The following is a 72,089-nucleotide window of genomic DNA, read 5'->3' as shown; positions in this document are numbered from 1 at the left end:
AAGTTGAGTATCGAGTTGTATTCTAAGCATGCATACTTCTTAAGTTTGTGCACAATAAAAAGAGAACTAGTCTTATAAGACCAAGGAAACATTGCTCATTCAAAAAGAATTTACATTTTGTTTACTCTAATGTAGCATTTGTAAGCATTGACAAGGTTCATACCATCCTTAAGTTGTGTTCCTTGCATCCATCTAGCATCTTCAAAAGGATAATTTTCTAACTTAATAAGATATTGTCGTATAATCTTACCATGTCCTAGTGCCTTGTCTTCATGTCAAAGGATGGATTCGAGCTATAGTACCTCTTCTTGATCCTCGATCTCGGGTGGGTCCTCAATTTTTAGTTCTCTTGGTGGCTCTCCCTTGTAAGGCTTAAGTAGGCTCACATGAAAAGCATTGTGTATGAATGATTAGGAAATTTTGGTTGATAGGCCATCTCATTGATTGGTTTTAGGATTTGAAAAGGACCATAGTATCTTTTTTCTAGCTTAGCATAATAATTTTGGTGGAGGAATCCCCAACCCCGAGCGAGTTTTCTCGAGCAATCCCAAAATCAAGAGCAAAACATGGCAAAAAATGTACATCAAAAATCACATAGCACTGAGGGCATTTTCATTACCTTTAAGCATCATAATGAGAGGGTGAAAGTATGCGTTTTAATCTAATTCAAACATTTTTGTTAGATGTTAAGATTTTAATGGTTTAATTATAATGTATCTGGAGCCATAGTAGGTTAGATCCCCCTTTTTTTTTCAAAAATTTATAATGTCTTCTTGTAGCTTGTGTGTTGTGTGTGTAAGAGTGGATTCACACATCACAAAGCACAAGAACGACGATGGAAGCGGAAGAAGAAAGAAGAAGAAGATTATTTTAGCATCGTAGGAAACTATCCCAAGAGACGTAAAGCTCTATCCAATGAGGAAATTCCATGCGCCAAAAGGCACGCTCGGGAATCGAAAAAAATAAAATTTAAGTAAAAAAATTAGCCGAAATCGTAAAATCACCCGAAAATCCAAAAAATTATCAAAAATTTGTAAAAATTAGCCAAAAATTTTTCTACAAATTCTCCACACATTGAGAAATAGTGAAGCCAAATGAAATTGCAAAAATCTCATCAATTCAATTGCCCAAGAATTTTAATCAATAAAATCAAGACTAGGCAATTAAACCGGCAAAATTACCGACAAAATTAGGTCAAAATTTGACACAATTGGAGTGTGTTAATCACTGTTTTGAGCACAAAAACGTAGCATTTAAACATTAAACACATCAATTATGCAATCAAAACATTGGATTAACCATGCAAATTACACACTTTTTAGGCGCACACACACACTAAAAAATTGGCAGTTTTTACCAATCTTTAGGTGCGCACACAAAAGGGTTAAATTTGTCAAATTTGCAATGTGACTTCACAAATCATTAGTTGGGCATGAGAACAACATACATCAATCATCACAATTGAAGAATCATAACATACACGTTAATTTTTAGGTGCTCAAACATAGCCAAAATAGTGCACACACACCTAAAATTAGCATACACACTCAATTAGAATGCACACACACTTGATTTTAGTGCACATACACTTGCAATTAACCATCCAAACATGCAATTAACTCAATTAGGCACCCAATTAGCAATCTACAATCACCAATCATCAATTGAAACTTGTCAAATCATACGCCACCAATTCTTAAAAATTTTGGCATTACGACGGCGTGAAAACAAAAAATCACAAAATTTTCAATCCACATTGCATCAACATAGCATAGCATTACATTGCATAATCATGGTGGGATCTCTACACAATCCTACACATCTCTAGATTCTAGGGAGGTTGAGAATACCACCTTGATTACCTTTCCGTTGAAGATCAATTGAATGGTCGAATGCTCCAATCCTTCATAGCAAATTAGTAAATTAGCAAAAAAAATAGTCAAGTTAGCAAGGGGTTAGTGAGAAATTAAAGTGTGTAAACACACAATTGACAAGATACGGGTTAAACATTAGGGAATTATGATGCTTCATGCATACACATCCAAAATCCACAACATAAACACACAAGTGAAATTAGTGAGGGAACACATTCGTTTATGCCACAATTACACTAGCATAGGCCATCGTCCCCGGCAGTGGCGCCAAATTTTGGGGGTCCCATCATTGCAATAACTCCAATGCCCTAGCTACCTGGCTAGGGCATGGAAACACTCACATGGTTAGTGAGCTACTTGTGGAAACACAAATGGTCAACTCTACGCGGTGAGATTCTCGGCCTATGGAGGAGCTAAGCTGCAATGAAGGGCAATCTCCATATCCACTTCTCTTTACCTCTAATCAACCCAACCACACACACTATGATTGCAAGACGCATACAACACTAATCCTATCATGCAACACACTAATCGCAAGCACACACACATAGATCTATCGAGCACCACACTCCAATCAAGCCTACATGCACACACAAGCAAAAGAGGGCAATCACACAAGATTAGAGAGGGATTAACCACTAATTAGTTAAGATCTAGTTAATCTAAGTATCATAGGCAATCATAAGAAGTAAGAGAGAGGCATAGTGAAAGAGAATGAATCATTGATTGGTGTTAATCAAGTCTCATGAGCAAGGAGAAGCTCAAGGACTCCATAGCCACACACCTCAAGAGCTCTCACCAAAGAGTGCTCTCAACCAATGACTTGAGAACCCTAATTTCTTTTACACACTGCCTTATATGCCTAGGTTAAATATATGCAATGTCCGGGTATCCAAGGCCTTTAGGGCTCACCACTTACTGAATCTGCAACCTAAGCACAATAAGTGACCTATTCTTTACAACTTGGAACTCCCATTGAGCCCGTAACACATTAAAATATTACAATGGCTTGAAATAAATTGGGAATTTTATAATACGTGACCATTTTGGAAAAACGTGAAAAATGTGTAACTCCAATCTTTACTACTTCTTCATGTTGATTTTCAATGTGCATCCGTACTTCTTCGGTCTTTAGCAGCTTTTGTTAACTCACATTGACTCAGTTAACAGCCACTGATTTGCAAGATTCCTCTATCTCTCTTGCTTATGCTATATTATGCTATGTTGTGTACTGTCTAATCTTGGCTATATCACCTTCTCCTTGCAACGTTTCACTATCAAGTCTATGCTTGTATGTGTGTGTGTGTATGTGTGGTGTCATATTCTAGTTGTGTGTGTACTTGGGAATTGGGAGAGATGGGAGAGGTTGACAGGTAAGTGTGCAAGGAAAATTGGAATTGGAAGCAACTGATCTCACCTTCTGCTCCCAACAAGTTTGTCCACAATCATAAGTCTCTCTTCAATGACATTTTGATAGCCCTTGCATTTTCAGTATTGAGAGCCTTCTCATGTCCAGGGTGATGCCTTACGAGTTCCTTTCTCAATTTTGTAGATCCTTAATTTTCTAAAGAAAAAAACATTGCTAACATAATTGTTATCTTGCAAAAGGGTTGTGACTCAGGGAAAATTGGTTACCCTTTCATAAATGATCTATATTATTTTGTATTCAAGATCCTCTAAGAATTGGAAATAACAAGATGAGCCATACATTGTAAATTGGAAGGGGAATGAAGCATGTTTGGTTTAGGAATAGCCTAAAGGAAGAGGTTTTCTTGGAAGTCCCCATCTTTTATCTTTGGCATGATTCAAACTCTTCAAAGGCATCACACTCACTCATATGCATTCCACATTCACAATGATCACTTAAGGTGAGGAAAACTATAAAAGAGAAAAACTTAAGGTCATAAAATATAATATTAACTTTACCAAATTATTTTCTCATATTAAACTGATCATTTAATATGGGAAGATAAAAGGGGACAAGAGTTAGGATATAGATATGTGCTTCTATACCAATCTCGATAGGTGACCAAAAGGAGAAATGTTTGCATCTCAATAGGGGTCCAAAAGAAGACTGTCTACCAAAGATCAATGTGCGATACGTGCTTCTAGATTTACCTCAGCTAGGGACGAAGAGGAGATATGGTTACATCTCAACAGGGGTCCAAAAGGAGGTAGTCTATCAAAGATCAATGTGCATCTAATGGAGCTTAAAAGACCCTAGTGTTAGCTTCATTAAAGACCTCCAAAAGTTAGTGTTAAAAAGTCCTTTGACCTTAGGCAAGTTAGGGATGACATTGAGGTGGAAATGCTACCCAAGTATGAGGTGCTTGTCGGCTTGCTAACTGAAGTTCTTAAAGTGTTTGTGGGAACCTTGCCCAAATCTTGAGGTGATTTTTATGCTTAAATGACTAAGGTCTTGAAGTGTTCAATTCAAAGATAAACTTTCAAGAAGCATAAAGGGTTTCCATGCTTAAAAGACTATGTGCTTGAAGTGTTTAATTCAAACAAAATGAGTTAAGAAGCATAAAAGACACATGTTAAGATTTTCCCCATTTGGGCCCTCATGATGTGATTTAATCCTATTGGATAGGCTTTAAAGGGATCCAATGAGAATTTAGATGCATAAAAATAAATAATTAAGTTCTTTCTCTCAAAGAGAAAAAACAGGATACATGTCCAAATGAAATAATTAAATAATACAAGAGAGAGAGAGAGGGAGGACCAAGCATGAGAGGGGGGTATACTCTTCCACACACACACACACACACACATTCTCTCATTGTGTGGAATCCAAAGTGCAAGAGCTCCATCTCCTTCTCCAAGCTTGTTGAGAAGTGGAGAGCCTACACCAACACTCTTGGGTATGGAATGCAAATCCAACCAAGAGCCATGCTTCAATGCTTAAGCTTTCTATCTTCTTTATCTTCATTACTATGCTATTGTGCTATGATAACCAAGAAAAGTGATGATAAGTGAGGAACTATTTCTTTCTCATATGAATGATTCTTCTTCCTCTTCCCTACCCTCATTCCCCGCTAGCTCTCTCCACCTTCGAAGGTGCTTGAGGCCTTGGGGACTGAGGCTTGGGATAGTTAATGCTTTTTGAAAAGTTTATGTTAAGCTTTCCATCTTCATAGCATCACCAAGGTTACAAGGAACACAAAGATTGTATTGTACCAAGTCTCTCTCTTGAAGGGAGAATATATAATAGAAATGCCTTTTGGAGGGTGGATTGGCTCCAACGGACCGGCTCCAAGTAAATCTGGTCATCAACTATTGTCATGTTCTCTAGTACTTTCTCTCTCTTGCAAAAGCATTGTTCATGCCAAGTTAATTAAGTATTATGTTTATATTGCTACCATCATTTAAGTTCACCCTCTATGTTCTCAAAATGATCTCACAAAAATGCTCACCCTAATTCTCTTAATTCCACTATTCTCCAAGTTCATAGGCCACCCGTTACATTGGTATCAGAGCGTTTGATTTCTCTTTTCTCGCATAAGAAGAGAGGTCCTTAAGTAGCCTATTAATGGTTGATTCTGTTAATTATATTAGGGTAAGTGGGACTGGGATCTATTATCGGTTTTGTTGAGCCCACTATGTGGGATATGGTGCACACCTTGGGAGCTTTGGTCTTAATAATGGGGTCTTTTTAGACTTGCCTACGGCTTTACCATTATTGAGCCATAAGAAGTCTGAAAGGATCTATACCTTGGCAAGTTTGCTATGTTAGACCCACCCCACTACTCTCTATTATTAACCAATTTGAGCCGTGGGTGTAGATACTTAAATGCTTATTTTCAAAGTCTAAGAGGGAGTAGCAACTAAGGTTTTGAATTGCCAAAGGATACACTAAGAAAAAACATAAGTATAATTAGCATGGCTAACAATAAACCAAAAGAGTAGAATGAACATTGATAACTTTGATTTTGCACATGAAGGCGCTAATGATGATGCCCCCATGTTTATCAATTATCTTGTTACTAGGTTGCATCAACCTGTGGGCAATCCTACTTTGCAAGCCGAAGTTACCCAACAACTTCGTGCTTATGGGATTCCCCTTCCTCTCCAAGAGGAGAGAATTTTAGGAGGCCTCTTAATGATACTCCCAAAAGAAGACTCTCTCCCATAAGAGAGGAGGAATCCAAAGAAGGAGACAGAAGTGATTCCCTAAGTTCTTCTAAAGATGTGACTCCATGAAGACGTCGGTCTAGACTATCACCAACTCCTCCCAAGTGGAAACAGTCAACCCATAGTCCTTCTCCTTGTGACTCCAAAACAGAAGAGAGGAAACAAAGGAAGAAAAAGGCAAGAAAGAGGTCACCCTCTTCCCCTTCTTCTTCACCTTCCTCCTCTTTCAACGAAAGCAATAGTTATTCTCCTAGAGAATACAAGAGGAGAGGACATCGCAAAACTTATCTTGCATGGCGAAGGTCCCAAAAGCTCAAGAAATGCAAAGAGAAAGAAAAGAGTATCTCTTTTCTCACCTATGATGGCACCTTTGGTGCCACCGACAAAGTATTCGCCTTCATCCAACAATTTGAGGTGGCCTTTGGAGACGAGGGCTTCACGGAGTCCTCCAAGCTACGCCATGTGGCTATGCACTTCTAGAATTCTGTCATCAATGGTGGTTTAACCTTTGTGGCAACATCAAAGCCCCAAAGACATGGAAAACTCTACGAGTTTTTATCATGAAACAATTCCTTGCAAACAATACAAAGGACAAAGTGCTTACCGAATGGCGGAGCTTGAACCTGCTCTTCAACGAGTCTATCCACAAATATGTAGACAAGTTTTGGGATTTACATCTCAAAGCTACAGTCTTTCAAAGGATAGGCTTTACCAAACAAAAGAAACGATTTTGTATGAGATTACCTAAAGAAATGGCCGAGTATGTCAACTCACAACAGCCTAGCACTATCACCGAAGTCATCCACCAGACTATGGTTGCTTCAAGGATCAATTTCCAACAAGGGACGAGAAGAAATTTCAAGCCCATGGAAAACAAGGATTGAAATGAAGCTAAACAGAAGAGCAATGCTTAAAACTCTTCCCAAGGCAACACCAACACCAACACCAACAACAACAAGGCCAAGGAGAAAGGAGCTTACAAAGGTAAAAATAAGCTCTCTCCCAAAGAATTAGAGGCCTTTCATAAAGACCATAAATGCTTTAAGTGTGGGGAGCAAGGACATGGTTATCCTTCTTGTCCCAAAAGAAATGTACTCAATGTCATAATAACTAATATCTAATTCTCTTAAATGATTTTCTCATGTTAAACTGATCATTTAATATGGGGAAGTATTATGGGAGAAAAAGCTAGAATATTGGTTAAGCTAGCAGACCGACCACAATAGAGATCCACAAGAGGGAAAATAGGGATTCAAAGGGGGGGCCATCTGCAAAAGATAAATGTGCAACAATGGGCTATAAAGACCCTAAGGTTCAGCCCATTAAGACTTACAAAATGCTAAGGTTCCAAAATTCATAGGTTGTGTCCAAAAGTCAAACAATAGGGAAATTGTATTCTTTGTGTGTACCAAAAAGTCTTCAAAACTCCTACAAAGGAGGGGGCGAGCCTTGCAAGTAGGGGATGAGACAGAAACACACACACACACACACACACACATACATGCTCACAAGCTCCCTTACACAAAGGGCATAATGGACACATGTCAGCTCCCTAGGCCAATTGCCCACAAGGTCCACTCAAATCCTATCGGATGGTCATGGAGGTGGACCAATGCGAATTAGGCTAGAGTAAATCTAGTTTGATTCATTTAAAAACACTTGATAAAAGAACCAATAAGAATTAAGCTCTCTAGAAGACTATTGCACATTCTCCCAAGGGGTCTAATGAGCATTTATAAGCCCAATGGCTTGCCTGATTCCTATTGGCCAGAAGACAAAGGGGTCCAATGAGAGTTTAGTTGCATTATTTAATTACCTAAATCTCTCACAAAAGGGGAAAGAAAGACACATGTCAGAAGGCTATCACTTATACTACTTAATTCTTACTGGTTAAGCCTGGCATGGGCCAATGGGGTGCCTGCATGAGTAAAATGAAAGAGGGGTCGACCAAGAGAGAGAGGGGGCTGAATTTGTGAAGGCATTATCACTTACACACTCACAAAACCTCATGTGTGAAGCAAGAAGACTCTCTCTGTCCTTCTCAAGCTTTAATGGAAAGCTTATCACCTACTCCAAGCTTGTGAGAAGGGAGGCCTACACCAACAACTCTTGGCTTTGTGATGCACATCCAACCAAGATCAAAGCTTCAATGCATGCTCATCTCCTCTACCATGCTAATTACTAAGCTATGCTACGCTAATATGAGTGATTATGTGAGGAGATGTACTTCTTTCTCGTAAGACTATTCCTTCTTCCTCTCAATCTACTCTCATACCCTGCTAGCTCTCACCATCTTCGAAGGCGTGTGAGGTCTTGGGTCTGAGACCATGAGGGAATTGATGTTGTGTTTTAAAGTGTTTGCTAGTGCTTGAAGCTTCCATCTTCATTGCACTAGCTAGTTATTGAAGGAACACAAAAATTGTATTGTAAAATGTCTCCCTTGATGGGGGAAACCTATAATACAAGGCCTTCTAGAGGGGGGACCGGCTCCATATAAATCCGGTCTCAAACTGTTGTCAATAGCTTAATTTCTCTCTCTTTTGAAGTAATGTTCATGCCTATGTAACTAGGTGTTATGCTTTTTTTTCCTCTCTCTACCCAAGCACTCTTTCTATGCTCATTAGGAATCTATTCTAATGAAATGCTCACTATGTCTATGCCATTTTCCGCTACACACAAGTTACTAGGCCATTAAACGCCACATTGGTATTAGAGCACAAGGTTTCTCTTTTCTTGCTCAAGAAGGTAGGTCCTCAAGCTAGCTATAGATTGTTGGTATTATTAATTGCAATTGAGTAAGTAGAATAGGGATTTTTCAGCCTTGCAGTGTGTTTGCCTTCGTGTAGATAACCGGGCATCACCATCGAGAGCCATGGTCTTAATAGTGGAGTCCTACGGGGCTTAACCACTATTGAGCTATTAGAAGCTTGACAGGAGCCAGTGTTGTTTTGGTGTTGAAAGACCCTCTCTTCTATTCCTTGCAATTAATTATATTCGAGCCACGGGTATAGTAGCTTGAGTTCTTTTTCTAAAGGGGTAAAGAGGAGTAGCAACTAGGGCTTGAAGTGCCAAAGTACACCTAAAAGTTGTTAGAATGGCTGACAATAGTAAAGAGAGTGAAATTAATGTTGATAGCTTTGATTTTTCTAATGAGCAAGCTACTAATGATGCCCCTATGCTTGTTACCTACCTTGTTTCTAGGCTTCAACAAGCGATGGGCAATTTATCCCTCCAAAGTGAAGTGCAACGGCAACTACATGCTCATGGGATTATCCGAGCTCCCCACCATGACAAGAGAGTACCTAGGAAGCCTCCTTGTGAGACTTCCAAAAGAGGCCTCTCTCCGATTTGGGAAGAAGAAGAGGATCCATACAAAGGGCTCAAAACTTTTCTTCTTGATGACGCACCTCCTTCCCAAAGGAGAATTCAAGAGCCCCCACCAAAGGAACGAGAAAGAAGTGAGTCTCCTGCCACCTCGGCGGAGATGGCTCCACGAAGACAACGGGCAAAACGCTCTTCATCACCTCCTAAATGGAGAAGACCATTGCACACTTCTCCACACCATAATTCAAAGAGGGATGACAAAAAGCAAGAGAAGAAAAAGGCGAGAAAGAGGTCACCCTCTTCTCCATCTTCTTCATGCTATTCCTCTTATGAAGAAAGTGATGGTGCTGACAAGGATGACCAAGGCAAGAAAAAGGCGAGAAATAGGTCACACTCTTCTCCATCTTCCTCAAATTCTTCATCTTCTGAAGAAAGCGACGGTGCAACTTTTGAACCATCAAAAATAAGAGGCCATAGGAAATCCTATATCGCGTGGAAGAGATCTTCCAAGCTCAAAAAGTTTAAAGAGGGAGGAAAGAGCATCTATTTCCTTACCTATGATGGCACTTTTGGTGCTACGGACAAAGTCTTGGCTTTCATCCAACAACTGATGCGGCGTTTGGAGATGAGGGCTTCACGGAGTCCTCTAAGCTATGCCATGTAGCTATGCATTTTCAAAAGTCCTCCAGGAAATGGTGGTCTAGCCTACGGGCAAAAGGTGAAGCTCCACGAACATGGAAAGCTTTAAGAGCTTCCATCATGAAGCAGTTTTTGGCTACCGAGGCCAAAGACAAAGTACTCACCGAATGGAAAAGCTTGAAGCTCTCTCCCTATGAATCCATTCACAAATATGTAGACAAGTTTTGGGACTTACATCTCAAAGCCACTGTCTTCAAAAAGATGGATTTTGTGCAGGCTTAATTGAAGAAATGGTGGAGTATGTTAACTCCCAAAGTCCACGCACCATATCTGCGGTCATACACCACACTATGGTGGCTTCACGAATCAATTTCCAAATAGGGGCTAAGAGAAATCCTAAGCCCACGGAAAACAAGGGTTCCAATGATCCTAAGGGGAAGGAAAATGTCCAAAAGTCTCTAGTAAGGGCAATTCCAATAACCACAAAGCTAAGGACAAGGGAGTTTACAAAGGCAAAAACACACTCTCTCCTGAAGAGCTTGAGCGTTATCGCAAGGATAACCGTTGTTTCAAATGCGGCGAGCAAGCGCATGTGTATTGTGCTTGTCTCCAAAAGAACACTCGCCATGAGCCTCCTAGAGCTACCTTGGTTGAAATCCAAGAAGAGGAAGCTCACCACAAAGCATCTCCTATATGCCATGCTTGGGGAAAGGTAAGAGAACATGATGCTTTTATTCTCTTTGACCCTGGTTCTACTCACAATTTCATATCCACATAGTTGGCCACCAAGCTAGGCATCCAAGCGTATGATATGGGAGATGTCCTACCCGCCGATGATGCTTTCAAGGGGCAAGAAGCTTCAGTCACTCCCTTAGTCGAGAAATTGAGGCTCCATGTCCAAAGCTATGTGGACAAAGAGGACTTCTCTATCTCTCCTCTCAAGCACGAGGATGTAATCCTAGGGGCACCATGGTTTGATCGCATGGCTGCCAATGTTAAATTCCCTGAAAGGAAAATCTACTTTAGGTTCAGGAAAAAAGATATGTACATAGATGCTAAGGAGTTGGGTAACACCATACCCATTGTACATACACAAGCTTTCAATAAGTCAATAAAGAGCTCTGTTTTCGTTTACATGATTTTTGTTAAAGATTCTCAAAATTAACCTAATGCTTTAGCAAACGAAAATATAAACAATCATAAGGAATTAGAGTTATCAAACTTTCTCTATAAGAACTAGGGGAAACTAAACTGAAGATCCTCCTCCCAACCTCCCTTTATATAGGCGGGCTCCTAGCCCCTTGCCCTAGACAGATCCCCTGTCCACATTGTCTAGCCCCCCAACCCTTGGCCGTAGTCCATGACCATCCTAATTCTTAGGTTGCAAGACCCTTGTCCTGACATTACTCCCCCCTTAAAGAAGAGTTTTCGTCCTAGTCTAAATGGTAACTCCATTTATAACTCACTTGAGTACTGTAAAGGAGTAACCATAACTAAGAGTTGTCCAAAGGCATAACTTGTTTTCAGATCTTCTGAAGGTACTAGAATAATGCAAGAAAACCTTGGCGCAACTATCCATGAAGTTGAGAGCCAGATTTCCAACTCGCGTGAGTATCTTAAAAAGCTTCATAGCTACGAAGAAGTAGAGTAGGGTGTGTCCTTATGTCAATCTTTTGAACCTATTGGAACACATAGAACTACATGTTCATCCCTAATGAAGGTTACTTGCCAACATACTTTGTCAGCACACCTTGTAAGCCTTGATGTATGAAACTATTGAAAGAATCTCCAACCCCACCACAACAGGTGTTCAAAGTTGAAAACCGTACTTAACCAAGTTCTAGAATAGGGAGAAAATCATCTATTCAAAAATTCATTGTGCTAACGTATGCTCTTAGCAGATCCTTTAGCAAAATATTTGTAAGTTGCCCATCCAACACGAGATGAATAGCAGCAGTAAGAGTGAGGTGTTGTTCGCCAAACACTTACAGACAGTCTTCCCTGACTGTCGGTAAACTAGGACTCAATCATTGAGTATCCAGCCATATCTTTTACATGGAGTGAAGACAACCAACTAGGTGGAAAGCGGGTGGACTGGAGTAAGCTCCTAGAGTTTAGACCATCCAACCATAGACACCCATCCTGAGCCAGCACCTTGTATAGCAAGGTGTAAACTCATAATAAATCTGCAGAAGAGATTTCACATGTAGTGCAAAAAGGTGCAGAGAGAATAAAAGTCCATGAATTAGCATGCCACTTCAAATAAATCAGTGTTAAACACTAGGTCCCATAACACCTAGTGTGCATGCATTTAACACAAATTTATCCAAACCGCAATTCCATGACGAGACTATCCACGGTACGTAAGTGAAAGCCTTTCAACAAGAGTCGGACCATAACAAAATGTGAAAGATCAGTCACACCTAGGTACCAACCATGAGACATTCTCAGTAACTTAGCATACTTGGCTATATGTAGAAATGACCCTCCGTTAAGGTGGTTTCACAACAGTTGTCATCGCAACAAATCTGTACTGAGTACCCGACAATTTTTGGCCACTGAACGTAATGTACACTTACCTGTATTCAAATGGAGAGGAGCACGTCCCCTACCTAAAAAAACAAACAGCATTGCATTGGGAACCCGGGGAGAGATCAACTGTGATCCTTAATGCCTATGGGGTGATGTAGAAATCACCCGCCGGGTCTTACCCCAAAACAGTATGCCCATAGACAATCTGTAGTGCTATAGAGAGAGCAGGAGACCCACACAAGTGAACTACCGATCTCTTATGGGCAACCATGTTGTCACAACTGTTTGCTGCATCTATACTCCGTGGTAGAGATCAGCCGGTGTGAGTTTAAGATTACCAAAAACTCACTTGAGTGTCACACTAAAAACATGTAGTGCAAAAATGACACCCTAAACATCCATAATGACATCCGTAATGACAAGACGCTTGCTTGTCAATTAACGTCAATGTGTACTCCACTGGGTAGAGATGTTCGATCTTGAGAACTGTCATCCAAGGAATACCAACAAGTGGATCTTACCCTAGATTTAGCAACGGCTCTTAGCCAGCGTGCATGGTTCATATCCCTCATGGCAATTAGTGTTCAATCATCGAACCGATGAAGACTAATGTGGATGGAACCTTGCCCAATTTCTAGCTGAGAGTTTTAGAGCATCTTGGCTCAGGAGAACTCACTAGTGAAACATGTAACAAAAACTTCGTAGAAAATTTTCATTTTGTTCTTTTAGAGAAAGAGATGAAGAACGAAAAGAAGAGCATGCTGGGCTGAGGAACATTCCTTAAGATTTTAGAGTGTGTGCCTAAGCTATGTGCTCTTACGCATCATATGCCTGACTCGCAGCTTATCGTATAAGCATTCCCCAGTTGTCCGGTATGACTCTGTTGATGGGAGAGGTAACAAAAAACTCATTCCAATCCACCTAGCTTGCAAGGGTCGTGATTGTATGAGGACGACTTAGCATTGGCACTTTGCCCATGAAATAAGTCCTAGATTTAGGTTTCCTTTTAGTGTGGTTAATAACAACCGACAATCATTTGAAACAATGCGTCACTGATTCTATCCTTGACAGATTTGCGAGTGTGATAGCGGAAGCGTAATCCATGAAGTGGTGGAGGTCATTCCTCCCGGCTAGCATGCCTTGCATACAAAAGTGGAAGCCCGTGGCTACCGTAAAAAGTTAATACCAAAAATGTGTTGCATCCATTGGAGTGGTAGTGATTCTATGAAATAAATTTCTTGTACCGACAGGACTGGTAGTGAGTCTGTGAAATGAGGTTCTGATCAATGTAGATGCCCTAAACTTGGTTGCCACTGCTCTTGGCCCCAAGTCAATGGTAACACGATTTAGAAACCGTGTTGCACGTGAAATTGGTTGTACCAAAATGATTATTTCAGAAAAGAAATTAGGGCATAATCCTACCCAATTGGAAAAAAAATGGGCAATACTCTGAAAAGGTCACATGCACTTATAAAGACATATAACTACTGTGCCTTGCACCAAAACTGGAGTTTATGTCGAATCACTACCTAATGCATCATGTTTATGTTTGTCGGACATGTGGACACTGCTTTTTTTGATGCGTTCCTAAGAAAATAAAGCATAATTTTTGATATTTTTCACGTTGAAAGTCGGATGATGATAGTCGCTTCCTGACCACGTTGGTCGTGCCCAGATTTGTTCTGACAACCAAATTATTTTGGACATGTTGGACCTCTTTGGTCATAAATGGTAGATTGACAACCCCTTGGGTTGATGGCAAGTGGGGAGCTGATTCTAGTAGCATTCTGTAAATGAGTTGTGTAAGATTTTCTACTTGCGTAACCAATATTTGAACCCTTAAAGCGAGCTTGCAAAATCGGGCATCAAAAGTTTGCCAATACCGGTTGAGTGACAAACTCCCTGGCATCCGGCAATTGATTGTCATCCTCTAGAATATCAAACACGCTCTGAGGAGGAGGGGTTGATAAATGAGGAGACAGAGATAGATCACCTGGGTTTGCACCATCCATCCCTGTGGCCACGATGGTACCCTCCGTGAGAGTATCCGTCCCCATGACATCCACAGGTGGAGCCAATTCCAGGTATTCAAAATCAAATATGTGTTGATCATCAACTTCCGCATTCATGGCAAAAACGTGTTGTGCGATCAAAGGAGAAAACAATACCTCGGATTGCAGAAAGGCTCGCAGCCGTAGTATGCACTACGCTAAGTAGAAGATATAAATTTTTTGTCAAATCAAGTCGTGATTGAAGTGGGAAAGAATTGAACCCGAATCCCAAGACGTTCTTGGATCCGTGGTTGTTCAGTTAATCGGCCGTTACCACCGGCGTGGACTCCGACAAGCTGTCGGTTGTAGAAGAAACAACTTGTACAATCGACGTAGAAAGCGAACTCCGAAAAAAAATACCTGATGTTGGTAGTACTTGCCAAGTATATCTAACTCCACTTGTGCGTCGTAGCACCTGACCGTCGTAACAAGAAGAATTTGCAAAAAAGACGTAAAAAACGGACTTCACACAATTGCCCGTGGCCCACCAGACGACTGAAATCGTGTAGGGTAGATGGTTGAAGCGTCACCATTGCGAAGAAGGTTGATTATTGAAAGCTTACTTAATCAGCGGACGATTATGTTGTATAAACGCCAACTGAAAGTGTCGCTACTGTATAAATATGAAGGTTTCTGGAATTCTCTGCAATAACTGAGCGTAGCCGTACGTCGTGAGACTCGATGGAAAGCCGAGTGCTCTTGTTGCTTGCTCTGCGTTGCTTGTGTTGCCTTGACTTGCCTCATTGCTTGTGGAAGGGCCACTAACAATGGCCAAGTCTCAAAACCAATGTCCAAATTGCCTTGCAATGTGAAAATAAAGGGTTTTTTGAAGCAAAACAATGCCGGCAGCGTGTTGCAGCATCGCGAGCTCACAAGGGAAGAGTGTGTAGCTTGCTCAGGCCGGATACGGTCACGAGATCTTGGCAAAACCCCTTCCTCCCCAGGGCGCTTCCTTCAAGCCCAAGCACATAGAAATTCGTGCACCATAGCTTCGTTTCCAAACGAGAAGAGTTACCCCATTTAGGCAGTCCTCTGGCTATTTTTGGAAAAGCCTTACAAAGGCCACGGTTCTCACCTAAAGGTCCTATTTTTAGGAGCCAAAAGTGTCCACTCCTAGAGAGAGAGTGGAAGAGAGACCTAAGCTCTGATACCAGTGTAAGAACTAGGGGAAACTAGACTGAAGATCCTCCTCCCAACCTCCCTTTATATAGGTGGGCTCCTAGCCCCTTGCCCTAGACGGATCCCCTGTCCACATTGTCTAGCCCGACCCTTGGCCGTAGTCCATGACCATCCTAGTTCTTAGGCTACAGGACCCTTGTCCTGACATTCTCAAGGGGTTTCAAGATGTTTTCATTGACGACATCCATTGTGAACTACCTCCTAAATGAGGCAATGATGACCATGCAATTGAACTTATTCTACGAAATTCACCGCCTAATAAACCTCCTTATAGAGTTTCTCAAGCTCAACAAGAGGAGATTATGTGGCAAGTGCATGAGTTAGTTGAGAAGGGCATGGTTAGGCCTAGCTCATCTCCATTTTGTTCACCCGTTGGAGAGGGGGAATGGGGGAACACACCCAACACAACAACAAAGGCCTATCTATAGCTCAGGGTATCCACAACACCCCTATCCTCTCAAAAAACACCTTAAAAAAACACTCTTTACACTAGCAGACCACCGCCTGCTCTTTTTCACTGCTCACACACTCCACAAATCTACCACACAACGCACACCTACTGCCACGATCTGCCTCCACCCTTACACACACACACACAGCCGCTCAATCTCACTGTGTCACACATAACATCATCGATCCCGAGGGGCACATGCATCCACACTGCCGGAACCGAGGGGAAACACAAGAGTAGGAGAAAGAGAAGGGGGGAAGGGGAAGCGACAACAAAATGGGGTAATAGTGGCTCGATTACACTTCAAAAGGCATGTACAAAGGCTTTCACTGCCATCACCATGGCCATTTTCAAGAAAAAGTACAAAGGGAGTTGACAGGCACACTCCTCTATGAAAGAACTCTCCTTTGCAGGCTCCAAACGGCACAAAAAAAAACCCTAATTTGACTAACAAATGACTTTTATAGTGGAGGGCCTTCACCTTTAGAAACTGGCCTCTCATTGGTCCATCTGTCATTCACATTTGGTAACTTTGGGAGGAGGTAGCCACCTTGCTTTCCTCTACTCTCTTTTGCTCTCTTTGCACTTGGGGGGGGCATTTAGCGACGTCGCTATTGCCCCTAGGAACTTTTTTGTTATTTATGTATTCTTCTTTATTTTTACCCTTTGGGGAGGCTTAGATTGCACTTCCCCTTTGGCTTACCTTTGAGTTTGCTCTTGCTTGGTCCTCTTTACCCGGCCAATTTGGAGCTCCTTTGGACAATCTTGCAATGCTCTTGACTTCTTGACTGCTTGCTCTTCTACCCTTTGGGCTTCCTCCTTTTCCCTTACTCTTTCTCTTTACCCCCACTCTCGGGCTGCCCCTTGTTTGTCTCGCCTTTTGAACCCTTTCATTTCCCCTTTGCATGGGATTCGTTCCCTATCTTGGCTCGCTCTTTGATTGTTTTGCTAGGGCTACCTCCTCTCTCTCACCCTCATATAAAACCTCCCCTACCCCAAGGCATTAGCGAGGTCGCTAGTGTGGGGGGGGGGGGGGGGGGGGGGGGGGGGGGGGCCCGTTGCCCTTACAGTCAAAAGAAGGGCCTTGGGCCCGTGGGAAACTGCCCTCCGGCTCGCTCCCACATACGCATTGCGAGCATCCTCAGTGGTGCCGGTTGTGTGTCCGCCTTGTGTGCTGCCTTCTCCAGGAAAAAGACGAGCGCCGCGCTACCTGCAGGGCCGCGAGCACCACCATGAAAGCCAACATAGAGCCGCTATCGTTGACTCCATAACCACTGAAGCTCCAAGCTCCTCTCTCTCCACATTGTACCCTTAGAATATATGTCCCTTGGCTACATAGCATGTGTCCCTGTTTTTGTTCCGTGCATGTGGGATCAAAGCCGGGCCACGTGGCTCCCTCCCCTTCAATTGCACCCCATTGGAGGCCAAGCCTTCACAAAAAAAGCTTCAACATGATCTTTTATGCCCTACTTTGGCAGCACACCACCTTTTTCTTGGTCGATTGATTGACACTTCACAAAACTCCACCAAGAGTGTACATTCCGAGCTTCATGTGGACAACTCTAGAGGGTGCCACATCCCCTAGAGTCCGACATTAACTAGCATTTTCCGCAGATGAAGATCAAAGAAGAAACAAATTAGGCTTCAAGATTACCCTCAAACAACGTTGGGATTGGGTTATTGCGCAATTTAAAAACAAGCTTCAACAGTGGTCTGGTCTACAATCTTCGCTTGCAGGAAGATTTATTGTCATCAACCATTTTATTACTGCTTATGTCTTGTATTTCCTCTCCTGCTGACGACCTCCTAATGACCAACTCAAAGACATCACCACGGTTTGTAGGAACTTTCTCTGGTCAGGAGACCCTCTTAGGAAGAAGTCTGCTAAAGTAAAATGGGGCATGGTTACCCTTCCCAAGTCGTCAGGTGGGCTGGGTGTTGTGAACATCATAGCTAAAGCGGACAAGCTCGCTGTCAAGTTAATGGTGAGAGCTTTAAGCAATCCCTTGGACGAGTGGGCAATTCTCCTTCTGAGGCATCCCCCACTTGGCTATGTTGAAGGCTTCTTCCCCAAAGTAAAGAACCTCCCATGGACCACACTCTTCTTCAGTCATTTTAAAGTCAAAATTAAGGGTTATGGTCTCTTTAATTCTCTTTGGAGAGTTTGGACTGAATACAGAGGTGAGCTTCATCTTAACCGCGAAGGCAAATTCTGGTTTTACTGTGTTTCCCAGGACTCAATTTGGTGGTCACTCCCCTATGTCCCCCTCTCAGATGAGCTTCACAAACCCACCATTGTCAAGCCATGCTCTAAAGGCATCTGTGTTTGGGCTGATCTGTGGGATAACTATGAACACAGGTGGTTGTCCAGGAATGAAATTATTCTCAAATACGACATCTCCCCTTGGGAGGCCGATACCATCTTAGTAAGGATCAATAAATTTCCATAGCATCTAACTTGGACTGTTCAACTTGGTATGCAGGTTTGTCCGTCTTCATTTGTTTGGACAGGTGGGTTCAAACTCAGTCACTCTCCCTCAAAAACTTCACCAGCAGCTGACTCGTTATTAATAATCTCTTTAAATAAAAAGTGGGATCTTAACCTCTCAAAAAAAACAATGGGATTTCAAATTTACACACCTGTGGAGTCGCATTATACAACGTAAAAAGCCTGTTCTCTTGTGGCTCATAATGCATAAAGCAGTATGGACGGGGCAAAAACTTCATAAAGGAGGTCTCTCAACAGGAATTTGTTGCAGATGTTATAGGGATGTCAAGTCATTAGCTCATTTGTTCCTTAATCGTAAATTTAACAAGGATATTCTTGCGCCACTTTGGCTTTGTTTGGGCAAGGTTGCCAACTGGACACAAATGTTGCTAGGTGATTACACTGGGTTTTTCTCAAAAGCATGGAACAAAGCCCGTTCTGAATTTTTATGGGCCATTTGGAGACATAGGAATACATGGCTTACCAGGCACCTCGCCTGAGAATACTTTTTCGTGATATGTGTTTTTAGGAATTGGATGCTAACTATACGAAGATGGTCTCACTTAGAGCGAATCTCCACATTGCTTCTTTGGGGTTTCAATATCAGGTTGTTCGTTTTGGATCACTCTCCTTCACCCTAGAAGATATTAACCACCTTAACCACCTCACAATTGGGATTGAGAATTATGTCAAGAAGCCATGGCGCTAGGCACTAAAGTGGATGAAGCTGATCGGTTTCTGGCCGGCGGTCTCTCTGTTGTTTCCAAAAGGATTGGTGATGACGTCTTGCCTCAGTAAGTATATCTGTCTTATTTCTTGTAACTTCCCCCATGAGTTCAGTTTGTATACTCACCCAATCAAGGCTTCCATGCCTTCGAAAGATGTAATTTATAGCCCCTTCTAATATAATTCACAAGCGTTTCTATGGGGGAAAAAAAAAAGAAAACAAATTTTTCTTGGAAGCAAAGCTGAACAGAGTCACTATCGATGGCAATTGGGCTGCCATTAATAGTCATCTCCGTCACCTTCGTCGCTTGAAATTTAACCAGCCACTTCTCCTCCTCCCACTCATTAATTTTTTGGCGGGTGAATCACACCATAACAGAAATCACCACGAGGACAAGTGAGTATTGAAAACGTAAACCGTTCCTAAGGGTGTGTGGTCGTCAGAGAAAGTCTGGCCGTTGAAGACAAAGGTGCCCAACAGACGCACAGCCATAGCCCTTATTGAATATGTCCTCATCATTGATAAATAGAGCCTTGGAGCATTTTCTGGTCTTTGGATCAATTTCCATGGAGTGAACCTGCTTGGCGGTTTGTCAAATTTCTTGATCAAGTAGACACTTAGCATGCATTGAGCTGCCTTCTCACAGTGTAGAACTCCTTGCAAACTCCTGCATACATGAAAAACAAGAGAAACCTTGAATAGCAACTACAACCCCTTATCTTGCACGTAACCTCCCAAATAAAGTCGGGATTTCAACATGGGCATTGGGCATGCACCACAAAGTAGATATATGGTGACGTTTTGACAGCACAGGGATATATGGTTAAGTTTTTTTTTTTTTTTTTTTTTTGAGAAAACGTGAATTGATATCAAAAGGGTGGAATATTACAACAGTGCCTTACAGGAAGGAAGAGAGGCGTCCCAACAATTTACAAAGATAGGGCCAAACAGGAGTAGATCATCCCGAGTTTGGAAAATTGCCTCATTCCTTTGGGTCCAGCAGGCCCATAAGAACTCCATTCTCCACAGATTCCATAAGGGGATGTCAAGTCTATTACACTCTCCCGGGAGGATTTCATTGACTATAAGGGGGTGAGGGTGCAGGCTCGAGCAACAGAACTGTAGCAACTGTAGCTTTCTCTTATTGGCTTTACAACCAAAGAAAATGTGGGATAAGTCTTCTTATGCTTCACATCTTTTGCATTTACCATCACCTATTTTAGCTTTTAGGGCTTTGACACCAGTCTATACACCTTAGTGAAGAATGGACCAGGCAAGAAAGCTGTGTTTAATGGGGTAGGCAAAGCTCCAGACACATTTGGATCTATAACTCCACTGCCTTGAATTCCACTGTAAATTCCATTTTCTGTTCATATGTTTTCTTGGAGCTTTGTCAAAATTCTGAACCATGCTATAGTTGGTGATGGCTTTCCAAGCCCATTCTTTAAGCTTCCCATCCTTGGTCCTAGTTGCACCTTCCAATTGGAGTAGACTTTTAAGCTCAAGGATCCTGTTCAGAAGCTCAGAACAACAACCAGAGGAAAAATTAGTAGTGTTAGATAGCATTTTAGCTGAGATCCAGTCTCCATTTACATATAGGTCTGACCAACTTTGGAAGCCAGCTTTAAAGCATTTATGGGGCTTAATATCAAGCTTTCTTCCAGTTTTCTGAGGGATGTACCCAATCCACATAGAGTCCTGCATCAGAAAATCATGAAACAAGGCCTTATTCCGAGGAATATGCATGCTATTCCTAATCTCAAACCAAGACTTCCTTAGTGCAATAGTTAGGGGGCTCCCTGTAGGAATTAGATTAACATTGGAGGTGATAGTGTCCCACAAAGAAAGATTTTTCCAGGCTTTATAGGACTGAACTAAGAATTTGTTGATATTTCTTTTGATAAGGAAGGCCCAGAAGTCGTCAGAAGAAACTGATCTAGCTATCCACTTACCTGCCATCTTGTTAGCTAGCCTTTCAAGATTCAGAATACCCAGACCTCCTCTGATTTTAGGCATACAACAGGTGTTCCAGGAGACTTTTTCCACCTTCTGAATTTCATTTGTACCCCCCCAAAGAAATATTCTAGCAAGAGAAATTACCTGGTTGAGCTGAAGCTTGGAGGGTTTCCAGCATGAGAGGTAGTAGATAATGGAAGGCAGGATATAATGATTGAGCACAAAGGATCTGGTAGCCAGATTAGGTTGCATATTTTGCCACAGCAAAACCTTTTTTCTGAATTTGGCCAAAACCCAATCCCATCTTTGGGACATTGATACCTTAAAGCCCATTGGTATGCCCAACAATCTGAAGATTTGCCCATCAGGAAGTATCTGGCAGCCTGCATCAAGTATTGTCTAAGGAACTCAACCTTTGGAGGCTTTAACTCCTGTTTTCTGATGATTACTCTGAGAGCCACTGGCTAGACATAAGTGTTTAGACAATTCAGAAATGCATCAGCAGACCCCTGGTCAAATTTACACAGAGCATTAGTGTCATCTGCAAACATCTGAAGGCATAAGTCAACATCTGAGCCTGCAATTTGAATACCCTTGAGAGAGCCCTTTTGCATCTGGTCCTTCACCAGCCAACCTAATGCATCTGACAATATAGCAAATAGTATAGGTGCTATGGCCTGCACCCTTGCCTTATGGACCTTTTGAGAGTAATAAGACGAGTTAGATCCCCATTTATGGCTACTTTAGCAAAGGCATTGCCAAGTAAGACATGCACAAACTTTATGAACCTTTTACCAGAACCAATATCATGTAAGGCTTGCAATATGAAGTCCCACTCAATTCTATCATAGGCTTTATCAAAGTCTACTTTGAAAAAAAGGAAATCTTGTTCTCTTTCATAAGCATATTCCATGCCTTCCCAAAGAGAAATAATAGCATCCAGAATGAATCTACCTTTAATGAAACCTTTTTGTTCTTTGCGAATGATGGTGTCCATTAAGGGGCTAAGTCTTCTGGCAAGTGCTAGAGCAAAGATTTTATAGATAGAAGTCAGACAGGTAATGGGTCTACAGTTGTTCAACTCCTCCTTGCTACCTTTTTTATGGAGGAGTTTGACCACCCTAGTATTAATACAGGATGGAAGAGAATCTTTTTTAACAGCTTCTTGCCACACAAGAGGGAAGAAGCAAGGGCTCAAATAGCCTTGCTTAGAGGGAAGACTGTGCCTGCTGAAATGGCCATCTCCCTCGAAACACCTGTCTCTGAAGGGGAGCTCAGAAAATGCATTTGATAAACTGAAAGCTGGTAAGTCTCCAGGGCTAGATGGAGTTTGTGACCCCTTACCTGATATGGCTAAGTTTTGAGAAGGGCGCGGCTTTTGAGAAGAAGTAGCCGAAGAATTTGGTCGGCTTTGGTATTCATAGTCCCGTGATTGCCATTCAGTGCGATCACCTTTCGGCCTATCTCCAGTTACATCTAACAAATTAGGAGTTCGGCCCAATTCACACCCAGTTGTCCGGCTTCTGCCAGCATTTCTTGGGAGGTCGTGCTGATATATGTTCAAGGTCTTTGTCATGAGCCAGATACATTCAATGTCCTTTGCAAACACTTCTGCACTTTTGAGTCACAACAAATGCTGAATTTGAACTCATTAGAGGTTGTTGGACCATATAGGGCCTACATGCCTATTGTTGTACTCTTTCTGGATACTGTCGTAGACGACAGTCTACACCGCCTCTCCACCATCGCTTCATCTGCTCCATGAGCTATTTCTTGAGAGGGGCTATGGATAAATAACAAGTGGTGTGTCCACGTGGCATGAGAAAAATGCTCCCCCCCCCCCCCCCGCGCACATCGAAAGTAGGCGAGTAAGCGCGCAGGGTCCATGCGTGGAAGCAAGGAGCTCTACATGTGTAGTACTTCTATCGCAAGGAAAAGCATCACGAAGAGGCTCTCTCTCTCTCTCTCTCTCTCTCTCTCTCTCTCTCTCTCTCTCTCTCTCTCTCTCTCTCTCTCTCTCTCTCTCTCTCTCTCTCTCTCTCTCTCTCTCTCTCTCTCTCTCTCTCTCACTCACACACACACACACACACACACACACACACACACACACACACACGGTCACCTTGCCACGTGTCAATAGCTGCTTGTTATTTATCTAAAGCCCTTGAGAGGGGTCAATGCCTTCATAGATGTTGTGCCTGCATGATGATTTGGTCCCAAAGAAGGATAAGTATAGGTGAAAACCGAGAAAAGATTGCAATAGCAGAGAGGGCCGTGCACAAAATAATCAAGAGTGTGACAGTTTCTCCACCGTAGCTTCATCTGCTCTACCTATAGACAACAATCTACATTGCTACTCCACCATAGCTTCATCTACTACATGAGTTGGTTGTACATGTCAGTGCCTTCATAGATGCTCCACTTGCCATGATGATTTGCTCGCAAAGAAGCAAAATATTAGGTGGAAACTACAGAGAGGACACGATAGAGAATGATTGAGAGTGTGAAAGTAGATAGCACGCACATAGAAGGAAGATAAGCATGTGAGAAGACAAGAATAGAGAACTTTGTAGAGCACAAAGTCTGTAGAAAGTTGTCGAAGGCAAAAGAGCTATAAAAAGCCTTAAAATGCTATTTTTATTGCAAGTATCACTACTAGAAACTTTGGAAAGCAGCTTAATAGATTAGGTGGAAACTGTAATAGCAGAGAGCGTAGGGCAAAGAACAATCAAGAGTGTGAAAGTAGAGAGAGTTCACACAGAAGGAAGATAAGCATGTTACAAGACATGAATCGAGGGCTTTGCAGAGAAAAAAGTATGGAGAAAGTTTTTATAGGCAAAAGAGCTTTAAAAATCTTTAAAAGGCTATTTTTATTGGAAGTATCACTGCTAAAAACTCTGGAAAGCGGCTTAGACTAGCTTCTAAAAGCCTTAAAAACGTGGAAACATTTGATAGGCACCACACTTATATCACTCTCTGCAAGCAAGTAGTGCCAACAAATATTAAAACCTCATTCCAAGGGACAAAGTCTTTCAAAGAAAAAAGGGCAGAAGGATTTTTAGAGAGTTTGGTAAAACCTTGAGTAAGCTGATTATATGGTTCCTAGGAGTAGTGTAATTGAAGACCCTTATTATCAAGATAAATTCCGTTCAGTTAGAACCTAGATATTGAGGATGATGGTGTGCAAAGCGGTCTAAATAATGAAGTTGTTGCTATTGCTATTGAATAGAGGAATGGTGACAAAGAGGTGACATATGGTTTTCAAATAGGATGTTATGTTACGTGTGAATCATGCACTGCAAATGAACGTGCTCAAACAAATGCATGTATAGGATGTCAAACTGTAATGGAAAGACATTGTATATTGTGCAACAAGCACACCCATATGTTGCATGCTCAAAAAATGCAAACAGATGATGTATGTTTGTTGGTTGTTGAGACAAAGCAGATTATAGAGTCTTTGCCACAAATCACATGTCAAGCAACATATTCTTATCTTCTTTTGTTAGAGTTGTACTAAGATTTTTAAGAGCCTTAAACTTTATTGATTTAAAATTTATTGCTCAAATAGGAACATTCTACTTTTGTTTCACCAAGACTAAGATTTTTTGTTGATTCTCCAATGCGCCATTCAAACCTAATACATTAAAATAATTAAAGACTCTTACAAGTTGGCTAGAGCAAGTGATGAGTGATGGTTGGGCTCAATGAACAACCGGTTCTCCATGGAGATAGATTGTTCAAAAGAAAATGACTAAAAGATGCATGGCAACATCTTCACATAGACTTGGCTATGTAATGGAGTCTGGGCAAAAAAGGAAGATTTCTTCTAAGGGTGATGGAGATAGATAGGAACAAGTGTTTGATGACAATGTAGCATCCATGGATGAGGACTTGCTTCATGGTAATGCAGTGAATAGAAGTGACCACTTGCCCAACCATATTAAAGTGTCACTACCCAAGAATACTTGGCAATAAGAATAATGCCACAAATTTTTTCTCAAAATTGCTTGGGTATGGTGCAAGAGGCACGGTGTGCCAATAATATGCAAAGTAAGGTACTAGGATCATTGGACCCTTTTTCTCAGGGGGAGAAAGAAGCGGGTAGTCTCCCTACAAGATACACCAACAACATGGCTACACATTATGTTCACTACAAATTCCAGAGTCTTTCTCGTACCACACACTACTAGAGTGCTTAGATTTTGCTAGCATCTGCCCTCACATTTTCAGCTCCCATGACTTTAGCCTACACACTCTCCCCTCCCAGCCACAGTGAGGGCTCTCCATTGCGACTCTCATCACCCCAATCTTGGAGCATCAAGAAGCCCCACACATAGTACATCACATGCATTGTTACCTTGATTGTCTAATACCGATTTGGAGAATGTAGAGACCACGATTTTCCATGTCGAATACCAAAGAATTATTATTTTTTCCCAAAAGGCAACGACAAAAAATCCATCTACACCCACCTTGGCAACAAATGTTTTCAACGGATGCAAAGTGAGGGCCTGTGTCTAGATGAAATCACCTACGCGTGCATCTTGAAGGCATGTAGCTCTATGCATGATGTGGATATGGGATTAAAAATTTACTCTGATATCGTTAGTCTGGGGTTGTTGCAAAACAATGTCGTGCTTGGCAACGCCCTAGTCGATATGTATGCCAAATGTGGTGCACTTCAGACAGCACAGAAAGTTCTTGAGGAGCTTTTTGTCCGGAATGTTGTCTCTTGGAGTGCATTGATTGTGGGATGTGCGCAACGAGAGGAGGGCCATAAATCTCTAGGCTGTTGTGTATGCAAAGCAAGGGCCTCTCTCTTGATGCAATCACATACGCGTGCAACTTGAAGGCATGTGGCTATATGCAAGGTACTGATATGGGCATAAAAATTCACACTGATATTGACAATGTTACTCAAGGTTGTTGAAAGAGATATCGTGTTTGTGACTGCCTTGGTTGATATGTACACCAAGCATTGATTGCAAGAGTTAAGGGCAAGAAAGCTCTAGGCTGTTTTCAACAAATGCAAAGTGAGGGCCTCTCTCTAGACGAAATCACCTACACATGCATCTTGAAGGCATCTTGCTCTATGGAGAATGGTGATATGGGCTTAAAGACTCACTCTGATATTTTTAGTCCGAGTTGTAGCAAAAAAAAATTGTGCTTTGCAATGTCTTGGACGATATTTATGCCAAATGGGGTGCATGTTAGAAGGCATAGAAAGTGCTTGATAGAATGTCATCTCTTGGAGTGCATTAATTGCGGGATATGTTCAACAAGAGCTGGGCCAAAAAGCTCTAGGCTATTTTCAGCGCGTGCAAACCGAGGGCCTCTCTTCTGATGCAATCATATATGTGTGCTTCTTGAAGGCATGTGGCTTTACGCAAGATAATGATATGGGCATAAAAATTCATGTTGATATTGTTAGCCGGGAGTTGTTGAAAAAATATAATGTGCTTGGCAATCCCTTGGTTGACATGTTCGTTAAATGTGGTACACTTCAGAGAGAAGCAAAAGTGCTTGGAGAGGCTCTTTTCACTTTGCATCTTGTCAAACCAGTTTAAGGCTTGCCAACTCTACTACACATTATGGAGTCTAGAGACCATCGTAAATTTGGGTGGGTGCTTCTTGCTCTAAATACATAGAAGGCACTCATGGAGCCTACAAGAATACTTTGAGACTGTGGGAGAAAATTACAACTCAAGGATTGAAAGTCCTGAGAGTACACTGCAGTGGGCACAAGTTTGTAATGAAAATGGGTTATGAACTTTGATGATAGCGGAATTAAGAGAATTAGAGTGAGCATTTTTGTGAGATTACTTTGAGAACATAGGGGGTGAACTTCATTGATGGTAGCAACATAAACATAGTACTTAATTAACTTGGCATGAACAATACTTTTGCAAGAGAGAGAGTATTAGAGAGCATGAAAATAGTTGAGGACCGGATTTACTTGGAGCCGGTCCCCCCTCCAAAATGCATTTGTATTATAGATTCTCCCATCAAGAGAGTCTTGGTACAATACAATTTTTGTGCTTCTCGTGACCTAGGTGATGCAATGAAGATGGAAAGATTCATGCATCACGAACATAACATAAACTTTGCAAAAAACATTAACTATCCCAAGACTCAGTCCCAAGGCCTCAAACACCTTTGAAGGTGAGAGAGCTAGCAAGGAATGAGGGTAGGGGAGATGAAGAAGAATCATTTATAGGAGAGAGAAATAGTTCCTCACTTATCATCACTCTTCTTGCTTAGCATAGTGAGGCGGTCTGGGGCGGGCAACAAGAAGAGCGGCCTCTAAACACCCTTCGAGGCTCCCGTGTTGCTCCAATGGGGCTGGGGCAAGCACAATCAGAGACAACAACAACCCACAGTAAAAAACAAAACAAGAAAAGGGGCACCACCTAGTTGTAGATGCGAACTAGGACGCACGTGATATGAGCAACTCAATCTTAGCCTTAAAGACTAGATGCACACAAAGCTTGATGAGAAATAGAGAGACAACACAAAACTTGACCTTGTTGCCAATACACAAATTGTCTTAGGGTCACAGGAGCCCTCTCACCGAGCACCCTCTTACAATTGACTTTTTAGGCAAACAATTCAACAAGCCCTCAAACCACCAAGCATGAAATGGCACAGCAAACTTCAAGGACAATATACCTTCAACCACCTGATGATCCAACTTATCAAGTCAATTTGGAGAGAAGAGTCGTAGTTGCAGCATACAATTGCACCCAAAACTATGAATCTTATTTATGGACAAGAGTAGGCTACAAGTGTGATTGCAGAGTATAGTATCACTCCACTCCTCTAGATGGCATAACTAACTTCACGCTGCTCCATGCACCTATGTGTAGTGATGGAATAGAGCACTCACAATGCACACACTCTACATAACTAGGCTTGAAGAGTGGTGTGTTATGTTGAGAATGGTGTGGTGTAGTGTGATCATGTGATGATTTTACAAGGGAGAGAAGGGCTCTATTTATAGGTTTTAGAAGCCCCGATTAGGATTAGACTTAATCAAGTTTATTTGAAGAAATCAAAGATTATGCTTTTTTTTTTATTTTTTTATTGAGGGTGGGTCTCTCTTGTCCATTGAGTCACATGGATGTGGGCTCAAGGGAAGAGAATTATTGAGGGTGAAAGGAGAGAGGATTGAGTGAATAATTTGGGAGTGCCTACTCTAATAGATAGTAGAGGGTGCCTTTTTACAATAAGGTTAGTTGTTAGTGGTTAGTAATAGTCACTACACAATATTTACAAAATCATTCACCGGATGGTGAGATATATGATGAGCAAAGTTAGAGAAAGGATAAGCTTGTAAAGAGAGGTTGAAGCTTTGGAGAAGTTGACATTCACCTCTTTACAGCACCGGTAGAAGAAGCGGTCAGCATGGCAAAGTTGCACGTGTCGATGAAGCGATGTTATCTTCAAACCTTGGACAATTCATGATAAAAGCCTTCATTTTCAGAGGTTAACCTTGGATTTTTGCTGATTTTTTGGAGTTCTTTAGAAAGTTGAAGAGGATATGGTAATATGGACATATATGTAGAGAGAAAGGGGAGCACCTAAGGGTGTAGAAATGGAGGATGAAGGCTATGGAGGTGTGAGAGAAGTGGAAATGGTGAAGAGGGTGAATTAGTACATGGGAGTTGCAGGTTTGGGAGTGGGAAGGAGAGGGAGGAGTTTGTAAGAGTGAGTAGGTGTGTGTGTGGAAGGGTGAGAGAAATAGGAAGATTTTTGTGTGTATAAGGTGGCAGTTTGGAAGTCGGCCATAAATTTCATGTAAAATCACCCTTGACTTTAAAATTTCTAAAAAATTATGGAAAATACTTCAGCTCACGAGCTACATTTTGTCTTTTGGAAGTATCCTCAAATTCGGATCATAAGAAGGTGCCAAAATTCCAGCAAAAAGCTGTCCGTGCATCACCTAATAAAGCTTGAAGTGGGCCACTATTTGATTCTTTTTCCTTTGTAGTCTTCCAAGTGAGCCCCCCATACATCAACCATGACCTAATATTTCCAAGGATCTTGCACACATGTATGGTATATGATAAGTATCAAATATAATATATACTTGTGGGGTAAGAAGATAGGCTAGCTAGTCATGAAAAATGGACACATGGGATGCATGGTGGCAAAAAATATATAAAATAAAAGGAGGAAAATCATGAGGGAAGGGACCCTCAGTTATTCTCTACTTTGAGTAATTCATGGAATTTATTTGAAGATAAAATCTATGTACTTGTGAATATTTAACTGGGAGGGATGGAAAAAAAATATGACGGAGCCGATAAGGTTATTGGTGAATTTTTACAATGAAGTCACATAAAGGTTTTTCAAGGCTTGTGTGAGTAGAGTTTAAGGGATAGAATGATAGTAAAATATGTATAAGGAATGACATGCAATGGAAGCTAGCATACTTAGGCTTGATAATGCACACCATTTTTTTTAAAAAAAAACCCTTTATACTTAGGTCCTTTATTTGATAGAAAATATTTACATATAAAGAGGACCGTAATATTATAAATTTATTTTTTTGTCTCCTAGCCCAATGACTCGCTCAATGATTTGATATATAAAAAAAATATGATAAAAACCTAAACGCACGCACACTATTTACAATGAAAAAGCGAGCCTAGTAATTGTGCTAAGGTGTTTTTGTGGGGTGAAGTGGCTTCTTAAAATTATTTATGAGAGCCAAAAAATGGCTATCATTTAGCCCTCCCCTAGATGATGGTACATTCATGTACCATCAAAAGGCATATCTTCCAATGAGAGTGTTTTTCGATCCTTCGTGATATTTGTGCCTTAGTCGAATCTTCATCTTGTAGTACCAAGCTCAAAGACTTACATGGTATTGTAGCTGTTTTTTGCTCTTGTAGATCCTCTGGTAGAACTCGACTCAAGTAAGGCTTTAATCGATACCCATTCACCTTCTTGGGGTGCTCCTTGCCATCCAAATCCATGAGTTGATAGTAGCTAGAGTTGAAGGTCTTCTTGACAATGTATGGTCCCTGCCATCTGGTATTGAACTTCACATCAAAGCGATTGTCAAGGCGATTATCATTCCTTAGCACCAAATCTCCTTCCTTGATCCCTTTGTCTTTCACCTTTTTGTCGAGCTTGTCCTTTATTTGCATAGCCTTTCTTTTATAGCACTCATAAGCCGCCTCCCGTTTCCATTCTAGTTCTGCTAGGGTGAGAAGACGATCTTCCCATGCTGCTTCTTCTCCTTGTGCCACCTTTCCATGAAGTCGCATTGTTGGAATATTGAGCTCGATGGGTTGCAAAGCTTCTTGACCATATACTAGGCGGAAGGGTGTGAACTCTGTTGCTTCCTTGTAGGTAGTTCAATAAGCCCACAATGCTCCATCCAAGAAGTCATCCCATAGCTTTGTCTTGTTCTTTACTATCTTTCGGATGACTCCTGCAATGATACCATTAGCCTTCTCTACCAAACCATTTGATTGAGGATAGTAGGGTGTGCTATGCCGATGTAGAATGTGAAGCTTATTACAAACTTCTGTGAGCAAGCCCTTCCTAAATCCTGGACCATTATCAGAAACGATCTCCAAAAATGTGCCAAATCTGCAACAAATGTGAGTGTACACAAACTTGCTAACTGTCCTCTCATTCACTCTTGCCACACTTTGAGCTTCTACCCACCTAGTCATGTAGTGTATGGCCACCAAGATATACAATTTTCCATTTTTAGTCCTGGGCAATGGACCCATAGCATCAATGCCCCATTTTTCAAACGGACCGTTTGCAAGGACTAACTGACGTGGACCATGTAACAGACGCTTGTTTCCATTAATCTGACAATCGTGGCAGCTTCTACACCAATGTTGAACATCAATGTGCAAGCTTGGCCAAACATACCCGGCAAGCAAAATCTTTTTTGCAGTGAGTTCCTGTGAAAAATGACCACCACACGTTTCCTCATGCAAACCTTCAAGAATGGCTGGAATCTCCTTGGTTGTCGGTATTCTCCTGCAAACTTGATCTTTTCCTCTTTGGTAGAGGGTACCTTCCAAAAACAAATACGAACTCGCCTTCTTAATGAGCCTCCTCTTTTGAGCCTTTGTGAAGCCCTCTGGAAACTCGCCCTCGAAAATGTAGCTCACAATGGGAGCCAATGACTCCATCCCTTGGTACCTTGGTTGCTTAATCACTGTTGCTGCCATGATGACCTGCACTTCACCTTCAACACATGCAACTGCTTTTTGGGCAAGCAAATCAGCATCTTCATTTTGTTTCCTAGGAATATGATACAATTGTACTTCTTCAAATTGATTGAAGAGTTTACGGATGGCATGAACCTTTTGCCTTAGCCCTTCATTCTTCCAAGCCCAAATACCTAGAATTTGCTTCACAATGAGAAGTGCATCCCCTTTTACCATGAGACGTTGTATACCTTGGCCAATGCACATCTTCAAACCATGAAGTAGTGTGTCGTATTCTGCTTCATTGTTGCTAGTTGAACCTGGTAGATTGACCTTCTCTTTCATGACCACCTCTCCACTTGGGTTGAGCAATACTATCCCTCCCCCTGCTTTTCCTGTGGCTCGTCGAAAAGCTCCATCAAAGAACAAGGTAAAAGCATTAGGAATACTTTTAGGTGGTGGCAATGGTAGGGTCTTTACTTCAGGCACCCTTATTTCCTTCTCATGTACCTTATAAGTGAGAATCCCTGCCACTTGTGCACGCACACTATCTTCTACCTTGAAAGAGTATTGAAACTCTTGCAACTCCATAATCCACTTTGAGATCCTAGTACTAAGATTCATTTGAGATGACACCCAAGGGAACAAATTTTCTGCAGTGAGAATTACAAAAGGTTTTGGTAGCAGGTAGGATCTAAACTTTCTCACCGCAAACATGAGAGAAAGCATCATGAGTTCTGCTTCTGTGTAGTCTCTCTCCAAAGCATTCATGACCCTACTAGCAAAGTAGATGGGTCGCATCCTTGTACTGTGGGGATCTTGTTGTAGCAACACAACACCAATTGTTTCCCTTCCAACACTAGAGCTAACAAAGAATGTGTACTCCCAACAAGGAGGCATGAGTGTTGGTAGCTCTGACAAAATGACTTTAATGTTACAAAAATACTCTTCAAGCTCATTAGACCATGCAAATTCTACTTGTTGTGTCAACTTTTGCAAAGGATGAAGCAACTCCGAGGCTAAGTGAATGAAGCGTGACATATACTTCACCTTCTGAATGAAAGAGATGACCTCCTTAAGACTCTTCGGTGATGGGAGCTCAATAAGAGCCTTTGCCTTTGAAGGATCCACCTCAATGCCTTTATAGGAAACCTTGTGACCAAGCAAGATTACTTCATCCTCACCTATGTGACACTTGTCGAGGTTGAGTTGACCTCCCATGTCATAGAGCTTCTTTAAACCTTCTTCTACCCTTTGTAGATGCAATGATTTTGAGCTATAAATGCAAAAATCATCAATAAAAACCCTAATGGACTTTTCAAAGAATGCTTAAAACACCATGTTCATGAAGCGTTGGAATGTTACAGGAGCATTTGTCAGGCCAAATGGCATGACTTTAAAAGCATAACAACCCCAAGGAGTGATGAAGGTTGTTTTCAACTGATCTTCCAATGCGATACCTATTTGAAAGTAACTCGAGTAGCCATCACATATAGTGTACTTCTCATGACCAGCTACCTCATTTAGTATCTCATCCTGAAATGGGAGGGGAAAGTGGTCTCTTTTTGTTGCCTCATTGAGCGGACGGTAATCCACACACACCCTCCACTTGTCGTTTTTCTTAGGAGTGACAACAACGGGAGAGACCCACTCTAAATTCTCCACTGGATAAATGAAACCTGCTGCTAGAAGCTTTCTTACCTCCTTGAGTAAAGCCTGCTCCTTGATGACTCCTAGCCTTCGTAGCTTTTGAGCCTTAGGTGTGACCTTTGGCTTCAACTCAATCTTGTGTTGAACAACATCTACTCCACGCATATCGGTGTAGTCTTTAGCAAAAAGCCTAGGAAATTTTCTTAGCACACATTTGAACTCCTCTCTTTCGTCCTTTGTAAGTGTTGTAGACAACATACCTTCTAACATTCCTTCATCTTGCACAATTTGGTTCTCTTGGGAACCTACTTCTTCCAAACCTAAGCAAGAGGTCTCTTGGTTTTTTGGCTTAAACCTTACCCCCATGACTTTGATGGAAGACTCCTCTTCAGTAATGCTGCCGCTACTTTCTCCTTCTGAAGTGCTATCGGTCCAGCCTTCCTCCGTCTCACTTTGAGATGATTCTTCATGGAGCTCCTCTTGGAGTTGCTCCTTCATGTCAAAGACAACCTTCTTATGATTGTCATTCCTGCAAATTAGCTTTCCATTCTCCCAATCCTGCAAAGCTCGCATTTTCATTAGCCATGGTCTTCCTAGGATAAATGGGTAACCATTTCCTTTGGTAGATATGACATAGAAATCCACTGCCTTCTTAATGCCAAAGGCCTCTACAAAAACATTTTTACAAATGCCTACACACCTAGCTTTGCTATTGTTTGCCATCTTCACTTTGATTTCAGGTGTCTCATGGATGTGCATGCCTAGTCTTTGCATGAGCCCTTCTGTCATGATGCAAATTTGTGCACCCCCATCCACTAAACCTTTCCTAACCAATCTTCCTTTGATGTAACAATCTAGCACATGTGTAATATCCTCGTTCATTTCAGCATGTGCAATTTTTACAACAGGAACACTCTCTTTTACCTTTCTCCTAGTGCTAACTGCCTTTGTTAAATCCCTCCTAACTTGTGGGCATAATGCAAGAAACTGAGGCCATGAGATATCAAGACCCTTACCTCGCATGTCTTCCAACAAGTTGTATGGAGCCATACCATGTCCAAGAGGGAAGTCTTGGAGATTGATACGACGTCGAGTCCTCTTAGCTTCCTTGGTCTCCTTTGCCTTCTTGCCTCGTCCATGGTCACTCTGTGACGTGACTCCTTCTTTATCTTTACCTTTTCCTCGACCACGCTTAATGCCATTTGCTTCCATGTCAACCTCATTTGAGTTTGTCACCTCTACTACATGGACAAAAGGTGGAACTCCTTCTACCCCTTGTGAAGGTGGTCTTGGTCCATTTGGTTTTTGTAGAAGCCTTGGTTGTTGACCAGTTCCTTCACCTGCATTCATCAATGGGTAATTCAAGTTAGGTCTCCCTAGCTCCCCACGGGGCCAAGGACAATTATACATCCCATGTCCAGACTCTCCACAATTCCAACATTGCAAGACTCTCCTAGGTCGTGGATCTCGCTCTTCAGACTTCTTTGCTTGTCCCTTTGGACCTACAACTTGTGCAAGGTGAATTGACAGGCTGCTTAAAGATTCATTTAACTTCTCAATCACTTCCGCCGTTACCTCAGGAAGCTCCCTAGATGTTGATGCTTGTGACTTACCTTTGGGTCTAAGACCTTCTATTGGAACCTCCCCCTTTAAGCACTTGAGTTTCCTATATTTCTCAGCAGCCCTAGTTTCAGCTGCATCAAAGGTAGCAGGTGCACCCGCCTCAACTTTTACCTTAAGGTCAGGAAAGAGTCCGGCTATGAACCTCTCCTTCTTTAGAAATTCTGCACCATCACCAGGGTTAGCAACATTTCCTATCCATAGAGCCCAAAGACGTGGAAATCTTGCTTGTACAAGTAGTAGTCATCTAAGTCTTTTTGCTTATGAGAAACAATGTCTTGCCATAGTTTTTGAGTGTTTTGGGGATCAAAGAAGTATTTCTTGAAACGATTCAAAACTTCTGTGTAATTCTCCTTAACTTCCTCAGGCAAAGAGTCAAACCAAGTGCTAGCATCTTTCCTAAGGACCACCTCAAACATTTCTACACGTTCTTGATCAGTTACTATCCTCTTGATACGGCAAGACATCTTGAAATTCGCTAAAAATAATTCTGCATCCTCTCCAGGCTCTCCAAAGAAAAGAGGATATCCAGACATTTGGCGTTGGCTCTCCATTGAATTGATTTCAAAGTGACGCACATTTTTTGTTTTTTTCTTTCTTTGAAAGATTTACACAATAATATTTTCTAAATTGCAATCTATTTTTATCACAAAATAAAAATATTCACATCAAATGACCTATGATAATCAATAAGAGGTAGGATGACACGGTTTGGTGATGCCAGAATTTCTCCTACTCTTTGGGCACCAAACATGAACACCATACTTTGTTGAAAGTGGATCTTCCTACTAATTGCAACGTTTATTCTAATGTTTGGACTGAAATGGAAGGGGAAAACCTCTATTCCTGGGCCATTATCCATGGTTTATGCATGACCTACTACTTAAAACAAAATAAAAATATAGACGTTCAAACTAAGGTCGTACCTAATGAGAGGCAAAATAAAGGGAGTTACTGATGCGTTTATCTCCGCCAACCTAAGGGGACCTAAAATTCTACGAATTACACGTTGAAATTGCAACTTAGTACTAACAATTATGTGTACATTTTGCCTTGCAATGGGAATGAAAGGATCATACAGATTCTCGTGATTCATGCAACCTATTTGACTATGCTAAAGGTTGAACCTACACAAAAAAATACACAAGCCGTCCTCCGTGGGGGCACCAATTTGAGGCGGTCCGGGGCGGGCAACAAGAAGAGCGGCCTCTAAACACCCTTCGAGGCTCCCGTGCTACTCAAATGGGGCTGGGGCAAGCACAATCAGAGACAACAACAACCCATAGCTAGAAACCAAACAAGAAAAGGGGTACCACCTAGTTGTAGATGCCAACTAGGACACACGTGATATCTCCTTGTGCTCAAACGCACAAAGAGAGGGGAATGCAAGATAGCCACACACACCAAACACAAACATTCACCACGCCAGAGAGAGGTAAAGAGCACAAATCAACTTGAGCAACTCAATCTTAGCCTTAAAGACTAGATGCACACAAAGCTTGATGAGAAATAGAGAGACAACACAAAACTTGACCTTGTTGCCAATACACAAATTTTCTTAGGGTCACGAGATCCCTCTCACCGAGCACCCTCTTACAATTGACTTTTTAGGCAAACAATTCAACAAGCCCTCAAACCACCAAGCATGAAATGGCACAACAAACTTCAAGGACAATATACCTTCAACCACCTGATGATCCAACTTATCAAGTCAATTTGGAGAGAAGAGTCGTAGTTGTAGCATACAATTGCACCCAAAACTATGAATCTTATTTATGGACAAGAGTAGGCTACAAGTGTGATTGCAGAGTATAGTATCACTCCACTCCTCTAGATGGCATAACTAACTTCACGCTGCTCCATGCACCTATGTGTAGTGATGGAATAGAGCACTCACAATGCACACACTCTACACAACTAAGCTTGAAGAGTGGTGTGTTATGTTGAGAATGGTTTGGTGTAGTGTGATCATGTGATGATTTTACAAGGGAGAGAAGGGCTCTATTTATAGGTTTTAGAAGCCCCGATTAGGATTAGACTTAATCAAGTTTATTTGAAGAAATCAAAGATTATGCATATTTTTTATTTTTTTAAATGAGGGTGGGTCTCTCTTGTCCATTGAGTCACATCGATATGGGCTCAAGGGAAGAGAATTATTGAGGGTGAAAGGAGAGAGGATTGAGTGAATAATTTGGGAGTGCCTACTCTAATAGATAGTAGAGGGTGCATTTTTACAATAAGGTTAGTTGTTAGTGGTTAGTAATAGTCACTACACAATATTTACAAAATCATTCACCGAATGGTGAGATATATGATGAGCAAAGTTAGAGAAAGGATAAGCTTGTAAAGAGAGGTTGAAGCTTTGGAGAAGTTGACATTCACCTCTTTACCGCACCGGTAGAAGAAGAGGTCAGCATGGCAAAGTTGCACGTGTCGATGAAGCGATGTTATCTTGAAACCTTGGATAATTCATGATAAAAGCCTTCATTTGCAGAGGTTAAACTTGGATTTTTGCTGATTTTTTGGAGTTCTTTAGAAAGTTGAAGAGGATATGGTAATATGGACATATATGTAGAGAGAAAGGGGAGCACCTAAGGGTGTAGAAATGGAGGATGAAGACTATGGAGGTGTGAGAGAAGTGGAAATGGTGAAGAGGGTGAATTAGTACATGGGAGTTGCAGGTTTGGGAGTGGAAAGGAGAGGGAGGAGTGTGTAAGAGTGAGTAGGTGTGTGGAAGGGTGAGAGAAATAGGAAGATTTTTGGGTGTATGAGGTGGCAGTTTTGAAGTCGGCCATAAATTTCATGTAAAATCGCCCTTGACTTCAAAATTTCTAAAAAATTATGAAAAATACTTCAGCTCACGAGCTACATTTTGTCTTTTGGAGTATCCTCAAATTCGGATCATAAGAAGGTGCCAAAATTCGAGCAAAAATCTGTCCCTGCATCACCTAATAAAGCTTGAAGTGGGCCACTATTTGATTCTTTTTCCTTTGTAGTCTTCCAAGTGAGCCCCCCATACATCAACCATGACTTAATATTTCCAAGGAGCTTGCACACATGTATGGTATATGATAAGTATCAAATATAATATATACTTGTGGGATAAGAAGATAGGCTAGCTAGTCATAAAAAATGGACACATGGGATGCATGGTGGCAAAAAATATATAAAATAAAAGGAGGAAAATCATGAGGGAAGGGACCCTCAGTTATTCTCTACTTTGAGTAATTCATGGAATTTATTTGAAGATAAAATCTATGTACTTGTGAATATTTAACTGGGAGGGATGGAAAAAAAATATGACGGAGCCGATAAGGTTATTGGTGAATTTTAACAATGAAGTCACATAAAGGCTTTTCAAGGCTTGTGTGAGTAGAGCTTAAGGGATAGAATGATAGTAAAATATGTATAAAGAATGACACGCGATGGAAGCTAGCATACTTAGGCCTGATAACGCACACCAATTTTTTTTGAAAAAAAACCTTTATACTTAGGTCCTTTATTTGATAGAAAATATTTACATATAAAGAGGATTGTAATATTATAAATTTATTTTTTTGTCTCCTAGCCCAATGACTCGCTCAATGATTTGATATATAAAAAAAATATGATAAAAACCTAAACGCACGCACACTATTTACAATGAAAAAGCGAGCCTAGTCATTGTTCTAGGGTTTTTTTGTGGGGTGAAGTGGCTTCTTAAATTTATTTATGAGAGCCAAAAAATGGCTATCAATAGCATAATAGCATAGTAATAAAGATGAAGAAGAGCTAGCAGGGAATGAGGGTAGGGGAGAGGAAGAAGAATCATTCATAGGAGCAAGAAATGTTTCCTCACTTATCATCACTCTTCTTGATTAGCATAGCATAATGAAGATGGAGAAGATGGCAAGCTTAAGCATTGAAGCATGGCTCTTGGTTGGATTTGCATTCCATAGCCAAGATTGTTGGTGTAGGCTCTCAACTTCTCAACAAGCTTGGAGAAGGAGATGGAGCTCTTGCACTTTGCACTTCACACAATGAGAGTATGTGTGTGTGGGGGGGAGAATATACCCCCTCTCATGCTTGGTCCACACCTCTCTCTCTATCTATCTTTCTCTCTCTCTCTCTCTCTCTCTCTCTCTCTCTCTCTCTCTCTCTCTCTCTCTCTCATCATTTGAACATGTATCCTATTTTTCCTCTTTGAGAGAAAGAGCTAAATTATTTATGTTTATGCATCTAAATTCTCAAATAATGGATGGCGGGCTAGATGGCAGGCTAGATGGCAGGCTAGAAAGAGCTAAATTTTTTATGTTTATGTTTATGCAAATAATGGATGGCGGGCTAGATGGCAGGCTACCGTAACGGTAGCTCGAATTTTTCTTGTTTTTATCTCAAATTTTAGCTTTTTCAAAAAAACAATTTTTAGTTGCATAAAAACTTTAACACTAATATATGTTGTGATTTGCTTGAATCTTTCTTGTAAGGACCGAATATAGGACAAATGTACCATAACTCACACTCAATGCAGTTGTGCGCACTTTTTTGATAGAAGAGACTTTCGATACTATTTCCGCTCATTCTCATTCATTTCCACTCAACTAACTATTTTCCTCGCATTTGACAGTATTGTGTTTGCGCTTAGAAACACTCTTCCTCTCAAATCTGTGATGTGCATCTTGCCATAGAAGAATCACTACTAGAAGACCTCGACGACCATCCGCAAGTATTAAGTCTGTCAAAATTTTCAACATCTTCGATTTGGACAACGGTCGATGGCTTTCCACCACCATTACAGTTGAAAGGTGGGTTCTCCTGCAGACCAGGAAGAGAAAGTGCACGGGCAACCAGTTTGTGAAAAGTTATAAAGTTAGGGTTAAAAACTTTCCGAAACATTTAATGGCCTAAAAACATGTGTGTAGCGGAAATTAGCATGAACATAGTGGGCATTTAATTAGAATAGATTCCTACTGAGAACTACAAGAGTGCTTGGGTGGAGAGAGCAACAAAAATCATAACACCTAGTTAGATAGCATGAACAATACTTTCAAAAGAGAGATAAATTAAGCTATTGACAACAGTTGAGGACCGGATTTGCATGGAGCCGGTCCCGCCTCCAAAAGGCTTTGTATTATGGTTTCTCCCATCAAGAGAGACATTGTACAATACAATTCTTTGTGTTCCTTCAAGACTAGCTAGTGAAATGAAGATGAAAGCTTCATGCACTAAGCAAAACACTTAGCAAACACAACATCAATTATCCCCGGTCTAAGACCCAAGGCCTCACACACCTTCAAAGATGGTGAGAGCTAGTAGGGTATGAGAGTATATTGAGAGGAAGAAGGAGTATTCGTACGAGAAGGATTTACATCTCCTCACATAATCACTCATATTAGCATAGCTTAGCTTAGTAATTAGCATGGTAGAGGAGATGAGCATGCATTGAAGCTTGGCTCTTGGTTGGGTTTGCATCATTGGTGTAGGCCTCCCTTCTCACAAGCTTGGAGTAGGTGATAAGCTTTCCATTAAAGCTTGATAAGGAGAGAGAGTCTTCTTTACTTCACACATGAGATTGTGTGAGTGTGTGTGTGATAATGCCTTGCAAAATTCAGTCCCCCACTCTCTCTTGGGAGACCCCTCTTGCTATTTGCTCTTGCTATCCTCTCATTGGATCTCCCTAGGGCTAGCCAATGACAATTAAGCAGCATAAGTGATAGCCTTCTGACATGTGTCCCCCTTTCCCCTTTTGTGAGGGCTTTAGTTAATTTAATAATTCAACTAAACTCTCATTGGACCCCTTTAACTCCTGGCCAATAGGAATCAGGCAAGCCATTGGGCTGTTGAATGCTCATTGGACCCCTTGGGAGACTGTCCAATAGTCTTCTAGAGGACTTAATTCTCATTGGTTCTTCTTTTAAGTGTTTTTAAATTAATTAAACTATATTTACTCTAGTCTAATTCTCATTGGTCCACCTCCAAGGCCATCCAATAGGAATTGGGTACACCTTGTGGGCATCTGGCATAGGGAGCTGACATGTGTCCCTCATTCCCTTTGTGTAAAGGGAGCTTGTGTGTGTGTGTGTGTGGATTTCTCTCTCATCCCCTACAAGCTAGGCTCGCCCCCTCCTATGTAGGGATTTGGAAAGACTTTTGGGACACACACAAAGCATCCAATTCCCCCCATGGTTGACCTTTGGACACAACCTTTGAATTTTGGAACCTTAGCATTTTGGAAGTCTTAATGGGTTGAACCTTAGGGTCTTTTTAGCCCATTGTTGCACATGGATCTTTTGAAGATGGCCCCCCCTTCGGATCCCTATTTTCCCTTCTTTGGATCCCTACTGTGGCCGGTCTGCTAGCTTAACCAATATTCTAGCTTTTTCTCCCCTAGCACTTCCCCATATTAAATGATCAGTTTAACATGAGAAAATCATTTAGGAGAATTAGATATTGATTATTATGACATTACCTCTCTCTTGAAATCATAGTCGTCCTTGACTATGGTGTAGAGAAGATAAAGCATATTTATGAGTCCTTTTCTTAGCGGGTAGAGGATCCCTATGTTACCCTAGGACATCATTCCATAATGGATGACTAGTCCATTTGGCGCTTGAGAGCCTGAGGCTGCCGCAAGCATGTCTGCACATTAGTCCTATCAATCTTCCATAGTAGAGTGACAAGCTCTACTTGGTGTTTGGGAAACGTTGTCTCCACAAACTTGATCTAAGCATGCATACTACTTCATGTTTGTGCACAATAAAGCAAAAGAGAGTCTTATAAGACAAAAACTTTGTTCATTTTTAACATTTTGTACATTTGCTTACTCTTGGGAAGCATTGTAAGCATTGACAAGGTTTAGGTTATCCTTTAATTGTATGCCTTGCATCCATCTAGCATCTTCAAAAGGATAATTCTTAAACTTAATAAGATATCGTCGGATAGTCTTACCGCCTCTTAGTACCTTGTCTTCATGTCGGAGAATGGACTCGGGCTGCAGGACCTCCTCTTGGTCCTCAATCTCCGGTGGGTCTTCAATAGTTGGTTCTTGAGGTGCTATCCTTTGTAAGGCTTTAATAGGCTCACATGGAAAGCATTGTGTATGAGCCAATGATTGGGAAACTTGAGTTGATAGGCCATCTCATTGATTGGCCTAAGAATTTGGAAGGGACCATAGTACCTTTTTGCTAGTTTAGCATAGTACTTTTGGTGTCCCGTAGGATTCTTGCCCGTCGTGTGCCTTAATCGAGCCTTGGAAAATTTTAATAAGACCCAATCATTTTCTTTAAAGTCTTTGGCTCTTCTGTGCTTGTCACCAGCAACCTTTTGCCTTTGTTGTGAGATAGAGATAGCATCTTTAATCTTTTGAAAAGATTCTTGTAGGTCTCGGCTATACTCATCTGCAGCGAAGATCTTCCCATGTACCTTAAGTAGCAAGGGACTTTTTGATCTTCCCTCAATTACCTGGAAAGGTGCTTTTCCCGTGGAAGTATGTACAGTGTTATTGTAAGCATACTCCACTAAGGGTAAGTACTTCTCCCATTGGGATCTTTGATCTACTTCCATTACATAGGCTTTTAGTAGATCGAGAGTTGTCAGGTTAGCTATTTCACTTTGTCCATCCGTTTGTGGATGATAGGCCGAAGAGAAGTTTAGCCTTGTCCCTAAATTCTCAAAGAGACCCTTCCAGAAATTACTGGTCATTTTAGGATCCCTATCCGACACTATGGACATTGGCAAGCCATGGTACTTGAAAATTTGTGAAATGAAGAGGGTTGCCATTTGATGGGCTTTGATAGTCTTTTTGATAGGTATAAAATGAGCTTGTTTACTGAACCTGTCTACTATCGTCCATATTCCCGTATTCCCATGGATAGACTTAGGCAATCCAAAGATAAAATCCATGGATATGCTCTCCCATGGTGAATTAGGGATTGACAAGGGTGAAAGCAATCCAAGTTGCTTCCTCTATCCAAGCAATCCAAGTCTCTTAAAACATGAAATATTACTTGGAGGTGTTGCTTGTGTTCGTCTAATGAATTAGAGTAGATGATAATATCATCAAAGAACACTCCAGTGTAGGTTCGATGAGGCCTGAACAGCTTCTCCATCAAGCGGTTGAATCTGGCTGGTGCATTGGTCAAGCCAAAAGGCATGACAATGTATTCGTAAAGACCAAATGTGGTGCGAAATGCGGTCTTTACAATGTCTTGATCAACTATCCTTATTTGATGGTAGCCACTTTTTAGGTCAATCCTACTGAAGTAGGTCGATCCTTGTAGTGAGGCAGTCCGGGGCGGGCAACAAGAGAGGCGACCTCTAAACACCCCTCAAGGCTCCCGTGCTACTCAATTGGGGCTGGGGCAACCACAAGCACAACACAACAACAAACCCACAGCCAAACCCAAACAAGATAGGGGCACCACCTAGTTATGGTATGCGAACTAGGATGCAAGAGAGATTTTGGCACAACCAAGAAGATGCACCACACAACACACACAAGCAACCTCACACCAAGACACACATGAAATGGACCAGAGAGAGCTAGAGCAAAGGGAAGAGAGAGAGGAAAGGATCTTGCGTAATACCTTATTTGTGACTTGCAAATGGAGATGGTTCGTTATGATGCTATCATAGAACTTGTACAAAACTCACTCAATGCTTAGTGATTGCTAAACATTTCCAAAACACACACACACACTGTCTTAGGGTGTGGGAGACCTCTCACCACAACCGAAAAACGGCTATCATTAGCCCTCCCCCAGGATGATGGTATATTCATGTACCATCATAGAGCATCTTTTCCAAAGAGAGTGCTTCAGAGTCCTTGACAAGATCTTCATTGTTTGGCCCCTCGGCATTTTGACTAGAGTTACATTGGTACTTCATATAACAATACTTACATGAGACAGCTGCCCTTTGATAGATCTTTGGTATATCCTTTGGTAGAATTCGACTCAAATAAGGCTTCAAGCGATACCCGTTTACCTTCCTGGAAGGCTCTTTCCCATTCAAGTCCATAAGTTGATAGTAACTTGAATTGAAAGCCTTCTTAACTATGTATGGCCCCTGCCATCTAGTTTCAAATTTGGCATCAAAACGATTGTCAAGTCGTTTGTCATACCTTAGCACAAGCTCTCCTTCCTTGATGCCTTTGTCCTTCAGTTTCTTGTCGTGCGTTTCTTTCGCTTGTGTGGCTTTCCTCTTGTAGCACTCATATGCTGCTTCTCTTTTCCACTCAAGCTCCACTAACGTAATAAGTCGATCCATCCATACCTCTTGATCATCTTGTGCTCCTTTGCCATGAAGTCGCATTGTTGGAATGTTGAGCTCGATAGGCTGCAAAGCCTCTTGACCATAGACCAAGTGAAATGGTGTGAACTCCGTGGCTTCCCTATATGTGGTTCGATATGCCCACAAGGCACCATCCAAGAAGTCATCCCATAATTTTGTCTTGTTTTGCACCATCTTTTTAATGATTCCTGCAATGACACCATTAGCCTTCTCCACCAAACCATTTGACTGTGGGTAGTATTGTGTGCTATGACGATGTAGAATGTGAAGCTCTTCACAAACTTCTGTGAGCAAGCCCTTCCTAAACCCTGGACCATTATCAGAAACAATCTAAGACCATATTAGGTAAAGTGGGAAAATCCCAATTCCCAGGTTGGACAACTTTCAATATATCATGTATAAAATATAGAGATTTTGTCAAAAATTTGAGTTTTCTTAAGGTCTCATTCCACTTTATGCACATACAATACACAATGAAAACAACTAAAATATCATGGTTTCAATCAATTGGATTATTAGGAGAGGAGTATATTGCATCCATTATCGTTGTCTATGTTCTACTGTCCTACCTACAACTTATCTCAACATGGAGAGCTTGGTTTCTAGGTCCACCACTTGTCCAAGTTAATGTAAAAGTGACTCAAGGTTCACAACTTGTGAAAGCAAGGATCCATTGAGGAATACAATCCACTTGGCTATTTTTCGTTAATTTATTGCATGTGACATTTAAGAAAGGTCCACTTCTAATCTATAACTTCTTAATTTGAGGCATGGGGCATACATAAAATATGTAGCATATGCTCTATTTCCTCATAGGAAGGTTGGTTTCAAGGTGCACTTATCCATGCTAGCCTATCTTGGAGAAATGATGGAGCTTGCTTCTCTCCTTGTTTCAATGGAGACTAGCTTGGACAAGTGGTGGACCTTTGCTTCTCTCTATGTTTCAATAGAGTTAGCTTGGACAAGTGGTGATCTTGGAACAAAACCCCCATGTAAAACATATCATGGGTATTCCAAGTGATTAGAAAGATTACCATTTAAGATATAACCTTATAGGTTGGACAACTAGATCTTGGCTTGGAGAAATGGTGGACCTTTGATTCTCTCCATGTTTCAATGGAGTCTATCTTGGAGAAATGGTGGAGCTTGCTTCTGTCCATGTTTCAATGGAGCCTAGCTTGAATAGTTGGTGGACCTTTGCTTCTCTTTATGTTTCAATAGAGTTAGCTTAGACACGTGGTGGATCTTCAAAATAAACCAACTACTATCAATGTTGCCTAGCTTGGACAAGTGGTGGAGTGTTTCTCTACTCCATGTTTCAATGGATCTTAGCTTGGACAAGTGTTGGACCTTAAAACAAAAACCCCATGTACAACATAGAATGGATTTTCTAGATTTCAATGGAGTCTAGATTTAACAAATGGTGGAGCTTGTCTTCATCCATGTTTCAATGAAACTAGCTTGGACAAGTGGTGGACCTTGTAACAAACCCTCCCATGTACAACATATCATTGGTTTTCTAAGTGATGGGAAGGAATACCATTCAAGATATAAACTTATAGCTTGGATAAGTAGTTGACTTTAAAACCAAATTCATCATAATACAATGAAATACAGGTCAACCAATTCCTAAATCTTGAGACCAAACCTCCCATGCTATTAGAGATAATATATTGGATAAGTGGTGGACCTTCTATTATTTTCCCATGCCTAGTTTAGACAACCGGTACACTTCGCAGCTATAAAGGTTGGACGAGTTGTGGAGCCTTGTTTCTATCCATGTTTTAATGGATCCTAGCTTGGACAAGTGGTGGACCTTGGAAAAAAGCTTCCATGTACAACATATATGAGGTTTTCCATGTTTTAATGGAACCTATCTTGGACAAATGGTGAAGCTTTCTTCTCTCCATGTTGATTTTGGAACTACCTTAGACAAGTGGTGGAGCTTTTCTTTTCTACTCTTCATAATACAATGAAGTATATGTTGGTTACATGGTGAATCTTAAGGCCAAACCTCCCATTTTACTAGAGATGATAGGTTGGACAAGTGGATCAACCTTTTATCATTTCTCCATGACTATATTGGACAATTAGTAGACATAACATCTCTCTATGTTGTCTAGAGATGAGCTTGGACAAGTGATGGACCCTGCTTCTCTCTTCCCTTGGTTTACTAGTTTGAAGACTCAGTATATATACTTTCTTAGATCTAGCTTGAACAAGTGGTGGACCTTGCATCCACAATCTTAATTCAGTAAAAAAAGTATATAAAAAATAACATAGGAATCTTGGTTTGAAGGTCAAGCAATTAGGTTCCAAATGCACATAATAATATATTTTCCACCCATATTAAAGAAAGTTAAATATGTTATTACCAAATTGACAAAGGTAACCTCCAAGAATTATATCTTTCCATCTTGTCAGATCTAAAATCTTCATCAAGGCGACATGCATGTATACATCAACTTTCAAGCCATTCAAGAATACATGCACTTAGATTCCATAGTTTTGTTTTCAAAGTCTTTAGGTTCTAAAACTCTTTCACATAAAGTATGTAATGACAAAATTCTTGAAGCAAACATTTGTGCCCAAGAAAAAGATCCCTCTCACATATTTAAAGTCCATGAAATCTCTGATCCACACTTACAAGTTTTATTTTGACATCAAACATCAATTCTTTCATAGTTCCAAATAAATGCAACCTCGATATGAATTGACAAAAAATGAATTTCTTTTACTATATGACCCAACATAGGCCCCAATCAAATAAAAAATGAGTCCCCAAAATATTGGGTGCACTCTAGCAATACATCAGAGTCCCCTTACAATAGGATGCACTCCAATAGTACATTGAAGTCCCTTAGAGTAGGGTGCACTCCATTCAAGTGTTCATAAAATTGACACACCTTTAAAAAAAAAAAAAAAAGACTATATCAAATTATACAAATGTTGAAAGATACACACTAGAATAAAAAAAGCATCTTATAGCCATATTTATTCAATGCTTTCGTGTTGACAAGTACACACCAAGGACATAATTTGTCTCAGAATCACTATACTGATTTACAATTGTGTTGTATGTATAGACTCTCTTATCTCTTGCATACAACCATCCTACCAACCATGGAATTATGGTTCTCTGCAAGAAGTTTTGAAGTTGCTCGGAAGTTTGCCTCCACATCTTTGGAAATATAAGATATGTCCCTGGCATGTTCCACATCACCCTATATGGAGTGTCATCAAAAATTAAGGTATTGTTTGCATCCAAATCCTCAAATATCTTCCAAATATCACTCAGATTTTTGTGATAAACCCTTGTAAATCCTAACATGATATTTGGATTTTGGCAATTTTTGTTACTCATAAACACCTTGAACTTGGTATACTGCTCAGGAAAACACTTTTGTGTGATGCGTTGCACCCTTGTTAAGTTATAGCAACTCCATATCCATAGCTCAAAGTATTCAGCACAAAAATCAAAATCCAAAAAACTTTGTGCGTCTGGTCGCACCACATGATAAACTTCATCTTTGTCCTCCACAAGTCGCATGTGTTGAGCCCAAGATGGCATAGAATCTCCATGTTTCATTTCAACTGTCTTGAGAAGTAACCCCTAGATCCAAGATAAGTACTCTTTTGATGTCCTTGAAAGCAAGTGGTAGGTGATAAGGAGGTGATTCATTCCTTGGACAAGGTCTTGGAGGAGGTTGGATGGGTAATTCAATAGTTTTCTTCAATTTATGCCAGCATATAGCCAATCCATTTTTCTGTAATGGTTCTGAAATTAAAGAACAAGAACACTTAATGCAAACACAACAATAGACATGAGTTTTACATTGTCTACCCTAAGGTTTTATTAGATACCAAAATCCATCTATGATCTACTCATTAATAGAAAGAAAGTCAAATTAAAATCCTGACTCTTTTTTATGCTACACTCTCTCTTAGTCTCAATACCATGGAGTTCAACTAGACTTAAGTCAACTAATAACTACTACTTGTTGTTAAAGGTATTCTTGAAGTGTATAAGGCTTAACCAATGCTCTAGTGTAGAATGGGTATTTAGGTCTCAAGGTCTACCACTTATCCAAGCAAAGATCCATTTAGATATGGAAACCCAATTTTTCTTAATATAATGATATAGAGTGGACAAGTGGTGAATCCTGAGACCAAGCCACTCATGCTACTAGGGATAATAGGTTGGACAAGTGGTGGACCTTGAATGTAAACCCCCCATGTACAAAGTATCAGGGTTTTGGGTATTTCAATGGACTCTAGCATCTTGGAAACATGGTGGAGCTTACTTCTCTCCATGTTTCAATGGAGTCTATCTTGGATAAATGGTGGAGCATCATTCTCTCCATGTTTCAATGGAGCCTACCTTGGACAAGTGGTGCACGTTTGTTTCTCTCTATGTTTGAACAGATTTAGCTTGGACAAGTGGTGGACCTTGGAACAAAATCCCCATGTAAAACATATCATGGACATTACAAGTGGTGAGAAAAAATACCATTCAATATATAACCTTATAGGTTGGAAAAGTGGTGGACCTTAACACCCAATATTATTAATATAATGACATAGAGTGGACAAGTGGTGAATCTTGCGACCAAACCTACTAGGAAAAGTACGTTGGACAAGTGGTGGACCTTGAATGCAAACCCCCCATGTACAAAATATTACTCATGCTACTAGGAATAATTTGGTATTAAGGTCCATGTTTCAATGGAGCCTAGCTTGGAAAAGTGGTGGACCTTTGTTTCTCTCTATGTTTCAATAGAATTTGCTTGGACAAGTGGTGAACCTTGGAACAAAACCCCCATGTAAAGCATGTCATGGGCATTACAAGTGGTGAGAAAAAATACCATTCAAGGTATAACCTTATAGGCTGGACAAGTGGTGGACCTTAGCACCCAATTCCTCTTATTATAATGACATATAGTGGAAAAGTGGTGAATTGTGAGACCAAACCTACTAGGGATAATAGGTTGGAGAAATGGTTGACCTTGAATGTAAATCACCCATGTACAAAATATCATGGGTTTTGCGTATTTCAATGGAGCCTAGCATCTTGGAGACATGGTGGAACTTACTTCTCTCCATGTTTTAATGGAGCCTATCTAGGAGAAATGGTGGAGGTTCCTTCTCTCCATGTTTCAATGGAGCCTAGCTTGGACAAGTCGTGGACCTTTGTTTCTCTCTATGTTTGAATATGGTTAGCTTGGACAAGTGGTGGATCTTGGAATGAAACTCCCATGTAAAACATATCATGGGCATTTCAAGTGGCGAGAAAGGATACCATTTAAGATATAACCTTATAGGTTGGACAAGTGGTGGACCTTAACACAATATAATGACATAGAGTGTACAAGTGGTGAATCTTGAAACCAAACCACTCATGCTACTAGGGATAATAGGTTAAACAAGTGGTGGGCCTTGAAATAAAACCCCCTAGAGTGTTTCAATGGAGCCTAGCTTGGAAACATGGTAAAGCTTGCTTCTCTCCATGTTTCAATGCAGCCTATCTTGGATAAATGGTGCAGCATCATTCTCTCCATGTTTCAATGGAGCCTAGCTTGGACAAGTGGTGGACCTTTGTTTCCTCTATGTTTGAATAGAGTTATCTTGGAAAAGTGGTGGACCTTGGAACAAAAACCCCATGTAAAACATATCATGGGCATTACAAGTGGTGAGAAAAAATACCATTCAATATATAACCTTATAGGTTGGACAAGTGGTGGACCTTAACACCCAATTATTCTTAATATAATGACATAGAGTGGATAAGTGGTGAAATTGGGACCAAACCTACTAGGGAAATAGGTTGGACAAGTGGTGGACCTTGAATGTAAACGCCCCATGTACAAAATATCACTCATGCTACTAGAAATAATTTGGTATTAAGGTCCATGTTTCAATGCAGCCTAGCTTGGAAAAGTGGTGGACCTTTGTTTCTCTCTATGTTTCAATAGATTTATCTTGGACAAGTGGTGTACCTTGGAACAAAACCCCCATGTAAATCATGTCATGGGCATTACAAGTGGTGAGAAAAAATACCATTCAAGCTATAACATTATAGGTTGGACAAGTGGTGGACCTTAACACCTAATTCCTCTTAATATAATGACATAGAGTGGACAAGTGGTGAATCATGAGACCAAACCTACTAGGGATAATAGGTTGGACAAGTGGTGAACCTTGAATGTAAACCCCCCATGTACAAAAAATTATGGGTATTGGGTATTTCAATGGAGCCTAGCAACTTGGAGGCATGGTGGAGCTTATTTCTCTCCATGTTTCAATGGAGCCTATCTAGGAGAAACAGTGGAGGTTCCTTCTCTCCATGTTTCAATGAGCCTAGCTTGGACAAGTGGTGGACCTTTCTTTCTCTATATGTTTTAATAGAGTTAGCTTGGACAAGTGGTGGACCTTGGAATGAAACCCCCATGTAAAACATATCATGGGCATTTCAAGTGGTGAGAAAGGATACTATTTAAAATATAACCTTATAGGCTGGACAAGTGGTGGACTTTAACACATATTTCTTCTTCTTATATAATGACATAGAGTGTACAAGTGGTGAATCTTGAGACCAAACCACTCTTGCTACTAGGGATAATAGGTTGGACAAGTGGTGGACCTTGAATGTAAACCCCTCATGTACAAAATTATGGGTTTAGGGTATTTCAATGGAGCCTAGCTTGGAGACATGGTGGAGATTACTTCTCTCAATGTTTCAATGGAACCTATCTTGGAGAAATGGTGGATCATCCTTCTCTCCATGTTTCAATGGAGCCTATCTTGGACAAGTGGTGGACCTTTGCTTCTCTCTATGTTTTAATGGAGTTAGCTTGGACAAGTGGTGGGTCTTGGAACAAAACCCCTTTGTAAAACATAGCATGGACATTACAAGTGATGAGGAAAAATATCATTCAAGATATAACCTTATAGGTTGGAAAAGTGGTGATGGACCTTGACAAGTGGTGAAGGATACCATTTAAGATATACCCTTATAGGTTGGACAAGTGGTGGACCTTAACACCCAGTTATTCTTAATATAATGACATAGAGTGGATAAGTGATGAATCTTAAGACCAAATCACTCATGCTACTAGGTATAATACGTTAGAGAAGTGGTAGACCTTGAATGTAAACACCCCATGTACAAAATATCATGGTTTTAGGGTGTTTCAATGGAGCCTAGAATCTCGGAGACATGGTAGATCTTGATTCTTTTCATGTTTGAATGGCACCTATCTTGGAAAAATGATGGAGGTTACTTCTCTCCATACTTCAACGGAGCCTAGCTTTGACAAGTGGTGAACCTTTGCTTCTCTCTATGTTTGAAAAGAGTTAGCTTGGACAAGTGGTGGACCTTTGCTTCTCTCTATGTTTGAATAGAGTTAGCTTGGACAAGTGGTGGACCTTGGAATGAAACCCCCGTGTAAAACATATCATGGGCATTTCAAGTGGTGAGGAAGGATACCATTTAAGATATAACCTTATAGGTTGGACAAGTGGTGGACCTTAATACATAGTTCTTCTTAATATAATGACATAGAGGGTACAAGTGGTGTATCTTGAGACCAAACCACTCGTGCTACTAGGGATCCTAGCTTGGACAAGTGGTGGACCTTGGAAAAAAGTCCCCCTATACAACATAGATGAGTTTTTTCATGTTTTAATGGAAGAGAGATTCGACAAATGGTGGAGCTTGCTTATCTCCATGTGGATTTTAGAACTAGCTTGGACAAGTGGTGGAGCTTTGCTTTTTTACTCTTCATAATACAATGATGTATAGGTTGGTTACATGGTGAATCTTAAGGCCAAACCTCCCATCTTACTAGAGATGATAGGTTGGACAAGTGGTCAACCTTCTATCATTTCTCCATGCCTATAATTAGACAATTAGTAGAACTAGCATCTTTCTATGTTGTCTAGAGCTGAGCTTGGACAAGTAGTGGACCTTGCTACTCTCTTCCCTTGGATTATTAGTTTGAAGACTCATTATATATACTTGCTTAGATCTATATAATTACTCATTAGTTAGGTTACAAGTGGGTATGTAATTTGTTAGCCTCAAGGGACTTTGAATATTGAATAGTAAGAAAGTCAAGTGCTGGTTTGAAGATCTTTTGCTTATCTAAACTAGACTCTAACTCAATAATAAGTTTCATAAGTTCCACGAATTGTCCTATCTAGGCTCCAAAAGAGTCTTAATTGGTTTGTGCTAGATTCTAACTTCCTTGATGGGGTAGAATCCTAGAAAAATGAGGCACTATAAGTTTTACCTTAGCTCAAATGGATTTTTCACTTAAACTCGACTGCAATTTGGCTATCTAGTCTTTGTCTCGATGGAGTTTAACACTAGATACATAGTAGTGATATTTAAGCTTCATGTCTCTTCACTTGATCGAGATATGAGACCATACTTTCAAGGTCACCACTTGTCTTACCTAAAGACCAATGTGAGACATGGGAGCAAGAAAGCCATCCGATATTGTTTTAAGGACTATTACATAGGCAATCAATAACTTAAGTAAAGCAAAAAGACTTGGATCTTTCACAATTAATAACTTAAGTAAAGCCAAAAAGACTTGGATCTTTGACAGTTTTTTTCAAACTAAAAAAGCACAATCTCATGCTAACAAAACTATAAATCACAATTGAAAGGTTTGAACAAGAAAAAGATCAACAATCTTAATAAGAAGGATACTTTTCATTTCATTTGATGATTACAAACTAAAATAAAGTCTCTCAAGAAATTGATAAACAAAAAATGTAGGTGACTGCTTCATTATTTTGAGCAAAAATATCAAAATCTCTATTGATTGAGCTCCATCTAGTAGTATCCTTTGTAAGATCCTGCAAGAAGGAATAAAAAGAAAGATTTGTTAGATACCATGCACATGAGTGTTCAAGCATGTGTATCAAGAATATATGACATGTCACTAGTACCTTAGGGTTGCTTTCTATCCAGCCTTAGAAGATTGTTCTCAGCTTTCACCTTATTTATATAAGCCTTTGCTGTGGTTGCCTTCAAAACTCCTTTTGTGTTACAACCCAATTGCCTAGCTAAAGTGGTCAATTGTGACGCCTTCATGCTTTCAATGGGTGTACGCTCCTTTGCCAAGATCTCTTGTATTTGGGCTCTTCTCATTTCATTGCGGTGGCTTGTGTCACTTGCATCTTCAATGATAGTTTCATCTCTGTCACCTTTTGCAGGTGGTATTCTTCTTGTAAAGAACACCTTAGCTGACCAAACATCATTTTTCTGCTTCCAATACTCCATGATTTGTTTGTATTCACACTATAGGTTGTCCATAACGATTAGAAGCAATTAAATCACGCACATCCCTTCTCTCATCAAGCTGAATCAAGTATGGCAGTAGCTCCTCCAAGAGCATATTGTCAACCATCTTCTCAGCATCAAATTGTGGTGGAAAAATGCAATTGTTTGCTGGTGAAATACATCCCTTGTAAGGAGAGTCATCAATAAGCACTGTTCTTTGTGGATCACATTCAAACCCCATGGCAATTTTGGCTAGAGGCTTGAACATTGCCTCAACGTTTGGATTGTCGGGTCTAAACAATTTTTGAGTTTGAGCGGTGTAGCAAACATCTTGCGACCAAATTGCAAAGAAAGGCAATGTATCCTCAGCTAAGTTGTTTAGTGCTGCAAGGATTTGATACACATTATTCCTAGTAGCTGTCGACCAAATTGCAACATTAAACCTTTGTAAAATAGTCTTCAAGAATTGGATGCAACCTGGCCTGAGTATAATATATCTTTTTGAATCCATTTGCACTGAGTTGTGGTGTGAGGATGGTTGAGGGGAACGTTTCAACAATAGACCATTTAAATCCAATATAATTGTAAGCATGGATTTCTCAACATCTACGCTACATGACGTAGTACCAATTGGCAATAGCTCGTGAGTGGACTTTTCAGTCTCTTTTGATGTATGTTGCATTTTTGAAGCATCGATTTCTTGGTTCTCATTATTGGAAGCTTGCTCAAGTTGCACAACACTAGACTCTAGTATAGAAATATCATCCATCTTGGGCACTTTAGAAACCATAGAATCTATGGATTCTATAGTTGTTGACTGAACCATAGGAGCATTATCCATCCCAGTTTGTGAATCTAAGAAAACACACACACAAATGGTATCTCAAAACCACTAGAATTTTATTCACCATATTTATATGTAGAACTCCTAGTAAGAAATTTATTTAAGGTAAAGTCGTTGTTAGAATCCTTGCAACCATTTTCAGCATTCGTACACCAAACACCACTTGTCTAAAATACAATCTACTAACTCAACATTTTCCATCCTACACTTTATTAAAGATGAGTACTTAAAGTGAAAACTAAAAGCCACCCTTGTTGAGGAAACATGGATACAAGGTCCACCAAATGTCCAACCTAGACTACAAGAAAATAATTAGAGATTTGGCTTAGATTTGGATTCAAAGGCCACCACTTATTCAAGTAAGATAACTCCACTTGTTTAAGACAGTAATGTTTGAAGCCCCACCACTTGTCCAACCTAGACATTGATTAAATTTTGGTAAGATTTATCACAAATCTAGAGTAGAATCAAGATTCTATGGCCAAGGTAGTCAAATATGTTAGACAACACACAAAGCATAAGAGCACTCTAGATTCTCGTTGAGCATAAACTAAACAATAATCAAATGTTATATTTACTTGAGATTTCATCCATGAAAAATGAAAATGATGCATGTACTTGAGATTTCCATCCATGTACAATACTTTACAATGTCAAGTAAAGTTATAGTCAGCAAACAACTCTTCTCCTGCTTCAACTTGACAAATAGTCTCAATGCATACATGGCCATATTCTTCTGACTTGATGTGTGAAGAGGTGCATTTATGCCAAGGTGGCAAATTTGGATCAAATGTATAGCGTACGTTGGGACAGACATTTGTACTGTGAGAACTATTTATATAGCCCGACACGTTTCCTTCTTCTACACAACCAATAATGTATGATTGATCTTCCTCTTCTTCTATGTTTGGATCCTCTAGAAGAGAATATTTATAAGCTCTTGGAAATATTTTGCATATCTTTTTCCAGTCTTGAAATCTATACTTATGCCCTCCATAGTTTAGAATAGTCAAACCACTTTCCAGGGTAGTATGCACAAATAGCCCATAACCAGCTCCTTCAATACATGAAAGTCGCACTTCAAAATCCACACCGTTAATATGGAAAATTACATCTTTGGGAATAGGAAAAGTTGGTGTCCCAAAAGGATCTTCATGCCAATCATAGTGTGAAATACATCTAGTTTTTATATCACTTAACTCCTTTGTGTCTGCAAAAAGAAGAAAATATTATGCATAAAATAATGACAATATCAAAGAAAGATATCATTATTTTATAGTCCAATAGGTCCATTGTATGGAAGACTTAGAGTGCCTCTTACATGGTGCCTCCAAGGTTTCCAAAAAATAAAATCATTGGAAAAAAAAGGCCACTGTGTCTCCAATCTATTGCCCATTTGAAGCATAGAGAGAACCAAGGTCCACCACTTGTCCAAGCTAGACATGGAGCATTGACACAAGATCCAACACTTATCCAAGAACCCTATAGTATATGTGGTAACATGGGATGCATTGATGCAACAAAAGTAGTCTAGCCTCCTCATCCATCTCTTTTTTCTTGTAGCCTAGAGGGATTAGTTTCAAGGTCTATCACTAGTCAAAAACTACACATAGAACATTGATACAAGGTTCCACCACATGTGAAACCTATCATCTCTAGTAGCATGGATGGTTTGATATCAAGGTTCATCGCGTGTCCTACCTATACTCTATTGTAGCATATAGATTCTGGTTTGGTGGTACTACACTTGTCCAAACTTGGCTTGTTGTTGATATCTGGAGGTAATCAAGGGTCCTCCACTTGTCCAAGTTAGGCATATAAAACAATTGCAAGGTCCACCATGTGTACAACATATGATTGATTATAGCATGCATGGTCTTATTTCATGGGCAACCATCTTCTCTCCAACATGTGTCCAACCTCGGCTCCATTGAAGCATGGAGAGAAGCAAGGTCCACCACTTATCAAAGCTATTATTTTCTCCCAGTGCTTTCAAAACCCATAATACGTTGTACATGGGGGGGGGGGATTCTTGTTTCAAGGTCCACCACTTGGCTAAGATTGGATCCATTGAAACATAAAGAGAAGCAAGCTCTACCATTTGTCCAAGCTAGGAGCCATTGAAACATGAAAACCCCATAATATGTTGTATACGGGGGTGTTTTTTCAAGGTCTACCACTTGTCTAAGCTATGGTCCATTGGAACATGGAGAGAACAAAGCTCCACCACTTTTCTAAGCTAGGATCCATTGAAACATGGAGAGAAGCAAGCTCCATTGTTTGTCTAAGCTAGGCTCCATTGGAACATGGAGAAAACAAGCTCCACCACTTGCCTATTATTGCATAGAGATTCTGGTTTGAAGGTCCACCACTTGTCCAACCTTGCCTTCATGTATGGAGATAATCAAGAGTGCAATGCTTCTCTAAGCTAGGGACATAAAAGAGTTTCAAGGTCCACTACATATACGATCTATGATGGGTTGTAGCATGGGAGGTTTCATTTTAAGGTTGACCACTTCTCTCCAGCTCCGCTTGTCCAACCTCAGATCCATTGAAGAATGGAGAATAAAGGTGTACCAACTCTCCAAAATAGGCAAGACAATCTCTATAAAACCCATGAATTGTTAATATATGCTATGCTGTGGAGTTTTGTTTGAAGTTCCACTCCTTATCCAAGCTACAATCCATTGAAGCATGGAACTAAGTAAGATATATCTCTAGTCCAAGATAGGATCCATTGAAACATAGAGAGAATCAAGGTCCACCACTTGTCCAAGCTATGCATGGGTAATTGATATAAGGACCACTACGTTTTCACCTATACTATGCTCTATCATGGATGGTTTCATATCCCACCAATTTTCCAACCTATTTAGTAGGTTGTATTATGGGGGTTTGGTTTCAAGGTACTTCACTTGTCTAAGGTGGGTTCCATTGAACCATGGAGAGAAACTATGTCTACCACTTGTCCGAAATATGCTCCTTTAAAACATAAAAACAAGGTCCACCACTTGTCCAAGCTAAAGTTTCTCTCCATTGAAGCATGGAGAGAAACAAGGTCTACCACCTGTCCAAAATATGCTCCATTGAAACATAAAAGCAAGGTCCACCACTTGTCCAAGCTAATATAACAAATGGGTGTTGGTTACAAGGTGTACCACACTTGACTAAACTAGTCTTCATGCAAGGTCTACCACATGTCCAAGCTATATGAGCTTGTTTTGAAGGTCTACCACACCTCTTGAAATTAGGATCCATGTAAGGTCCACCTTTTGTCAAGCTATGCATTTAATGAGTACTAAAACTAAGTAAATTGCAGTACTTAAATACCTTTCCAAGCTCATTAAGATTTTGGTCTCTAAGGCCGGCCACCACCACATGTCTAATCTATGCTCTAATTGATTACTTATGCTAGTTCTCAAAGTCCAAACATAAGCTCCCTTCTAGCAAGGTTAGTTTAAATTTAGGCTCGAGCACCTGTCTAAGCTAGGTCAATTTATGAAGCATCACCATTTAACCATGCTACGATCTAATGTATCATATCAAGGGGGTATTGATAAAAGGTCCAAAACTTATTGAGTTCAAGCTCTAAGTAATTAAGTCTTTGTGAGTATTAAATGTTATAGTTTTAGTCTACAGATCCACCATTCAAAAACTCAAGTAATTTACTATTTACATTCAAACCTTGAATGCTTGAGATACAAAATACAAACTCAATCAATACTATATAAAGCAAAATCTAACATTAAGAGTATCAAATCAGTAACAAGAAACACTAACATGCACAAGAAACTCAAAACATACGTGTCTCCATTTCCAAAAAGTCCTCCATTGACAGAGGATGGTGTTGTTGTTGTTCTTCTTCTCTTTGTGGAGAGCACTCCTCTGTAACAGGCACAATGTCGCCTGATTGCGAAGTGGATTGTTGAAGTCCAGCCCATTTTTCTATATCTTCATGAGACTTAACAAAGTCTAGCAGCATGGTCTCCACGCTTTTTGCCTCCTCCACACTATCAATTAAGCAGATAACTTCTTTTTTCTGTTGTATTCCTTCTTGTGCAACCAAGGAGCCATCACCAAAAACATCAACAAGCTTGCGGTCTTCAAAACAATATGTACGAATGTAGTGCTTGACCAAAGCTCTTTTTTTGGCCTCCAAATATTGCAAATCTGACATATCGTTATCTGCTACTTGAAGAAGAGAACAATCAATTGGCATGGGATGTTCCTCTAATCTTCTTCTCAGGTCTTCAAATGCATTGCCTTGTCCCAAGAAGGCAATAACTGTTAGGAATTGAATTGCTCCTTTGCAAGGAGCTGATGGAAAGTGATGCAATGCACCACAACAATGGTAGCTCAGATTATCTCCCATGGCGTCAAAGGCACATTGCAATTTTGTGAAGTTAGTGAAATCCACAAATGCAAGAAAGACAAATCCAGGATCTGTTGACCCTCCAGCAATAGCCAAGATCCCATCCAAAGCATTGTTAAATGTCTCCTCACTCCACTTCAAATTGCCTCCAACGTTTTTTGTTATCTAAAACACATAAGCCAATAGGCACTTTATTATTGAAGTGGCGCATCAAGTAGAGATTGCCTTCCATTTGTAGGCTCACCACATAGATTGACCATGGCAAATCTCTAGGCTCAGTTTTCTCCTTTTGAAGGTGAATTGCCCATTGCATGTATTTTATTGCTCCATCTGGAAAAGCCATTTTCTTTGTTCCACGCGTCAAACTAGATCTGATCCATTCCTCGCATAGCATTAAAATTGTTTTATAAACAACATCATTGATGTTATACATTTTGACCACCTCCTCCCAGTCTTTACATGGTGAAGACTCATTCAAATTGTTGAAGCCTTCAAGAAGTGCATCTTGAATCAATTTGTCTTGCTTCAACTGCTTGATTCGATCATACATGTCAGTTGCATCACCATCCTTTGCACTCTTTGACAGTAAAATCTTCTCATCTCTAATCTCTTCTTGAATAGTCTTTACCTCTGATTCCTCAAGGCCACAAAGGTATCTAAATACAGTTGTTGGGGGTTTCTTATTCTCCTCTTCTAGATTTTCAATGATTTCTATCCAGCAATCATAAACTAAATCAGAGTACGTGACCATGTGTGCCTGTTTAGCAATCCAACTTGCTGCTGCACTCATTCTTGCCAATCGAAGAAAAGCCTAAAAGAAATAGAGAAATAATTAAACTATTGAGCAAGATTTGTTAATTAAACACTATCAAAAAGACAAAGAAAATAACTTACATCCCATCCGGCACGAGATGCATGTCCCTCTGCAATTCCACTTGCTGCCTTTGGTGGTCGTCCTGAGAAGATCCATTGACTCCGTAAATGTCTCAATATTTGGCTGTAAGGTTGCTTGACATACAATGCCTGAGCCTCCTCATTTGCAATGGCAGATATAGCAGTTGCAACAAATGGAGGAGCATTCACAACAATGCGAGCCTTTCTAAATTTATACACGCTAATCAGTCTTTCAAAGATCTCTTTGTTGTTTTGTTCATTGTGAAGCAAAACTTTTGCAGCATAGATTGAATGCTGCCCATCAAGAATCCAATAATGATAATCTTTAATTTTTTGCTCCTCTACCTCTTCTACTGCCAAAGGAGTCCCCTTCTTTGATTTTGCATTTCGAACAGGCATCAAATATGCACATGCTGCAGGCTTGGTCGTACTCCGTGAAAATCCAAATAACACACTTTCAGCGTGTTTTTTATCCATAATACGTGCATTATAGTGATCAGGAGCAAGCCAACAATTTTGAATAGGGATATCAAATTCCCTATATTGGAAAGGAAAATAATTTATGTACTTATTCATTCCACCTGTATCTTTTTCTTGTCCTTTCATGGCCTCAGCTTCTAAAACATTTGGATCCACAATTCTCATCTTTGACATTGAACCCTCTGTTGATGAGGATGCCAAAGATGCCTTGTCTACATCCAAAATGGAACTAGTTCGCTTAGCTTCTACTTTCTGCACTTTTGCTTGCTTCTTTGTGGATGGTGGTCGTGAAGCTTTCACCTTTTTTCGTTGTAGTGTGGCAATGATGGAGCTTTGAAGTTGATCTGCTGTGATATTTGGATTTGATTCTGCAAACTTCCATCCTCGAGAAAACATTGTCTCTTCTTTGTTTCTAGACATGCGCTCCAATGCATATGCTCCTGGAGATAGTTGAAATTCTAGATTCATTGGAACTAGAATGTCAATGCATTCCACCTCTGGATGACTATCAACTACAGAGACAGATGCTTCCACAACTTGTCCAACATCTTCAAACAAGCTGTCATTCTCCTTTTTGGCAATAAATAGATGCACCTTATGAAATTGTGCACCCTCTATACCATGTATGTCCAAATACCATTTCCTAAGATCATTGCAAGTATAGTCAACTGAGACAGCAACCCTTGCAACCTGTTTTTTTGGAGCCATCTTTCCTGAAACAAAAAAAACCAAATGTTATTTTAACATATACTTTTTTAATGGATTAAGTTTGTGTGAATACAAGTTCCACCACTTGTTCAAGCTAGATCTAAGCAAGTATACATAGTGATCATTTAAGCTAGTAAACTAAGGGAAGGGAGAAGTAAGGTCCACCACTTGTCCAAGCTCAGCTCTAGACAACATGGAGAGATTCGAGGTCTACTAATTGTCTAATATAGGCTAACTATATTGAAACATAGAGAGAAGCAAAGGTCCACCACTTGTCCAATCTAGGGTCCATTGAAACATGGAGAGAAGGATGCTCCACCATTTGTCCAAAATAGGCTCCATTGAAACATGAAGAGAAGCAAGATGCACCATGTCTTTGAGATGCTAGGCTCCATTGAAATACCTTAAACCCATGATATTTTGTATATGTGGGGTTTAAATTCAAGGTCCACCACTTGTCCAACCTATTATCCCTAGTAGCATGAGTGGTTTGGTCTCAAGATTCACCACTTTTCCACTCTATGTCATTATATTAAGAAGATCTGGGTGTTAAGGTCCACCACTTGTCCAACCTATAAGGCAATATCTTAAATGGTATTATTTACCACCACTTGGAATGCACATGATGGTTTTTACATAGGGGTATGGTTCCAAGGTCCACCACTTGTCCAAGCTAACTCTATTGAAACATAGAGAGAATCAAAGGTCCACCACTTGTCCAAGCTAGGCTCCATTGAAACATGGAGAGAAGGATGCTCCACCATTTGTCCAAGCCAGGTTTGATTGAAACATGAAGAGAAGCAAGCTGCACCATGTCTCCAAAATGCTAGGCTCCATTGAAATATCTTAAACCCATGATATTTCGTACATGGGGGGTTTACATTCAAGGTCCACCACTTGTCCAACCTATTATCACTAGTAGCATGAGTGGTTTGATGTCAAGATTCACCACTTTTCCACTCTATGTCATTATATTAAGAAGATCTGGGTGTTAAGGTCCACCACTTGTCCAACCTATAAGGCTATATCTTAAAGGGTATTCTTTCTCACCACTTGGAATGACCATGATAGGTTTTACATGGGGGTTTGGTTCCAAGTTCCACCACTTGTCCAAGCTAACTCTATTGAAACATAGAGAGAAGCAAAGGTCCACCACTTGTCTAAGCTAGGGTCCATTGAAACATGGAGAGAAGGATGCTCCACCATTTTTCCAAGATAGGCTCCATTGAAACATGAAGAGAAGCAAGCTGCACCATGTCTCCAAGATGCTAAGATCCATTGAAATACCTTAAACCCACGATATTTTGTACATGGGGAGTTTACATTCAAGGTCCACCACTTGTCCAACCTATTATCTCTAGTAGCATGAGTGGTTTGGTCTCAAGATTCACCACTTTTCCACTCTATGTCATTACGTTAAGAAGATCTGGGTGTTAAGGTCGACCACTTGTCCAACCTATAAGGGTATATCTTAAAGGGTATTCTTTCTCACCACTTGAAATGTCCATGATATGTTTTACATGGGGGTTTGGCTCCAAGGTCCACCACTTGTCCAAGCTAACTCTATTGAAACATAGAGAGAAACAAAGGTCCACCACTTGTCCAAGCTAGGCTCCATTGAAACATGGAGAGAAGGATCCTCTACCATTTGTCGAAGCTAACTCTATTGAAACATGGGGGGTTTACATTCAAGGTCCACCACTTGTCCAACCTATTAACGCTAGTAGCATGAGTGGTTTGGTCTCAAGATTCACCACTTTTTCACTCTATGTCATTATATTAAGAATATTTGGGTGTTAAGGTCCACCACTTGTCCAACCTATAAGGCTATATCTTAAGGGTTATTCTTTCTCACCACTTGGAGTGACCAGCATAGGTTTTACATGGGGGTTTTGTTTCAAGGTCCACCACTTGTCCAAGCTAACTCTATTGAAACATAGAGAGAATCAAAGGTCCACCACTTGTCCAAGCTAGGGTCCATTGAAACATGGAGAGAAGGATGCTCCACCATTTGTCCAAGATACGCTCCATTGAAACATGAAGAGAAGCAAGCTACACCATGTCTCCAAGATGCTAGGCTCCATTGAAATACCTCAAACCCATGATATTTTGTACATGGGGGTTTACATTCAAGGTCCACCACTTGTCCAACCTATTATCTCTAGTAGCATGAGTGGTTTGGTCTCAAGATTCACCATTTTTCCACTCTATGTCATTCTATTAAGAATATCTGGGTGCTAAGGTCCACCACTTGTCCAACCTATAAGGCTATATCTTAAACTTTATTCTTTCTCACCACTTGGAGTTACCAAGATAGGTTTTACATGGGAGTTTGGTTCCAAGGCCCACCACTTGTCCAAGCTAACTCTATTGAAACATAGAGAGAAGCAAAGGTCCACCACTTGTCCAAGCTAGGCTCCATTGAAACATGGAGAGAAGGATGCTCCACCATTTGTCCAAGATAGGCTCCATTGAAACATGAAGGGAAGCAAGTGCACCATGTCTCCAAGATTCTAGGATCCATTGAAATACCTTAAACCCACGATATGTTTACATGGGGGTTTACGTCAAGGTCCAGTCACTTTTCAAGCTATTATCCTAGTAGCATGAGTGTTTGGTCTCAAGATTTCACCACTTTTCCACTCATGTTGTCATTATATAAAGAAGATCTAGGTGTTAAGGTCGACCACTTGTCCAACCTATAAGGCTAGATCTTAAAGGTATTTCTTTCTCACCACTTGAAATGACCATGATATGTTTTACATAGGGGTTTGGTTTCCAAGGTCCACCACTTATCCAAGCTAACTTTATTCTTCTCATAGAGAGAAGCAAAAGGTCCACCACTTGTCCAAGCTAGGCTCCATTGAAACATGAGAGAAGATGCTCCACCATTGTCGAAGCTAACTCTATTGAAACATGAAGGTTTACATTCAAGTCCCCAGTTGTCCAACCTATTAACGCTAGTAGCATGAGGGGTTTGGTCTCAAATTCACCACTTTTTCACTCTGTGTCATTATATTAAGAATATTGGGTATTAAGGTCCACCACTTGTCCAACCATAAGACTATATCTTAATGGTTATTCTTTCTGACCACTTGGAGTGACCATGAAAGGTTTTACATGGGGGTTTGGTTCCAAGGTCCACCACTTGTCCAAGCTAACTCTATTGAAACATAAGAGAAGCAAAGGTCCACCACTTTCTAAGCTAGGGTCTATTGAAACATGGAGAGAAGGATGCTCCACCATTTGTCCAAGATAGACTCCATTGAAACATGAAGAGAAGCAAGCTGCACCATATCTCCAAGATGCTAGCCTCCATCGAAATACCTTAAACCCACGTTATTTTGTACATGGGGAGTTTACATTCAAGATCAACAATTTGTCCAACCTATTATCGCTAGTAGCATGAGTGGTTTGGTCTCAAGATTCACCACTTTTCCACTCTATGTCATTATATTAAGAATATTTGGGTGTTAAGGTCCACCACTTGTCCAACCTATAAGACTATATGTTAATGGTTATTCTTCTCACCCCTTGAAAGACTATATCTTAATGGTTATCCTAGCTATTATTGCTAGTAGCCTGAGTGGTTTGGTCCTCAAGATTCACCACTTTTATTAAGAATATGTGGGTGTTAAGGTCCACCACTTGTCCCACCTATAAGGCTACATCTTAAAGGTTATTCTTTCTTACTACTTGGAGTGACCATGATAAGTTTTACATGGGGTTTGGTTCCAAGGTCCACCACTTGTCCAAGCTAACTCTATTGAAACATAGAGAGAAGCAAAGGTCCACCCCTTGTCTAAGCTAGGGTCCATTGAAACATGGAGAGAAGATGCTCCACCATTTGTCCAAGGTAGGCTCCCATTGAAACATGAGGAGAATCAAGGTGCACCATGTCTCCAAGATGCTAGGCTCCATCGAAAAACATTAAACCCACGATATGTCGTAGATGAGGGGTTTACATTCAAGTCCAACACTTGTCCAAGCTATTATTGCTAGTAGCCTGAGTGGTTTGGTCTCAAGATTCACCACTTTTATTAAGAATATGTGGGTGTTAAGGTCCACCACTTGTCCAACCTATAAGGCTACATCTTAAAGGTTATTCTTTCTTACCACTTGGAGTGACCATGATAGGTTTTACATGGGGGTTTGGTTCCAAGGTCCACCACTTGTCCAAGCTAACTCTATTGAAACATAGAGAGAAGCAAAGGTCCACCACTTGTCTAAGCTAGGGTCCATTGAAACATGGAGAGAAGGATGCTCCACCATTTGTCCAAGATAGCTCCATTGAAACATGAGGAAAGCAAGGTGCACCATGTCTCCAAATGCTAGGCTCCATCAAAAACATTAAACCCACGATATTTTAGATGAGGGGTTTACATTCAAGGTCCACCACTTGTCCAAGCTATTATTGCTAGTAGCCTGAGTGGTTTGGTCTCAAGATTCACCACTTTTCCACTCTATTCATTATATTAAGAATATGCGGGTGTTAAGGTCCACCACTTGTCCAACCTATAAGGCTACATCTTAAAGGTTATTCTTTATTACCACTTGGAGTGACCATGATAGGTTTTACATGGGGTTTGGTTCCAAGCCACCACTTGTCCAAGCTAACTCTATTGAAACATAGAGAGAAACAAAGGTCCACCCCTTGTCTAAGCTAGGGTCCATTGAAACATGGAGAGAAGGATGCTCCACCATTTGTCCAAGGTAGGCTCCATTGAAACATGAGAGAAGCAAGGTGCACCATGTCTCCAAGATGCTAGGCTCCATCGAAAAACATTAAACCCACGATATTCGTAGATGAGGTTTACATTCAAGGTCCACCACTTGTCCAAGCTATTATTGCTAGTAGCCTGAGTGGTTTGGTCTCAAGATTCACCACTTTTCCACTCTATTCATTATATTAAGTGCGCGTGTTAAGGTCCACCACTTGTCCAACCTATAAGGCTACATCTTAAAGGTTATTCTTTCTTACTACTTGGAGTGACCATGATAGGTTTTACATGGGGGTTTGGTTCCAAGGTCCACCACTTGTCCAAGCTAACTCTATTGAAACATAGAGAGAAACAAAGGTCCACCACTTGTCCAAGCTAGGGTCCATTGAAACATGGAGAGAAGGATGCTCCACCATTTGTCCAAGATAGGCTCCATTGAAACATGACGAGAAGCAAGCTGCACCATGTCTCCAAGATGCTAGGCTCCATCGAAATACATTAAACACGAGATCATTCCCACTTGTCCAAGCTATTATTGCTAGTAGCCTGAGTGGTTTTGTCTCAAGATTCACACTTTTATTAAGAATATGTGGTGTTAAGGTCCACCACTTGTCCAACCTATAAGGCTACATCTTAAAGGTTATTCTTTCTTACTACTTGGAGTGACCATGATAGTTTTACATGGGGGTTTGGTTCCAAGGTCCACCACTTGTCCAAGCTAACTCTATTGAAACATAGAGAGAAGCAAAGGTCCACCCCTTGTCTAAGCTAGGGTCCATTGAAACATGGAGAGAAGGATGCTCCACCATTGTCCAAGGTAGCATACATGTCTCCAAGATGCTAGGCTCCATCGAAAAACATTAAACCCACGATATGTCGTAGATGAGGGGTTTACATTCAAGGTCCACCACTTGTCCAAGCTATTATTGCTAGTAGCCTGAGTGGTTTGGTCTCAAGATTCACCACTTTTCCACTCTATGTCATTATATTAAGAATATGCGCGTGTTAAGGTCCACCACTTGTCCAACCTATAAGGCTACATCTTAAAGGTTATTCTTTATTACCACTTGGAGTGACCATGATAGGTTTTACATGGGGTTTGGTTCCAAGGTCCACCACTTGTCCAAGCTAACTCTATTGAAACATAGAGAGAAACAAAGGTCCACCACTTGTCCAAGCTAGGGTCCATTGAAACATGGAGAGAAGGATGCTCCACCATTTGTCCAAGATAGGCTCCATTGAAACATGACGAGAAGCAAGCTGCACCATGTCTCCAAGATGCTAGGCTCCATCGAAATACATTAAACCCACGATATTTCGTAGATGAGGGGTTTACATTCAAGGTCCACCACTTGTCCAAGCTATTATTGCTAGTAGCCTGAGTGGTTTGGTCTCAAGATTCACCACTTTTATTAAGAATATTGGGTGTTAAGGTCCACCACTTGTCCAACCTATAAGGCTACATCTTAAAGGTTATTCTTTCTTACTACTTGGAGTGACCATGATAGGTTTTACATGGGGGTTTGGTTCCAAGGTCCACCACTTGTCCAAGCTAACTCTATTGAAACATAGAGAGAAGCAAAGGTCCACCCCTTGTCTAAGCTAGGGTCCATTGAAACATGGAGAGAAGGATGCTCCACCATTTGTCCAAGGTAGGCTCCATTGAAACATGAGGAGAAGCAAGGTGCACCATGTCTCCAAGATGCTAGGCTCCATCGAAAAACATTAAACCCACGATATGTCGTAGATGAGGGGTTTACATTCAAGGTCCACCACCACTGTCCAAGCTATTATTGCTAGTAGCCTGAGTGGTTTGGTCTCAAGATTCACCACTTTTCCACTCTATGTCATTATATTAAGAATATGCGCGTGTTAAGGTCCACCACTTGTCCAACCTATAAGGCTACATCTTAAAGGTTATTCTTTATTACCACTTGGAGTGACCATGATAGGTTTTACATGGGGGTTTGGTTCCAAGGTCCACCACTTGTCCAAGCTAACTCTATTGAAACATAGAGAGAACAAAGGTCCACCACTTGTCCAAGCTAGGGTCCATTGAAACATGGAGAGAAGGATGCTCCACCATTTGTCCAAGATAGGCTCCATTGAAACATGACGAGAAGCAAGCTGCACCATGTCTCCAAGATGCTAGGCTCCATCGAAATACATTAAACCCACGATATTTCGTAGATGAGGGGTTTACATTCAAGGTCCACCACTTGTCCAAGCTATTATTGCTAGTAGCCTGAGTGGTTTGGTCTCAAGATTCACCACTTTTATTAAGAATATGTGGGTGTTAAGGTCCACCACTTGTCCAACCTATAAGGCTACATCTTAAAGGTTATTCTTCTTACTACTTGGAGTGACCATGATAGGTTTTACATGGGGGTTTGGTTCCAAGGTCCACCACTTGTCCAAGCTAACTCTATTGAAACATAGAGAGAAGCAAAGGTCCACCCCTTGTCTAAGCTAGGGTCCATTGAAACATGGAGAGAAGGATGCTCCACCATTTGTCCAAGGTAGGCTCCATTGAAACATGAAGAGAGCAAGGTGCACCATGTCTCCAAGATGCTAGGCTCCATCGAAAAACATTAACCCACGATATGTCGTAGATGAGGGGTTTACATTCAAGGTCCACCACTTGTCCAAGCTATTATTGCTAGTAGCCTGAGTGTTTGTCTCAAGATTCACCACTTTTCCACTCTATGTCATTATATTAAGAATATGCGCGTGTTAAGGTCCACCACTTGTCCAACCTATAAGGCTACATCTTAAAGGTTATTCTTTATTACCACTTGGAGTGACCATGATAGGTTTTACATGGGGGTTTGGTTCCAAGGTCCACCACTTGTCCAAGCTAACTCTATTGAAACATAGAGAGAAACAAAGGTCCACCACTTGTCCAAGCTAGGGTCCATTGAAACATGGAGAGAAGGATGCTCCACCATTTGTCCAAGATAGGCTCCATTGAAACATGAGGAGAAGCAAGCTGCACCATGTCTCCAAGATGCTAGGCTCCATCGAAAAACATTAAACCCACGATATGTCGTAGATGAGGGGTTTACATTCAAGGTCCACCACTTGTCCAAGCTATTATTGCTAGTAGCCTGAGTGGTTTGGTCTCAAGATTCACCACTTTTCCACTCTATGTCATTATATTAAGAATATGCGCGTGTTAAGGTCCACCACTTGTCCAACCTATAAGGCTACATCTTAAAGGTTATTCTTTCTTACTACTTGGAGTGACCATGATAGGTTTTACATGGGGGTTTGCTTCCAAGGTCCACCACTTGTCCAAGCTAACACTATTGAAACATAGAGAGAAACAAAGGTCCACCACTTGTCCAAGCTAGGGTCCATTGAAACATGGAGAGAAGGATGCTCCACCATTTGTCCAAGATAGGCTCCATTGAAACATGACGAGAAGCAAGCTGCGCCATGTCTCCAAGATGCTAGGCTCCATCGAAATACATTAAACATAGATTCACCACTTGTCCAAGCTATTATTGCTAGTAGCCTGAGTGGTTTAATCTCAAGATTCACCACTTTTATTAAGAATATGTGGGTGTTAAGGTCCACCACTTGTCCCACCTATAAGGCTACATCTTAAAGGTTATTCTTTCTTACTACTTGGAGTGACCATGATAGGTTTTACATGGGGGTTTGGTTCCAAGGTCCACCACTTGTCCAAGCTAACTCTATTGAAACATAGAGAGAAGCAAAGGTCCACCCCTTGTCTAAGCTAGGGTCCATTGAAACATGGAGAGAAGGATGCTCTACCATTTGTCCAAGGTAGGCACCATGTCTCCAAAATGCTAGGCTCCATCGAAAAACATTAAACCCATGATATGTCGTAGATGAGGGGTTTACATTCAAGGTCCACCACTTGTCCAAGCTATTATTGCTAGTAGCCTGAGTGGTTTGGTGTCAAGATTCATCACTTTTCCACGCTATGTCATTATATTAAGAATATGCCGTGTTAAGGTCCACCACTTGTCCAACCTATAAGGCTACATCTTAAAGGTTATTCTTTATTACCACTTGGAGTGACCATGATAGGTTTTACATGGGGTTTGGTTCCAAGGTCCACCACTTGTCCAAGCTAACTCTATTGAAACATAGAGAGAAACAAAGGTCCACCACTTGTCCAAGCTAGGGTCCATTGAAACATGGAGAGAAGGATGCTCCACCATTTGTCCAAGATAGGCTCCATTGAAACATGACGAGAAGCAAGCTGCACCATGTCTCCAAGATGCTAGGCTCCATCGAAATACATTAAACCCACGATATTTCGTAGATGAGGGGTTTACATTCAAGGTCCACCACTTGTCCAAGCTATTATTGCTAGTAGCCTGAGTGGTTTGGTCTCAAGATTCACCACTTTTATTAAGAATATGTGGGTGTTAAGGTCCACCACTTGTCCAACCTATAAGGCTACATCTTAAAGGTTATTCTTTCTTACTACTTGGAGTGACCATGATAGGTTTTACATGGGGGTTTGGTTCCAAGGTCCACCACTTGTCCAAGCTAACTCTATTGAAACATAGAGAGAAGCAAAGGTCCACCCCTTGTCTAAGCTAGGGTCCATTGAAACATGGAGAGAAGGATGCTCCACCATTTGTCCAAGGTAGGCTCCATTGAAACATGACGAGAAGCAAGGTGCACCATGTCTCCAAGATGCTAGGCTCCATCGAAAAACATTAAACCCACGATATGTCGTAGATGAGGGTTTACATTCAAGGTCCACCACTTGTCCAAGCTATTATTGCTAGTAGCCTGAGTGGTTTGGTCTCAAGATTCACCACTTTTCCACTCTATGTCATTATATTAAGAATATGCGCGTGTTAAGGTCCACCACTTGTCCAACCTATAAGCTACATCTTAAAGGTTATTCTTTATTACCACTTGGAGTGACCATGATAGGTTTTACATGGGGGTTTGGTTCCAAGGTCCACCACTTGTCCAAGCTAACTCTATTGAAACATAGAGAGAAACAAAGGTCCACCACTTGTCCAAGCTAGGGTCCATTGAAACATGGAGAGAAGGATGCTCCACCATTTGTCCAAGATAGGCTCCATTGAAACATGACGAGAAGCAAGTGCACACCATGTCTCCAAGATGCTAGGCTCCATCGAAATACATTAAACCCACGATATTTCGTAGATGAGGGGTTTACATTCAAGGTCCACCACTTGTCCAAGCTATTATTGCTAGTAGCCTGAGTGGTTTGGTCTCAAGATTCACCACTTTTATTAAGAATATGTTGTTTAAGGTCCACCACTTGTCCAACCTATAAGGCTACATCTTAAAGGTTATTCTTTCTTACTACTTGGAGTGACCATGATAGGTTTTACATGGGGTTTGGTTCCAAGGTCCACCACTTGTCCAAGCTAACTCTATTGAAACATAGAGAGAAGCAAAGGTCCACCCCTTGTCTAAGCTAGGGTCCATTGAAACATGGAGAGAAGGATGCTCCACCATTTGTCCAAGGTAGGCTCCATTGAAACATGAGAGAAGCAAGGTGCACCATGTCTCCAAGATGCTAGGCTCCATCGAAAAACATTAACCCACGATATGTCGTAGATGAGGGGTTTACATTCAAGGTCCACCACTTGTCCAAGCTATTATTGCTAGTAGCCTGAGTGGTTTGGTCTCAAGATTCACCACTTTTCCACTCTATGTCATTATATTAAGAATATGCGCGTGTTAAGGTCCACCACTTGTCCAACCTATAAGGCTACATCTTAAAGGTTATTCTTATTACCACTTGGAGTGACCATGATAGGTTTTACATGGGGGTTTGGTTCCAAGGTCCACCACTTGTCCAAGCTAACTCTATTGAAACATAGAGAAAACAAAGGTCCACCACTTGTCCAAGCTAGGGTCCATTGAAACATGGAGAGAAGGATGCTCCACCATTTGTCCAAGATAGGCTCCATTGAAACATGACGAGAAGCAAGCTGCACCATGTCTCCAAGATGCTAGGCTCCATCGAAATACATTAAACCCACGATATTTCGTAGATGAGGGGTTTACATTCAAGGTCCACCACTTGTCCAAGCTATTATTGCTAGTAGCCTGAGTGGTTTGGTCTCAAGATTCACCACTTTTATTAAGAATATGTGGTGTTTAAGGTCCACCACTTGTCCAACCTATAAGGCTACATCTTAAAGGTTATTCTTTCTTACTACTTGGAGTGACCATGATAGGTTTTACATGGGGGTTTGGTTCCAAGGTCCACCACTTGTCCAAGCTAACTCTATTGAAACATAGAGAGAAGCAAAGGTCCACCCCTTGTCTAAGCTAGGGTCCATTGAAACATGGAGAGAAGGATGCTCCACCATTTGTCCAAGGTAGGCTCCATTGAAACATGAGGAGAAGCAAGGTGCACCATGTCTCCAAGATGCTAGGCTCCATCGAAAAACATTAAACCCACGATATGTCGTAGATGAGGGTGTACATTCAAGGTCCACCACTTGTCCAAGCTATTATTGCTAGTAGCCTGAGTGGTTTGGTCTCAAGATTCACCACTTTTCCACTCTATGTCATTATATTAAGAATATGCGCGTGTTAAGGTCCACCACTTGTCCAACCTATAAGGCTACATCTTAAAGGTTATTCTTTATTACCACTTGGAGTGACCATGATAGGTTTTACATGGGGTTTGGTTCCAAGGTCCACCACTTGTCCAAGCTAACT

At 40.8% G+C, this 72,089-nt stretch overlaps 1 protein-coding gene across 1 annotated transcript; it reads left to right on the top strand.

Annotated features, from left to right (window-relative positions):
• Window positions 1-25,854: 25,854 nt before the first annotated feature.
• On the top strand, window positions 25,855-26,925 carry LOC147449364 (pentatricopeptide repeat-containing protein At2g13600-like). The gene is made up of 2 exons (XM_086521548.1): window positions 25,855-26,149; window positions 26,663-26,925. Exons 1-2 carry the CDS (start codon window positions 25,855-25,857, stop codon window positions 26,923-26,925), a joined length of 558 nt encoding a protein of 185 aa, XP_086377674.1.
• Window positions 26,926-72,089: the final 45,164 nt, after the last annotated feature.

Source organism: Adiantum capillus-veneris, chromosome 10 (assembly GCF_014529385.1).
Source record: "Adiantum capillus-veneris isolate H3 chromosome 10, ASM1452938v2, whole genome shotgun sequence".
Classification (NCBI taxonomy): domain Eukaryota; kingdom Viridiplantae; phylum Streptophyta; class Polypodiopsida; order Polypodiales; family Pteridaceae; genus Adiantum; species Adiantum capillus-veneris.
This window is presented reverse-complemented; position numbering and strand designations above follow the sequence as displayed.

Excerpts from the sequence above, each read along its gene's own strand:
- LOC147449364 (XM_086521548.1), top strand. The coding sequence starts at position 25,855 with ATGCAAAGTGAGGGCCTGTGTCTAGATGAAATCACCTACGCGTGCATC. Across the intron at positions 26,150-26,662 it reads GGGCCATAAATCTCTAGGCT|GCTATTTTCAGCGCGTGCAA; the intron begins GTTGTGTATGCA and ends AAAAAGCTCTAG.